The sequence below is a fragment of the Vicugna pacos genome, chromosome 11 (genome assembly GCF_048564905.1).
Source record: "Vicugna pacos chromosome 11, VicPac4, whole genome shotgun sequence".
Taxonomy (NCBI): Eukaryota; Metazoa; Chordata; class Mammalia; order Artiodactyla; family Camelidae; genus Vicugna; species Vicugna pacos.
In genome coordinates this window covers 15,576,431-15,648,519 of record NC_132997.1, presented here as the reverse complement: position 1 = coordinate 15,648,519, position 72,089 = coordinate 15,576,431, and the positions used below count along the sequence as shown (strand labels likewise).

The following is a 72,089-nucleotide window of genomic DNA, read 5'->3' as shown; positions in this document are numbered from 1 at the left end:
GTAAAGAGGAGTCCCAGCTCAGTGGTTCTAGTCCTGGAATCTCAAGGACTTCAGGGGTCTAGCTCTTGGCTTCCTCCCCTATAATTCCTGGAGGGCCCTGAATACTGGCCAACCCCACTTTAACCATCTATGGTCACATATGTCCAATAGACCATGGCAGATGCAGGTCCCCTCCTCCTTTAGAAGCTTAGGACCTGAAAAACCCTGCCAAATAACCACAGACTGGCAAAAGAACACTCTGTGACTCCAGTGATCAGGAAACACACATTAAAACAACTTTGAGACATAATTGTTCACTTACCAAAATGAAAAACTTTTGAAATTAATAATGCCTAATGTTGGTGGAGATGCAGAGAAAGAAACAGTCATGATTTTCTCTTGGAAGTATTGGTTCTAAAAAACTGCTTTCAAAGATCATTTTGGAAATATGTATTAAAATATATAAATTATGCATACCTTTCTAATCATTTTATCATAAAAATAATTGCATAAGACCCAAAATGCACATATGAGTACTTTTATAGTAGCGTAAAAAGTCCACTAGCAAGTGACTGGTTAAATATATAATTGCATGTGTATAGGAGAGATGTGTCATCAGAGGAAAAAAAAAAGATTTCAGAAAATAAATTCACAGCCAGGAAAGGGCTCACATTAAAATGTTCATTTATTTACTAATTAATTCATTAATTTAACTAACATTTATTGAACACTGAGATTTGTCAGGCATTGTTCTGGATACAGGAAGTAAAATCATAAATGAGATATACCCTATGTTTCTTTTCATGAGTCTTATCCCTCTATGGGGAGAAAGATAATAAAAAAATGAAAAAAAATTATTTCATGTATGATCCTGTTGTCTGCTTGTATGTCAAAATTACAACTGAATAGAGAAAATGACAGGAAGAGAAACATCATAAGATAAACAGTCATTTCATGTTGGTGGTTAACAGTTAGCATTTGTGTTACTAATAACTGAAAAGTTTACTGCAGGAGCTGAACCAGTAGAGGGTTGAACTGTCTCATGTGTCATGTGTCCAGGGCTGAAAATGCTGACTGCTGTCATCTGGCAGCACTGCCATCTGGGGTGAGGCTGTCAGTCTCTGCTTGGCTTTGCAAGGTCACATGGCAGCCTCTTCTGGATCTGCCATCCACATTCTAGGTCTGAAGGAAGAACGGGGAAGGCGGAAGGGAAAAGCCTTTCTCCTGGGGTCTTTACCTTTTTATCATCCAGGATCAGAGCTTCAGCCAATGTAGTTGTGCAGAGAGGGCCACGTGGCAGCTTTTAGCTGCAGGAGGGCGGGGGAGAACATGGAGGTGGTGTCAAAAGCGATCGTCATTGTCTTCTCCACATTTTATGGCATTTTCTAAATCAAGGCATTAAAAAAGAGGTTTTATGTAGAGGAGACCAAGAGCTTTCTACATTTTAAGAAATAGGGCAGGGGTGGTGACAGAATAAGGCCTGGCAGGTTGACAGAATCTGGCAGACAGAAGAAAAGTCACAGAGCCCTGGGTGACACTGATGTGCCTCTTTTGTGGAGAGCAGTACATAGGCTTCAATGGTGGTAGTGGCGGTGGAAAGTCTCAGCAGAGCAGTAGCCCAGCCTCTTAGGTTATGACCCCGAATCCTCTTCAAGTGGAGCTAAACCTCCTGAGATTTGCCCCGTTTTCTTCTGAGAATGTGTCCCCTGATTAGGGGAGAGGAATCCCTTCTCCCCTTTTGAGAATAATAGCATTTCCTTACATTTTGTGTGGCTGGCCCTCTCAGGTGAGCAGTAGCCCAGTCTGTGACAGGTGATCCCCAATAATCCTAATCACGTGGAGCCAAATCTTGAGAGAGGCCCCAGTTTTCTCATGAGACTAAGTCTCCAGACCATGGGAGATAACTCCCTTTGGCACTCTTTGAACGAAAGCTTTTCTTTACTGTCTGTATTCCTTACCTACTCAGGCGAGGAGTAGCCCAGCCTCTTTCAGGTGATCACAAGAATCCTCTTTAGGTGGAGCCAAGTCTCATGAGAGTTGCCACTTTTCACATGGATTCTTGCTGCTCCTATCTGGGAAAGTCATGTCCCTTATTGGAAATGACTCCTGTCCTTTATTTGAAGGGAAGAATGGACTCCATCTTCAGATGGTGCCCTTTTTCACTCCTGAGACCAAGTCCTATCCTCTATAAGGATGAGTTTTGCACTCAGAGGAGCATGAATCCAGCTTCCCTTGGCTCAGTAAGTACATATCTCCTCACAGAAGCCTCAGCAATTTCACGAGGTTTGCCCCTTTGCTTGCTAGACCTAGTCCCCTTTTCAGGGGGCAGTAATCACTCGGCCCTCTGGAGAATAAAAGCTTTTCTTTACTGTCTGTATATCTTCCCTTCTTGTGCGAGCTGTAGCCCATCCTCTCTCAGGTGGTCATCCTGAAACTTCTTAAGGTTGAACCATGTCTCGTGAGATTTTCCCCTTTACTTGCCAAATTCAGTCCTCTCCTCTGGTGTAAAATCATTTCCCTTATTGGAAATCAGGTCAGTTCTTTTTTTGAAGGGATGAAAGGGCTCCATCCCCAGATGGTGTTACTCATAGCTCTGGAGACAACACCTATCTTTGTAAGGATGCATTTTCTTCTTACATGATCATGAATCCAGTCTGACTCATCTCAGTGAGCACACATCCTCTCACAGAAACCCCAGCTGTCTCAGGAGAGTTGCCCCTTTTCTTGAGAGCCTGAGTACCCTATTCAAGCAAGAGGAATCCCTTTGGCTCTCCTGAATGTAAAAGCTTTTCTTTTCTGTCTATATGCCTTCACTTCTCAGGCCAGCTGTAGCCCAGTTTCTCTCAGGTGATCACCCTGAATCCTCTTTAGTTGGAGTCAAATCTTGCAAGATTTGCACCTTTTCTCACAAGACTAAGTCCCTGGTTCAGGGGAGAAAAATTCCTATGGCATTCCTGAGAAGAAAAGCTGTTCTTTACTGTCTGTGTGGCTTCCCTTCTCAGGCCAGCAGTAGCGCAGGCTCCCATAGGTGATCACCCCTCATCCTAATCAGGTGGTATGAAATCTCACATGATTTGCCCCTCTTCTCACAAGTCTAATTCCTGTTCAGGGGAGAAGAGTCCTTTTAGCACTCCTGAGAAACAAACATATGGATCAATGGAACAGAATAGAGAGCCCAGAAATGAACCCACAAACTTTTGGTCAAATAATGTTTGACAAAGGAGGCAAGAACATTTAGTGGAATTAAGACAGTCTCTTCAGCAAATGGTGTTGGGAAAACTGGGCAGCAGAATGTAAATCAATGAAGTTAGAATACTCCCTCACACCATTCACAAAAATAAACTCAAAAGAGATTAAAGACTTAAACATAAGACAAGACACAATAAACTTCCTAGAAGAAAACTTAGGCAAAACATTATCTCACATTTATCTCAGCAATGTTCTCCTAGGGCACTCTACCCAAGCAAAAGAAATAAAAGCAAAAATAAACAAATTGGACCTAATTAAACTTACAAACTTTTGCACAGCAAAGGAAACCATAAACAAAACAAAATGATAACCAGAATGGGAGAAAATATTTGCAAAACATGAAAATGAAAAGGGATTGATCTCCAGAATATATAAAAAGCTCATATGATTTAATAAGAAAAAAAACAAACAACCCAATTCAAAAATGGTCAGAAGAACCATACAAGCAATTCTCCAATGAAGGCATATGAATGATCAATAGGCACATGAAAAAATGCTCAATATCAATAATTATCAGAGAAATGCAAATCAAAACTACCATGAGGTATCACCTCACACCAGTCAGAATGGCCATCTTTAAATAGTCCACAAATGATAAGTGCTGGAGAAAGTCTGGAGAAAAGGGAACCCTCCTACACTGTTGGGAATGCAGTTTGGTGCAGCCACTGTGGGAAAAAAGTATGGGGATTCCTGAAAAGATTAAAAATAGACTTACCATATGACCCAGCAATCCCACTCCTCAGCATATATTCAGAAGGAATCCTAGTTCAAAGAGACATCTGCTACCAAATGTCCATAGAAGCACTATTTACAATAGCCAAGACATGGAAACAACCTAAATGTCCATCTACAGATAACTGGATAAAGAAACCATTGTATATTTACATAATGGAATACTATTCAGTTATAAAAAATGATGACATAATGCCATTTGTGGCAACATGGATGTCTCTGGAGAATGTCATTCTAAGTGAAGTAAGCCAGACAGAGAAAGAAAAATACCATATGATATCACTCATAAATAGAATCCAAAAAAAGAAAAAAGACAAATAAATATAAAACAGAAAAAGACTCACAGACATAGATACAAACTTGTGGTTGCCATGGGGGAGGGGTGTGGGACAGATAGACTGGGAGTTTGAGGTGTGCAGATGCTAAGAGGTATATATAAAATAGATAAACAACCTTATACTGTGTAGCACAGGGAAATATATTCAAGATCTTCTAGTAGCTCTTGGTGAAAAAGAATATGAAAATGGATATAAGTATATTAATTTATAACTGAAAAATTATGCTGTACACCAGAAATTGACACAAAATTGTAAATTGACTATAACTCAATAAAAAGAAAAAAATTAAAAAGCCTCTTTCTTTTGTTTTTTGTTTTTGCTTTCCCCTTCCAAGTTCTGCTAATTAAGCCAAGTCCATTATCTCAGGTGATGGGGGCTGTATATAAATTTCAAGGACATAATAAGAGCTATAACTTCAATTTTTCTCCTTGGAAATACTTTTCTTCTCTCAGGGTCAGCATTTTGAAAAGATGTCTTACCACGTCAGCTTTCTCAACAGTTTTGGGATGTCAAAAGAACTCATCCTGGCATTTCAGAGTTGAGTTTTTGCCAGCATTGGCTTCATTCCAATCACACAAGCAGTCAGCCAGAGATCCAGCAAGTGGCTGCCTCTCCAGGAGCTGTTCAGCTTTTGAGCTACAGTTTCCTGTCATTAACTTGGTATCCTAAATCAGCTATGATCTGAACAACCTTCTGAGGGTCAATTGATGGATCCAAAGTGTGCTGCTTCTGAGTCTCGCTCCCCAAGGTTTCACTCGGGCCTGTTGGACTCTCTCATCTGTCTCCCTCTGACAGGAACTGCTGGGGGTATTTGGAGGACGAAGTGATCTACCTTATGTCTGGCAGAATTGACATAATTGCTATAGCAAAATCCTCTGCAGAACCACTAACCGTTAAGTGGATGAACCCTCAGACATTCCACTAGGTTCTCAGTTGGCTGAGAACGCCTTGTGGCTGGAAAAAGCAAATGTCCCTTTTCTTCAGAGATGAGCAGTCTCAATCACTCATGTCACTAGCAAACAGTTTGTTCAGACCAAATTTACATAATCTTTCCAGTTTAAGCCTAATACTGAAAAAGGTCAGCCAACCCACTTCCAAATTTCCCCCTAGGTCCCTGCATAGGAAATATACAAGTACCCTCTTAGGACTCCAAGTCCTAACAAAAACAGTTCCAGTACAATTCAGGATATTATTTAAAGCAATGACATCTTGATATCAGGAGAACTCACCAGAGCACCTAGAAAGACAAAGAAGCACATGAGGTTAGAAAGACCTGTGCTGGTACCATGTTCCAGTTTGGGGTAGGCTCCAGCTGTCCCCTGGTGGTGTTTCTAGACTCTCTGAAGAATAATACTTTTCTCTCTCAGTAAGGACACAGAATTATCAAAAACACACCATCTGCAGTCAAATAAAGGAATCATTTCTCCTGCAGGCATCTCCCCTGTACCCAGGACTGGGGAGACAATGCTAGCCTTCCCAAAGCCAGATTGAGCTGGCTAACACACTCCCTCTCTCCACCTTCCTCTCACTGTCAACCCTGGCAGTTTCCTTGCTGGTCTTTTTGTCTTGAACTCTGAGTCTCTCCTTACACCTGTCTTTGTAAGTCTCTCTTTCGCTCCCTGTCAGTCTTTGTGTTTGTCACAGTGTCTCTCTGTTCTTCTCTCTCTCCTTTCTCTCACTTGCTCTGTTTTGTTCTTCTTGCCTCACCTTTGCTGTGGTCAATGCCTGATAAACATGTCTCTGCCTCTCTTAGGTTCCCACAGGCAGGGCTCTTTCTAAAACACAATCACTGGCAAGTGCCTCTGTTGAAACTTCACTAAACCCAGATGACAGTAATTAAAATCCCATGCTGCCTGGGAAAGACTCATTGACTGTGAGTGACCTCTTGGTGAATACAGGCCACAGCCACTTCTAGGTCAGGAGACTCTTCTGTACTCCATCCCCATCTTTCAATCGCAGGTCATTGTCTTCAACAGTGAGATGATGTGCTGGCTTCCTCACTACCAGAGACAAAGGACAGTGCATTTTTTTTTCTTTTTTAAAGTCATTTCTGAGTGTTTTGTGTGGAAAGTTTGGTACCTCAAGAAAAAATTTTAATAGAGAAAGACATCCAATCTCTGTCTTACAAAGCATTTTAAATTACAGAGTTCCCTAGTTTTAACAACCTGCTATTATCATTTGAAGTCTGCTAACTGGGCATATTTATACCAACAAAATAGTACATACAAATCCAGAGGACAAATAGCAAAGTATTCTCAAAAGAAAATATTCATTTTCTGGAGCCAATCTGAGGTTCACCTGTAATTAGTTATTCAAAATTGCAACAGTGCACAGCAGAATGTCATGAAATAAGCATTTCTCCTGCTTCCGTAAGCTTCCCTTCCTCATGAATAATTTACCACAGGACCCCTCAAAACAAAAAGCCACAGAGCATTTTAATAAATTTTTCAAATATTTGAGTGTCTATGATAACTGCTCAAAATGAATTTTTAAACGTTGATTTAACTTAGAGCAACCCTGGTTCACCAAAAAACGGCCTGTTGCTGGAAAAGAGTACCACCAACAGGAAGCACACACACACACACACACAAAGTTCAAGAGGCCCTCCAGATGCAAAAATATCAAAAGCTGGCAATGTCTTTCTAATTATGGTTAGATGTTAGTATGTCACCACCAATTGCCCTCCAATTGGTTAATTGTCACTTGAGTCAATAAGGAGGGAAAATGCTCAAAGGTAACCTGGAGACTTCTGGAGCTGATCCTACTCCTTAAGTCTTTTGAGAAGTTCTCTGTGAATACAGGCCCAGGCAGTCGCAGACCAGGGCCAGGTCCCGCCGTACGTCCACGGCAGGCGCGCTGCAGGACAGTTCCGCCGCCCAGGATGCCCCAGGGGCGCCCTGGAGGGAGGGCTGTGAGCACGCGGGGCGCCCTCCACTCAATGCCTGACTTTGTGGCCCCAGCCCGGGGTCCTTACCCTGCCGATGATGGAGGGGCTGTGACTGGTAGCGGCCCCGGAACTGAGAATCCGGGTAGGATCACAGCCTGGTAGCTGGAGAGTCAGGCCCCTTGCTGGTGCGCAGGCAGGTGGGGAGAAGCAACAGGCAGAGCTGCACTTAAAAGTCTCAGAGCTTCTCCCTCGCAGGGAGGGTCACATAGTTGGTGACCCACTCAGTCTTCATCTTCCCTTCTCAGGACCCAGGGCCTCCCAGGAACCCACACAGTTCAGCGGCTGATCCCCTTCCCCGCAGCCCTCACACCTGCCTCTGCTCACGCCTGCGCACTGGCTCCTGGGGGGGGGGGGGCGCTGGGGGCGGCTCCCAGCCTCAGGACTGCTGCAGGGGTAACCATGTTTATTTTTCATTTACTGAAAGTATTTCACCTGGGATCAAATGTAAAGGAAATAAGTGACAAGATTTCTTGTCCAAAACATAATTTAGTGACTATAGAGTCTGTCTTTGTAAGATTTCCTTAGTGATCATTATTTGGACCCTGGCTACTGACCTGAGTCAAACAGCAGATATCAAAATTGTTCAGTAGTGTATTTTCCTTCCATAAATTATCAGTGAATAATACATTTGACCATGTGGAGTTTTATTGGGTGTGAAGTACTTTTACTAATAATCACCCTGATGGCCCACATATCCCTAGGCTGAAAGTGTCGGTGTCAAATAGGTCCACTTTTTATGATACAGATTTTTTTGGACAGATCTCAATTTTGATCCAGCGATTTGGACATACTGCTTCCCCCAAAGTTCCCATCCTTCACCTCTGCCCACCTCATCAGGGAACAGAAGAGGATCTTCTCTGAGCTGCTTCCAGGGAACAGGCAGATGAAAGCCCCACTGTGGTTCCAGCCGCCTGCCTGGGAAATGAAAGCACCTTTGCCTCTAGAAAATCCTGGTTAGAATCTGCATCTCTAATTCCCCTGGGAATGAAGAGACACCAAGCAGAGGGCCTGTATGGTGGGTAAACAAAACCCAACTCATCTGAAAATCACTCCATCTCCTCCCCTTCTTCTTGCTGTTTAGTGTAGGCAAACAGCCCAGGTCATCACCACATGGCTTTCATTTTTTACTTAAGAAGAGAAAAATGGTCTAAATGAGGACAGAATTTCCCCAATTCTGTGATTGACTTCCTAAGGTCTCTTGTCGCTGAAAGTGGCCAGATGAATGTCAGGCAGATTAGAAGTGAGCAAAAGGATCGTGTGGACTGTGTGGATTTTGGGGAGGCTGTTTAGATAGAGTAGATGCAGCTGAGTTGGTCATTTGGCCCTTCATCTTTCCTCCTTCCTGCCTCAGAGGTGAAGGCATGTTGGCGGATCAAGTCCCATGCTCCAGCAGCCATTTCAGACCAAGAGACAGCCTTGAGGATGGACACCAGCTAAAAATGCTGAAAGGGGCAGAAAGACAGATAATGGCTGGCTACAGTGGTGTGCTATTGACAGTATGAACGCTCTACACTCGTAGTTCTTTTCCATGAGGATGGAAAAAAACTCCCAATTGCCCCTGGTATTCTCAGTTTTCTGCTCTATTACGGAAATATTGGCATCCAGTTAGAGTGGTCCCCTCCTGTGATGTCAGACAACCTTAGCTGCCCTGACCTGACTCTGTGGATACCCCCTCCACTATCCTTCTCCCTATTTATGAGCTACACAACATCTCAAAAGTCCACAGCCTCCAAGTGGAAAATGGATGTTTGGGGATCTGTACTGAGGGAGTTTTCTGGAGGCAGATTTGGTTTTGCAAAGAGACTCTGATGTGATGATTCATTGTCACTTCCTTCAAACCAACACAGAGCCTGTGCTCCTAAGCCTCAGTGTAGAGCCTCAGCCCAAGCAGGCCTTCCCCTGGGCCCTTGGATCTCTACTTCATCTGCTTCCCAGTTTACAGGGGCTTCTGTCTTTCCTCCTCCAAGGAGAGCTTGGAATTTCCTTTTTGTGAGGACCTATGTTCTCTGCTTTGGGGGCTCTGTCTGTGGGCGGAGAGGAGGGAGGTTGCTGACCGTCTTCTCAGTCACTCAGACCATGGGATCCCCTGAACTTACTTTGATGGACATGTTGGCCCACCTTCCATTCCATTTGTGGTTTGGGGCAAAAGGCAGAGTTCCTTCCCCTGCAGAATCTGAATGGCAGCCTTGAAGGGGCTGGACCAGGGATGGGGCAGAGTCACTGCTAGAGAAGCCTGAGGGGTGGGAGGGCCTGTGCTCAGCTCCCAGTCACCTTGCCTTAAACTCTGACCTTCCTGCAGTTTCCTTGAACACCTGATATGTTTTGTTACAACTCTTTCTGCTCATATGAGCTCAAGTGGGAGCTGGTGCTGCAGCTAGGAAATTCCACTGGGGGGGAACCCATCCAAGGCCTTGTCTTTCATTTGGTGACCAGCCTTATTTTTAATATTTAAAATTTGTATTTAAAGCAAAAGATGATGATAATAAGGTTCCTCATATATTGCTCAGTCAGACACAACAGGCCACAACAATATGTTATCACCAATAAGAATAATCAGGGATTGTAAATTCATAGACACATCAGGAACATTGGTTGTCACAGCACTGAAGGTGAGGGAAATCAGGAGAGACTGATACTTACAGCACTTTCTTTGATAAGAATGTTCTGGAATAGATATTAAATGGGGTTATATAAAATTGTGAATATGCTTAATACCATGTACAAGTAGAATTTAAAATATTAAAAGTTTTAAAGTTTAAGGTAACTTTATACCACAGAATAATTTAGTATATATAAGATAAGAACAAATTTATTTTTCAAAAAAGAAGGAATTACAGGGAAGGGGAAGGGTGTCTCCAGTGCTGCTGCTGGCACCCGGGGCAGCTCAGTCCACGGCCCTGAAGGCACTGCATGTGCTGGTGCTCTTTGCTGATCGGGTAGCAGCTCTAGGTGTATCCGGGGAGGACCTGGCTCTAGCACCTGAGTAACTAGGAGAACTGGGTGTGCTGTGGTCTCTGATCTAGAACTGGATAACCCTGTGGGGTCACAGCTGGGCCAAAGCACAGTGGGGTCACAGCTGGGCCAAAGCACAGTGGCACCCCAGGGCCAGTGGGGGAGCTCTGGCTGAGGTTGGCTGAGGCTCTGGATGTGAGGCAGGGCAGGCGGCTGGCTGAGGTGGTAGAGGAAGTGCTAGAGCAGCTGTTCCTGATGTTTCAGGCTCTGAGATGGAGGACAGCTGTTGCCTGAACCTCCTCTAGAATTGGAGCCTGTGCAGGTGCTTTTCTTGGCTTTGAACTTAAATGAGAGCTGGGGCGGGAGCAGGCTCTGGCTCTGGTTTTGGAGTTGGTATATCCCTTCATCTGGCCCTTGAACTTGAGCAAGGGCTGTGGCTTGAGCTTGCTCTGGCTCTGGAGCTGTCCTGGGCAGGAGAGGTGCAGCAGGCTTTAGGTCTCCAGGTGTTTCCAGAGCTTGCTCTGAGCTGGTGCTGTAGCTCCAAGAAGGGAAACTCTCATCAATAGGACTGCTTTCTCACTTGTATCCCAAAAGTCAGGAAAGTTCTCACTGCCAATCAGTGAAGTCTCAGACCAGGGTCCCACTCCCAGGAAGACTTCCCAGACTGAAATCCAGGGGAAAAGTGATCTGAGCCTCCACATCACTCCTGGGCCAGTTCCAGCCTGGGGAGGCTCTGCCCTATGTGGTCCAAAGCCTTCCCCTCTCCACTCACCACATCACTCACCCTGCATCCTCCTCACCATCACCCTCTGTCTCTGGGAGCTTCAGCTGTGCCAGGAGAAGGTGGGCCTGGTGCTCCAGATCTGAGCCAGGCATGCTGAGCTCTAGGTAAGCTAGTATCATCTTCAGGCAGGGAAATTCTGGAGGCTGGTGGAAATCCTCTGGGTACTGAAGCAGCCAGGTGCCCAGGATGGAGGACATGGCCCTGGGGGTAGTCATGAGGGCACCAGAGTCAGAGGCTTGGCCTTTACTTCCAGGCTGCACTCCCAGGGAAGACCTCTGGGGACCTGGGCCTCTTTGCCTTCAGCTCCTGCCCATCCAGAGGCAGTTCTTCTCCATGTCCCATCTTACTTGGCAGTCTGGGCAGAGGTGGGCTTGGACACAGAGGAGGGGCTTCTACAATCCTTCTGAAGGAACAGCCTTTGCTCAATGGTATGACTATCTCTCTACCTCTTCAAGGATGCCTGTCACACTGCTCTGCCATCTCCCAGCCCCTCCCCACTGGATGGCACCTCTGTGAGGACAGGCAGGCTGTCTGCTCTGGGCACTGCCATCTCGGGAACACGGGAGCTGCTCCATGAGTGTCTGACCCAGGAGGGAACAGACAGGCTGTGTCTGCCACCCAGGCTTCCCATGGGCCTCCTCACACCCCAGACTTTAGCTCCTGCACCTGCCTGCTGCCTAATCTTCCAGGGATCCTGCCTGGGTCCCCTCCTGCCCCTGACACTCACCTCCCACAGGGTGGGCTCAGCTGTCCCCTGAGGCTCACTGGGTACCCTGAACACCAACTGAGTCCTCACCATTGAGGCTCCACCAGATGGTTGGCAGGATGCTCTCCACCCCTTGTGTTCTGGGTCCCAGGATGGGGGTGGGGGCAGGGCTGGGATGGAGGAGGGATGGCTGTGGGTTCACTTAGGGGCTGACTCTGACCTCTGACCTCTCAGATGTCCCTCATAGCACTACAGCCCCATCCACAGGTCTATGGGTCTCCTTTCCTCTTTGCTAGGAGAAGCCCTAAGACTTCTGCTCTCAAGTCAGAATCAGAGAATGTGTGGGATCCAAGGTTCTGCCTGCCCTGCCCATCCACACAGTCCAAAGCTCCACATTGTTTTCGGGAAGGGAGACCCTCCTTCTTCATTCAGATAAACTCACTGTTTCAGCTGGTGCAGGGGTCCACCGTCCTCATCACTATAAGGCAGAACACATCCATATCTAGACAAGGCCAGAAAGACATCACAAGGACTGTACTGAGAACAATACCCAAATGTGATGTCTAGTGTGACGTGACTCCTGGGAGAACGGAAGCCCTGGAGGCAGGGCTCTTATGTACTTGACCCATTAAATGATGGTTGTTCCTAGAAAAATTCCTGTCCCTAGTGGACCTTGCTATTTATTTGAGGAATTAATGACCCCCAACTAGCCACATCACACACACCTGAGTGGGTCTGGGATCCCACTTCTTCCTCCCAGGGATCCCTGCTCTCACTGTCCTAGGACAGGGACAGCAATGGAATCACAAGTCATCTTTGAAATGGGAAAGCATTTCAACCCTAAGCCAAAGACCCAGTGACACAGGAGGCAGAGGCGTCCTCATGGGGAGCAGAAAATGACCAATGAGCACAACCACAGCCCCTCCAGCTGACCTGTCCAGGGGCCCGGTCCCCCAAAAGCACATTCCATTAAGGAGCCCCTCTATTCCTACTCTCCTAGGGCCTGATCCTCTCTTGACCCCAGTGTACATAGGGGCAAACAGGCTCAGGTTGGTAGAGTGACATTACCCCATTTCACTGCTAGTAGGTGCTTGAGTCACCAATGTCCCATGGTCATTGCTCACCCAATTTTCCCAATGCTCACCTTTGGAACAGAAGGTCCAGAACCTCCTGGGTTGTGGCCAAAGCTCTATAGGTGCCCAGGAATGTGTGCAGGTAGAAGAGGTCACCGCCCAGGACAGCAGGCACCAGGTTTGCCACAAGCTTTTCCAGCCTGTCTCTGTGGCTGCTCCATGCCGTACAGGGAAAATTCCTGCTCCTGGATGATGGATCTTCCTTCTCATGTGGAGAAGATGAGAGACATGAGTCAGGGCAGCTCCATGGACCTTCAGAGGGGGTAGGGTTGCAGCTCAGACTGAATTCCCAAGCCTCAGGAACTTGTACCAAGAGGTGGGAGAGGAGAGCCCTCAGCAGAATAAAGGTTCTCAGCATCAACAGGCCAAGTGCCATTGGGTGATGGTTAAATTCATCAGTTTCTCACATTATGTCAGCACAGTAGTGACAGCACCTCCCTGCATGAACTACATCATCCCTGTGACCACTATGAAAACATCCCATTGTAGAGACGAGAACACAGAAGCAGTTCCTGGGGTGGGAGGGATCAGGATTGTCAGCCCAACATGGCATTAGAGGATGAAGTAAAAACAGGAAATTCTGTAGAAAAATGTAGCAACAACGTTGACTTAACATGAACTGAAATTCTATTAGAGTGTCTTCCTGAGATTGCTACTAATGTTTGGACATTGACATCACATCTGGCCAAGGTAGGGCCTGGGCTGGAGGGCAGGTGCGAGAGACGGGGAATCAGATTTCTTTGCTGAAAGGTATCTAAGAGGGAGCCCAGGGGAGGAGCAGGGCAGCTCTGCTCCCTCACACTCACCCTGACCCCGTCCTGGGCTTTGTTGGTGTCCTCGGGCACCTGCCCCTCCTGCATGGAGATGGAGCAGGGGACTCCGTGCACCAGGTCCTGTCCCATTTCCTCTGTGGAGTCCTGCAAACACAGTGCCCAGCAGCCAGGCAGAAACCTCAGAGCCCTGTCTGGCTCTCTTGGCTGGTTTTCAGACCCACAGGGCATCTCCACTCCAGACAGACACACACCACTCTCTGCACAGACCTCTATCGAGGACAAAAAAGCTGAGAACTGAGGCCCTTGGACTCCCATTGGCACAGATAAGAGGCCACTCAGGAGTCGTCTGTCACCCCCACCAGCCCTGTTCTTGGATGTGGCCATGACAGGAGCACCAGGTTTCCAAGTGGTTTTAACAACCAGTTTCAGCCCAGAGGGGTCACCTCCCCTCAAGTCCCACTTCCCTGACATGGATACTAGGGCAAGTGGGCCTGCTCAGGGAGGGCTCCCAGAGGTGGCCAGGCCAGGACTGGCCTGCTCCAGGCCACATTGTGTTACCTTAGGTGACCTCCTGGTTAAAAAACAAAGGCATCTGGGTTGAGGACTGAACCAATGTCTACAGCATCTGAAAAACCTGTCACTCCAGTCTTTCCTAAAACAGAAACCCCAGGAAATCAGAACACAGAGAACATCTTTCTCTGTCAACTGTCTGCAGCCAAGTGAGGTGGCTCTGAGGCCATCACTAGAATGTGGGTGCCTGGTAACCAGGTTCCATTTCTGTTGGGGGTCTCTTGTCATAGAGGTGACTTCACTTCCTGGGGTCCACTTCCTTGACCACCCTCCTCAGACAACACTTCCACACACAGCCCTCTGGGCTGCTGCCTCCTTACCCCCTTCTCCACACAGACCCACCTCTTCCACAGTTACAGCAGCCCTGCCCTCTCCATGGCTCCCGGGGAGGCTCTGTGCACAGCTGTGAGGAGATCACATGTCTTCTAGACTCAGCTCTTCATTCTTACCTGTTCTCCATCCTGGATAAGTCCTGGTGTCTGTCCAGGCCTGTCTGTCTCACACACACACAGTGGGGGTGATTCTACCAGGTACTTCCAGGGACATCCTCAGGCGTATGTGGAATAAGGCCTGAAGAATGGGGGAGTGGTGTCTCATACGGGTGATGCCTCCGACACTCTTTTTCTTTCTTTTACTAACACCCCTGTGCATGTTTTTCTCTTGTTCCACCTCATAGCCCATATTTAATGTCAATGTTCATGTGTTTGTGTGTGTGTGTGTGTGTGCGTGCGCAGCCATTTAAGCCAGTGCTCACTCTCTATGTGGCCATGATAAAACTTCCTGCATGTGGGAGGGGTGGGCAAGAGCATCCTGAGGTCTGAGTTTCTAATTTCCAAAGCAAACCCCATAAGAGGTGTTGAGTCCCTTGGCTCGGAGGTCAAGGCCATCCAAGTATCAGGGGCTGGAGATGGAATCACAGACTCAAAGACAGTCAGGCTCCACTGCCCACACTCAGTAACACAGTGCTGGGGGCAGGGAGACTGTCCCCTTCACGGAGCACACAGCCCGGCAGCCTGGGCTTCTCTGGCTGGATGCAGAGTGGCTCAGAGACAGACAGGCAGATGATGGCTGCCATCGCCAGACAGACTTGTCAGTGTCATTTGCTGCTTCCTTTATGTTCCTGTCCTTAAATGACTCTCCTCAAGACTTAGGCTGGCTGTCAGCTTTTATCCAGGTCCAAACCCAATATAAACAGAGTCCAGGTCATCAGGTGCAGAGTATTTTTCATCAGCCATGTACCGCCGCTTGCTTGAAACCCCCTGGGAAGCAGTTTCTCCCAGTGAGCTTTATTATAAAATGGTATCACTTTTGTCATTTTTTTAGATTACTCATACTAATTATATCATATAATATTTGTCTTTGTCTGACTTACTTCACATAGTATGATAATCTCTAGGTTTCCCAGACATAGACCTCAATGTTCATAGCAGCTCTATTTACAACAGCCAAGATGTGGAAACAAAGTAAATGTCTACCGACAGATGCATGGATGAGGAAGATGTGGTATATGTACACCATGGAACACTACTCAGCCGTAACAGGGAATGGAAGAATGTTATTTCCAACTAAATGGAATAGAGGTAGATACTATCGTACTAAGGGAAGTAAGTCAGACAGTCAAAGGCAAATATATAACTTATATATGGAATATATAAAAAAGTGATACAAATGCCCTTATTTATGAAACAGAAACAGACTCACAGACATAGAAAAAACACTCTGTGGTTACTGAGGTGGGGGGAGTGGTGATGGGGAGGGAGAAATCAGGAGTGTGGGATTACAGATAAACAGTAGTACATACAAAACTGATCAACAACAAGGACCTACCAATAACTTGTAATAACCTATAGTGGAAAAGAATGTGAAAAAGCACATATATGTGTGTAACTGAAGCATTATGCTGTTCTACAACACTGTAAATCAAATACACTTCCATGAAGTAAATAAAGTGCATCAGAACTGATTGAATCTCATGTGTCCAAGGTTTAAGTGGCCCCAAGCTGCCTTCTGGAACTCTCTTCCCACTCTTCCCCCATCCATGCAGGAGCTCCATCTCCCCACCTGCTCAAACCAGAACCCAGGGCTATGTCTGCCCCCTCGGTCTTCCTTACCCCACATGCAGTCAGCTCCTCCCCCGTCCCTGGGTCCCAACACCAACTGCATGCATCACCCCTCTGTATGTGCCTCCCTCTCCCTGTTCAGACCACCACTGACACTGTCCCAGATTCATGCTCTTTACTTCCCTTTGTCACACCCTCTGATCCAAGGGAGGGGTATTTAAAAAGCATATCTCTTCCTCTCACTCTGCTAACACAGAGGAAGTCTCTCAGGGACACTTTGGAGAAAAGCCCTGATCCTCAGCCAGACCTGAAGCCCCGCCTCCTGGTAGCAACCCACCTGGCCCCTCAGTCAACCACACTGGCCTGTGTTTGTTCTTCCAAGGACCACCCCCTGCCCAGCCTTCAAAAGCTATAGTCTCTGAACCAATTGAGCTCTTTACCTGGATGTCCCCTCCTTCAGTTTTCCCTCAAATGCTGGAGATTGCTCAGCTCTTGGCCCTGAGTTCCTCCCCCAGGGTCTTTTTCATAGCCCCAGGAGATCGGGCCTCATGGGCCCCAGTACTTGCCTGGGAGGTGGCAGGAAGCTGGGGCTCTAGGCCCTCAGGCCCCGAGTCCCATGACTCATCCTGCAGCTGGCTTGTAGGTGAGCCCAGAGGGCTCTAGAGCCTGCTGTTGACTCCATGGGAAAAGGCCCCTGAAGCGCTCAGGAGCCCTGCCCCACTGCTGGTTTTCCAGGTGGAATTTAGAGAAGGAGAAAGAACCAAAAGTGTAGTGACTCAACTGTGTGATATTGGCATAGAAACAGATGCACAGATCAATGGAACAGAATACAGAGCCCAGAAGTAAACCCACACATGTATGTTCAAGAGATTTACAATAAAGAAGCCTAAAATGCACAGTAGTTGAAAGGACAGTCTGTACAACAAATAGTGTGGGGAAAGCTGGACGGCTACTGGCACAAGACTCTCACTGGACTGCTCTCTTACATCATCCACAGAACGGAAGTCAGAATGGGTTAAAGCCTTGAATAGAAGGCTTGAAACCATATAACAAGAAAGACTAGGTAGTGAGCTCCTTAACATCAGATTTGGTTTTTAATTGTTGGCTCTGACTACAAAAAGTACAAGAAATAAAAGTAAAAATTAACAACTGAGGCTACATCAAACTGGAATGCTTCTACACAGCAAAGGAAACCATGCACAAATAGAAAAGGTAGGGTATCAAATGGGAGAACATAACTGCAATTCACATCTGATTGGGGGTAATATCCAAAATGTGTAAAGAGCTCACAGAACTCAATTCCAAACAAACATATCAGTCTCATTAAAAAATGGGCACAAGGTCTGACTGAATAGACTTTTTTTCAAAGATGCCATACAGATGGCCCACAGGCACATGGAAAGATGCTCAACATTGTTAATCATCTGAGAAATGCACATCAAAACCCCAATGAGGTATCACCTCACACTGGCTAGAATGGCCATCATTAAAAAGATCACAAGGAACACATGTTCATGAGGATGTGGAGTAAAGGGAGCCCTGGTACAGAGTTGATGGGAATGTAAATTGTTGTAGCCCGTATGCAAAACAATATGGAGGTTCCTCGAAACAAAATATGTAACAATCATTTGATCCAGAAATTCCACACCTGGATATATATTTGAAGACTAGAAAAGCACCAATTCAGAAAGATAGTTGCAACCCAATATTTATAACAGCATTATTTACAATAGCCCCAAAATGGAAGCAACCTAAGTGTCCAGCAATAGATGAATAAATAAACCATATATATAATGCATTTTATTTGTGTGTGTGTGTGTGTGTGTGTGTGTGTATGAATGATTGAGTACTACTCAGTCATAAAAAAGCATGACATTTTTCCACTTGAAATGATATGGAATGACCTAGATGATATTGTGCTTAGAGAAATAGATCAGAGGAGATAAATACTGGATGTTATCACTTATATGTGTAATCTGATATATAAAACAAGTGAACATATATAGTAAAACCAAAACAGCCTCACAGATATAGTGAACCAACTAGTTTCTAGTGGTGAGAGGGAAGGGGGTGGGACAAGAAGGGGTAAAGTACTAAGGGACACAAACTACTAAATATAAATTAAATAAGCTCTGTGTCTATAGGAATTTCTGCTTGTATGTTTTAAACTTAAACAAGCTCCAGTTTCATCCTGGGGAAGCTGGTGGATGCTGGGGTGGGGAGAAGCTACCTTTGTAAAATGGTTGCCAAGCTTCCAAGCAACTCAAAGGCATCAGCTCCTCAGCCCACCCTGAGGTGAATGTGTGACGACTTTTACAATTCTTTCAAGAAAGGGAAGTGTTAACAGAGTTTTTGTGTTTTCTAGATTTAATTTTGGTAACTTTTGTTTTCCAGAAAATTATTCTCATAGCCTAACATGGCCAATTATAGCTATGAAATTGTTCATTGTCTTTTTTAGATTTTTTTTTTTTGGCTGCAGTATTTTTTGTCTTAGTCATAATAAAGTAACTTTTAAAAATTGCCTTTACAGGGTTCATCTATTTTCAGTTAGAAAAACAATATATTCCTTTTTCAGAAACAAACATCTATTTGTACCCATCAAGCAAATTGGTTTGTTTCCAACTGGTAATTTTAAGTTTTGTGTATTAAATTTCTCCTCCATTTCCAAAGTTTATAAATTTGACTTCAATTCCTATGTTGAATGCATGCTTTGTGTAATTTGTCTTAAGTAAAGAAAACTGTTTATATTTTTTCTTAGAAAATGGAAGCACAGCTGCCATAAAGGCAAACAGACATAAGAAACAAAGTTATACTGAGTGATACAGAGAAGAATACATTTTCAGCATCGATAAAACAAGGAGTTAAACTCAATGTCATATAAAGAATACCACAGATTAATTTAAAATATAAAGAAAAACTGACACAGGGTATAACACATCTGAGGAAATGCAATACTCAAATGAATATCAAAAGAAATACCTGAATTTACCTAGTTTTAAGAAAAAAATATTTAATGACTTCCAATCACACTGCTACATTTATATAAATATTAAAAAATTCTTGTATGCCTTACCTGGCATTAAAGTCACCTTTTTTTCACAACAGAAACCAGCAAATACCCTTCAAGATGAGAAGTTAAGCACAGCTCTTTATGTTCTTTTATAGGAGGCGGGGTCCTGATTGGATCATTGCAATAACCTGGTTCTCAGGGGGAGCCACTTCCCCCATTGGCTTAGCTTTCTCCCAGTTACTCCAATGATATAAGATGCTGGGGGCTTTGAAATTTCCTTCAAGGAGAGACTGGTGACAAATCTTGGTTACATGGTAGTTAATGATCATGTACTTGTGGGGAACACTAGGAAATCTAAGATCTGTTTCTCCCTGGCTGTTGCTGGTAAAGCTTCATTTGGCTTCACCTGATGATAGTTTGGTCAAGCTCAAGGAAGGCTCCTTCTCTGCTACCACTTAGTTTCCACCGGTGTTTCCTGACTTCTCTGAGCATGAGAGTTCCTGGGATCCCTGTGGAAAGCACAGTTCACCTGGTGCTTTCCAGAGGGCTCAGCAGCAGGACCAGGAATACGGACTTTCTACGGCACCAGGGGCTGCTTAACACCAGCAAAGGTGGGGGAAATACTGCTTCAAATCATTCAGTCTGTGATTCTTTATTCACAGCTTAATGGATAGACAGATGAGATATAAAACACAGCACAAACTTAAACTGTACATTTCCATGAGTTTTGACATACGTATATACCTATAAAAGCATCAGGCTGATTAAGAGAAAAATACAGACCATCTTACAAAGTTTCTCCGTGCCCATTTGTAATCCATACCTCCCTCCTCCTGTCCTCAGTCAATCTGCTTTCTTCCACTGTATATAACATGGCATTTTATTCATTTATTTATGTATTTAATTCAAATATAGTTAGTTACAATGTATCCATTTTTGTTAAAAAGCATAATGTTTCAGTTATATATATATTTATTTGTTTTCATATTCATTTCAATAAAACTTAACTACAAGATATTGAGTATAGTTCCCTGTGCCATACAGAAGATTTTTTCTTAAATCTATTTCTATATGTAGTAGTTAACATTTGCAAATCTCTAACTCCCCATTTACCCCTTCCCACCCAGTTTCCACCTGGTAACCATTGGATTGTTTACTACATCTGTGAGTCTGTTTTTGTTTCACAGCTGTGTTCACTGGTGTCTTCCTTTTTCTTTTTTTAGATTCCACATATGCGTGATATCCTATGGTATTTTTCTTTCTCCTTCCAGTTTACTTACAGTGACAGTTTTCAGGTCCATCCATGTTGCTGCAAATGGCATTGCATTCTTTCTATGGCTGAGTAATATTCCATTGCATAAATATACCACAATTTCTTTATCCAATCATCTGTGGATGGACATTTAGGTTGCTCCCATGTCTTGGCTATTGTAAGTAGTGCTGTTATGAATTGGGGTGCATGCATCTTTTTGAATTAGAATTTCCTCCATATGGTAAATCTATTTTTAGTTTTCTGAGGAATCTCCATACTATTTTCCATAATGGCTGCCCCAAACTCTATTCCCACCAACACTGTAGGAGGTTTCCCTTTTCTCCCCACCCCCTCCAGAATTTATTGTTTGTGGACTTTTGAATGATGGCCACTTTGGCTGGTGTGAGGTGATACCTCATTGTAGTCTTGATTTGTATTTCTCTGATAATTAGTGTTACTGAGCATTTTTATGTGCCTATTGTTCATTTGTATGTCTTCACTGAAGAATTGCTTCTTTAGGTCTTCTGCCCATTTTTGGAGTGAGTTTTTTTTTATTATTATTAAGTTGTATGAGTGGCTTACATGTTCTTGAACTAAACCTTTGTCAGTTGTATTATTTGCAGATATATTCTCCCATTCCATAGGTTGTTTTCTGTTTTATTTATGGTTTCCTTTGCTGTGTAAAGGCTTCTAAGTTTAATTAGGTCCCATTTGTGTATTTTTTCTATGTGTATCTGTCTGTGTCTGTGTGTGTGTGTGTGTATAATCGAAATATAGTCATTTTACAAAGTGTCAATTTCTGGTGTACAGCTGAGTACTTCAGTCATGCATGGACATACATATATTCATTTTCATATTCTTTTCAACCATAAGTTACTCCAAGATATTGAATATTGTTCCCTGTACTATGCAGTATGTACTTATTATTTATCCATTTTATATATATTAGTTACTATCTGTAAATCTCAATCTCCTAATTTATCCCTCCTTATCTCATTCTCTCCCTGGTAACCTTGTTGTTTTCTATGTCTGTCAGTCAGTTTCTATTTTGTAAATAAGTTCATTTGTTTTTTTTTATATTCCACATATAAATGATATCCTATGGTATTTTTCTCTTTCTTTGTGGCTTACTTCACTTAGAATGACAATTTCCAGGTCTATCCATGTTGCTGCAAATGACATTATTTCATTATTTTTTATGGCTTAGTAGTATTCCATTGTATAAATACCACAACTTCTTTATCCAGTCTTCTGTCCATGGACATTTACATTGCTTCCATATCTTGGCTATTGTATATAGTGCTGTTATGAACGTTGAGGTGCATATCTTTGCAAATTATAATTTCCTCCATATATATACACAGGAGTGGGATTACTGGATCATACGGTAAGTCTATTTTTAGTTTTTGAGGAATCTCCATACTGTTTTCTACAATGGCTGCACCAAACTACATCTACACCAGCAGGGTTTGAAGGTTCCATTTTCTCCATACCCTTTCCAGCATTATAATTTGTGGACTTTTGGATGATGGTCATTCTGCCTGCTGTGGTGATACCTCACTGTAGTTTTGATTTGTATTTTTCTGAAAATTAGCAACATTGTCATTCGTTCATGTGCTTATTGGCCATATGTATGTCTTCACTGGAGAACTGCTTGTTTAGGAATTCTGTCCATTTTGGGTTCGGGTTATTGATTTTTGATTATTAAGTTGTATGAGCTGTTTATATATTCTGAAAATTAAGCCCTTGTCAGTCTCATCTCTTGCAAATATTTTCTCCCATTCTGTAGGTTGTCTTTTAGTTTTGTTTATGGTTTCCTTTGCTGTGCAAAATCTTATAAGTTTAATTAGGTCCCATTTGTTTATTTTTGCATTTATTTCTATTGCTTGGGTTGAGTGCCCTAGCAGAACATTACTGAGATGTACATCAGATAATATTTTGCCTATGTTTTCTTCTAAGATGTTAGCTGTGTCTTGTCTTTTATTGAAGTCTTTAAGCCATTTTAAATTTATTTTTGTGTATGGTGTGAGGAAGTGTTCTAACTTCATTGATTTCCATTCTGCTACTCAGTTTTCCCAACACCACTTGCTGAAGAGACTGTCTTTTTTTCCTCTATTGTGTGTTCTTACCTCTTTTGTCAATGATTCATTGACCAAAGTTCTGTGGGTTTATTTCTGGCTCTCTATTTTGTTCTATTGATCCATTTGTGTTTTCTCCCAATACTCAGCTCTTTTGATTACTGTAGCTCCATAGTATTGTCTAAAATCAGGGAGAGTTATTTGTTGAGCTTTGTTCTTTTTCTTCAGTATTGCTTTGGTGATTCTGGGTCTTTTGTGATTCCATGTAATTTTTAGGGATGACTTGTTCTAGTTCTGTGAAAAATGTCACGGGTAATTTGATAGAGATGGCATTAAATCTGTACATAGCTTTGGGTGCTATGGGCATTTTCACGATAGTGCTTCTTACAATCCAAGAACATGAGATATTTTTCCCATTTCTTAAGTCATCTTTAATTTCCTTAATCAATGTTTTTTTAATTCTCTGCATGTAAGTCTTTCACCTCCTTGGTCAAATTTATTTGTATTTTATGTTTTTGGGTGTGATTTTAAAAGGCATTGTTTACTTTCTTTTTGTAATAATTCACTATTAGTGTAAAAAAATGTTACTAATGTCTGTATGTTACTCCTGTATCCTTCAACCTAGCCATATCCTTTTATCAGCTCTAGTAATTTTTGTGTGTTGCTTTTAGTTTTTTCTATATATTGCATCAAAAAAATTTTTCCTAAGCATTTATTGTCTACTCTTTGTCTGGCATTGATGGTAGTTATCTCATCAAATTCCCATTTTTTAAAATAAACTGAGATAGATATCCTTCTCATTTTGGTAAATAAGAAAATCAAGTTCCCCCAAATGATGCATTTCATGCCTGAAGGCACTCAGATAAGATGATAGACAATATGTGATCAATGCCTAGGTTTCAGCCCAGGAATTCATATCATTTCTATTCTGCAACACATGGTCCAGTAGGAACCTGACAATGTTCATCTAAAGAAAACATGGTGTTTTATATGAAGGACATCTTTCTGTAACTGGCTGCTTTCACTCAGCATAAATATTTTCAGATAGATAAATGAACAAATATGCAAACTATAGAGATACGCTGTATACTACAGGAAATATGCCCCATATTTTAAATAACTTTAAATGGAGTATAATCTATAAAAATTTGAAACTATGTTGTACACATGAAACCAGTATAATATGTTAAATCAAGTATGCCACAAAAAAAGAACACTCTTTTAACTTCCATCCAGGCCAAGGAATTGTCCTTTTCTAGCCAACCCTGAATACCCTCCCTCTGCCCCTTTCCAATCTCAACCAGCTCCCTATTTCCAAAAGTACTCACTATCCTGATTTTTACAGTCATTAATCTCCTTGAGTTTCTTTATTCTTACCACCCAAGTGTGCCTCTCTAGACCCTTTAGATGAGGCTTGCTCATTGTGTTGATGTCTTTAAATCACTTTTAGTCTGTACGTGCCTCCTCCATTCCTTTCTTTGGCTAAAACTATATCCATGGAAATCCTAAGCCCTTCCTTCTATAGTTTTTCCCAGGATGGACTTTGCAGACTGTGTACTCATGACACAGTTCAGCACATCCCTCTCTTCTCTCCATTTCCTGCAGATATTCAGCTATCTTCAAGGCTTGATCAGACTCAGAATAAGGATATTTGATGAGACCCGAGGTAATGATGTGCTCTTTCATCTTCATCAACGGCCACATAATGTCTGGTTGTTTGCCTTGTTTGAGATGTGAGCAGGAATGATACTCAATGCTTACCATTCATTAATCCATTTGGAACAGAAAAATGATTACACCAGTTATTTTTCATTTGTCAGCATCTTTAATTTTATAAAGAGACATTTCCCTTCATCTACTGTTGGGTCACCCGTTGAAACAGTTCATAGAGGAAAGGCAGGTCAGATGGTTTTTTATTTTCACTTATTTATCCATCATCAAGATAACAGTGATTCCTATGATTCTCCAAAGATGATGAAATAATTTTTAAAACATGATGAAATCAAGGATTAAAGTACATTTGATGGAGTTTAATACATTGAGTTATTATTTCTGTTGATGTTCAAACTGATTCATCTTTAACCAGGTGGGGCCTCTTCAGGTTCACTCTTAAGTCCTTTCAATGTGACCCTAGTTGTTGGAATGCTCCCTTGATATCTGGTTTGGTAAGATGTTTCCAGCTTATCTTGTATATTTCCTGCTCATGATTAGAATCAATCATTTCTCTAGAAATCTTGGTTTCTTTCAAAGTGGGAAGTGATATTGAATATTTACTGAACATTGGAATTCCCCTTGCTTTTGGCTTGAGCCAGATATTAGATATGTGATAAAATACTCAATAGTTGATAGAGGTACAGTCAATTCAATTGGTGAACTCTAAGATTTTTACTGAATCTCTTTTGTTACATCTATATCTCCTTTCTTCCTTACTGGGAAAGCTGGTTCTCAAGGACACAGGGAATCATTGAATTAAAATATCCAAGTAGTCATTTGTTTCATCTCAACTGATGCACACTAAAGCTCAGGTGAACAATATCCATAATACATTAAGTCATCAATGAGAGAAATTGAAAATAATTGGGATAAATGGGAAGATATTCCATCCACATGGATTAGAAGAGTTAATATTTTCAAACTGCCCATATACCCAAAGCAATCTGTAGACTTAATGCCATCTTTAATAAAATCCAATGGCATTCTTCACAAAAATAGAACAAACCATCCTAAAAATTGTATGGAACCACAAAAGACACCCAATAGCCAAAGCAATCTTGAGAAAGAAGAACAAAGCTGGAGGCATCACATTCCCTCATGTCAAACTATATTACAAAGCTCTAGTGATCAAAACAGTATGGAATTCACATAAACACAAACCCACAGGTGAATGGAACTGAATACAGAGCTCAGGAATAAACCTATGCATATATCATCAGTTACTTAAGTCAATTTACAAAATAATGGCTAAGAATATACGATAGGGAAAGGAGAATCTCTTCAGTAAATGCTGATAGAAAAGCTAGACAGCCACAAGCGAAAAAATGGAAACAGGGCCACCATCTTACACTATCCACAAAAATTACTGAAAATGTATTAAAGCCTTTAATGTAAGATCTGAAAGTATAAAACTCTTAGGGAAAAACAAAGGCAGTCAGCTTCTTGATTTCAGCATTGGTAATAATTTTTTGGGATCTGCCTCCAGAGCAAAGGAAACAAAAGCAAAAATAAACAAATGGGACTATATGAAACACAAAATCTTCAGCACAGCCAAAGAAAGCATCAAAAAAAATAAATAAATAAAGCTCGATCCAAATGGGAGAAAATGTTTGATAATCATAACTGATATGCAGATAATATCCAAAATATAAGAGAAATCATACAAGTCAGTAGGAAACAAAAAAATAAACAAGTGCTTTGATGAAAAATGGGTAGAGTGGCTAAATAATTTTTTTATTGAATTATAATCAGTTTACAATGTTGTGTCAATTTCTGGTGTACAGCAGAATTTTTCATTCATACATGAATATATATATTCATTTTCATATTCTTTTTCACCATGAGCTACTACAAGATCTTGAATATATTTCCCTGTGTTATAAAAATATTATTAAGATATACCTGTGGCCAATAGGTACATGAAAAGAAGCTCAACATCACTAATCATCAGGGAAATGCTAATGAAAACTGCAATGAGACATAACTTCACACCAAATACAATGGCTATTAGATATATAAAAAATAAATATTGGAGAGGATGTTGGGATTAGGAAAGCCTTGTGCACTATTGATGGGAATGTAAATTGATGCAGTCACTATGGAATACAGAATGAAGTTTTCTCAAAAAATTAAAAACAGTACTACCATACAAAGTAGCCATCCACTTCTGGGGTTTATAAAGAAAAGGAAAACATTAACTTTTTTTTAAATTGAATGACAGTCATTTACAATGTGTCACTTGCTGGTGTATCATACAATATCCTAGTCATGCATGTAAGGAAAACACTAACTTGAAAAGATATATACATCCCTATGGTCACTGCAGCATTATTTACAACAGCTAAGATATAGAAACTATCCAAGTGTTCAATGACAGATGAGTGCATACAGAAATGGTGATATAGGTGTACAATGGAATATTATTCAGCCAAATAAAAGGATGAAATCTTGCCATGTGACAACAGGAAGGACCTCGAGAGCATTATGCTAAAAAAAAAACTTGGAGAAAAGCAAATACTAGGGGATCTCACTTATATGAGGAATTTTAAAAAAAGATCCAAGCTTATAGATACAGAGAACAGATTGGTCATTCCAGAGTCAGGAGGTGAGTGTGGTGAATTGGGTGAAGGTGAAGAGGAGCACTAACTTCCAGTTTTAATACAAATGACGCATGGAGATGTAAGAAGCAGCATGGTGACCATACTTAATAATAATAGATTGCATATTTGAAGCTTTCGAGAATTGACCTTCAGAATTCTCATCAGAGAAAAACATTGTTTATGTAAGTATGGTGATAGGTGTCATCTAGATTTGAAATAGGAAAGAACAAACCTGACCCAATATTGATCTGTTTCTTTGATTTTAACCTTTGTGTTCTATTGCTTTTGCTACAAAGTAATCACTGAAAGAATGTTGCCTCTAGCCTGAAATGTACAGGAGAGCCTATTCTCAAGGCTCTGACCTTTAAAAAAGAACAACTTCCCTTTCATATAAAGAGGGGAAAAAACTGCAAAAGAGAGAATAACATTTGTCTTGTGGAGATTTATAGGAATATTGTGACCAGATCTACAGCAATGAACAAAGGATTCAGGCACCAGGAGGTTTGCCCCAACCAACCATAACCCCTCCCCTTTCAGTATAAAAGAAACCTGAATTCAAACTTGGGTAAGAAGATTTTTTGGGACACCAGTCTGCTATTATCTCCATCTGCTGGCTTTCTGGATAAAGTCACTATTCCTTGTCCCAACAGATCCTCTCTCGATTATTGGCCTGTTAAGTGGCAAACAGTACCAACTTGGACTCTTCAACTGACTTGTTGTGGTGATTATTTCACAATATGTACAAGTATGGAATAATTATGGTGCACATTTGAAGCTAACCTAATGTTGTGTGCCAACTCTACCTCAAAAAAAAAGCTACAGTATCCTAAGATAAATATAATATAGATGTAGCTGTGACTTCTGAAAAGTTAAAACTTTAGTTGCATCATATGTCAGTTCTCTCTTTCCCCTTCCCTCTGTTTTGTTTGTACCATTTCTACATTCTCAGAACATAAAGCCATTAGGAGACAGGCTGGGACCTGGATCCCTTTACCCGAGTGCTCATGTTGATTTTGTGGCAGAAAAGCCCAGTGACACCATGTCTGCTACGGGGCCAGGTACTGTCTGTCCTCTGTCTAGGATGTGTGTTTCTGTATTTCAACTATTCTTTATAATTTTTAACTTTTAAAATGAAGTAATTTTATAAGGAAGCAAAGTAAGGTGGAAACAGTTGATCTTTTTCTCATTTGTTCAGTCTCCTACAAAAGCTCTTTATAATGCTGGACATTGGAACCATCCAGACTTAGAAGAACTACCTGGGCCACCAGGAGTAAAACCTCAGAGTGTCACAGTAAGTGAGCTGTACTTTACAATTTCATGTTTGTGTAATGAATTGTAAATTAATAAATCAGTTGCTCTCTTCATTCATAATTTGAGAGTCTCTTGCTTTTCTAACATTTTATTTTTGACTTCCTCTCTAAAAATTAGTGGCTTTAGTTTAATTCGTTGGAAAAGTAAAGATTGTGGACAGAATAACAGAAATGCTGGTATTACTAGGTTATAAATGAAAGCCTTAAAAATATTAAATGACTTTATTTACTCCTGACCCACACTTTATCGAAATGCAGTATTGTATATTTCATGTTTACATTAAGAGCTATATTATAAATTACATTGAACTTAAAGTGGCTTTGAGTGATTAATTTGCTTTTCAGAGTAGAACTTTCCCCTGAATTCCAGTAATATCTTTCAATTCAAAACACATTTGAAAAAGATTCTTATCAAATTATTTTCTTCAGAATGACTGATAGGACCATACATTAATGCTTCTCATTAATGGTAACACCTCAGCCATCTGGAGCTGTCAAAGAATGAGTTCTTTTTAACAACAAAATAGGGGTAGAAATCATTCTAAAATATAATGTATCGTCCCTTGTCTTCTTAAGTTGATAAATTACACTCCTGTTGCTAGTATAGAACCATCACTGTGCATATGACGGCTATGTTTTCCTGCCCTAAACTACGATGCCTCTAGTTAAAAATTCTTTTGTTCATTTGTTGTACTTTTCCTGTCCATCCTGAGCTGCTTATAAGTGTTATTTATGTGTGTAATTGTGGTTGTTTATTCATCCTAGTAGTCCTGGGGACAAATAACAAGTTGTATGAAATGTAAGCTTTAAAAGACCAGAAGGAATTCCTGAGTGCTTCTTTTGTGAATGAAACATACATGAGGCTTTCCTTGTAGTGCATGGAATTTTTAAAGTATCCCTAATGACCTTTCAGAGGCCTCCTCCTTCCTTTAGCAGAGAGAGGGGGGGTTATTATTATTAAGCTAAATTTGCCAAGTAGATGACATGTTGCTATTTTTATATATTCATTTAGATCAGCTAACTTAATACCTTTATTAATAGGTGAGGCTGTCTTCAAAGGAACCAAGTGAAAAAGATGATGGAATTTTTAATGCTCCTGCACCACCACCCAAAGTGATAAAAACTGTGATAATACCTACTCAGCCCTACCAAGATGTAGTTACTGCACTGAAATGCAGAAAAGGAGACAAAGAAGTAGGCAACTATGTACAGTTTTATTGCACTTAGATAGAATTTTGTGTGTTATCCAGCCTTTTAATGTCTTGAACACACGTTAGTACCCTGGTTCTCAATTTTGAACCACGAACTTGTCCTACTACTACCAATGTTTTACAGCATTTCTTTTGGTTGCCATCTGATAAATAGAGCCCAGGAAGCCCACAGATTTAAATACGCTACTTCAGAGTTACAAAGGAAGTGGACTTCTGTTTCCTTGGTGGTTATATTCTGTGCTGTTCAGGATTTGAAGCACTTCAGTGATGCGGTGGAATTTGGTGAAACTGAGTACTTGTTAAGTGGCTTAAAGAGCTCCCAGCCTCTAAACGTACTTTGCCTTAGGTAAGATCTTATTTTTATATTTGATAATTGTATGCATCCTATTTCTCAGTAAAAAATTGTAACTGGCAGAGCAAAACATTTATGATTTTGTTATCATCGGTGTAGGTTATAGCCAGTGATGAGTTAAAATGTGATTGATTTTTTTAAGGGACTTGATTATACATGGATGGAGGGAAGTTGGATGATGTAGTCTTTTAAAAAGATAGAATAGGATTCAGCTTCCAGATGCTTAAAAGAGTGTTATGCTAAAGAATCTTTTCAGCTCTTTCATACCCCAAATTTTACATGTACAAATGATAAATTTGATTGTAGTATGATTTGATTGGAATCATCTTTTACATACTATAATGGATTTAATATCGATTTGATTGAATTATCTAGACATTTGGAATATGTCCAATTAGATATGATTTAGAACCTTTATCAATGAGAAGCATTATGAAAGGTAGCTGAGATTACTTTTGCTTTTAATTTAATGGTAGTAATAATGTAAGGAATACACTGAAAGTGATCATGTTTTATTTATATTTTTTAATGTAATGTGCCTAATCACATACTATGCATCAATAAGTTTTTAATAATTTGGTTTGCTCAATTTTTTTTTATTGTGATCTGTTTGGATGAAGCTTTGACACCACCCACCCCCAACCCACCACGTGTCCTTTTGCTTGTTTTGGTACTACGCAAACAAAAAATGAATGCACTAGGTATTTTCAGTTCCCCTAACCTAGTCTCTTTTCTTCTAGTGTTACGAGCTTGGCTACTAAATGTGCCATGCCCAGTTCTTTAATGTACCCAAGAGCACATGGAATGCTAGCTATGTTCTTTATTTTTTTTAACTTTTCAAAATTGAGTTATAGTCATTTTACAAATTTGTGTCAAATTCCAGTGTAGAGCACAATTTTTCATTTATATATGAACCTATGTATATTCATTGTCACATTGTTTTTCGCTGTGAGCTTCCATAAGATCTTGTATATATTTCCCTGTGCTATACAGTATAATCTTGTTTATCTATTCTATATTTTGAAATCCCAGTCTGTCCCTTCCCACCCCCCACCCCCTTGGCAACCACAAGTTTGTATTCTATGTCTGTGAGTCTGTTTCTCTTTTGTATTTATGATTTGGTTTTTTTTTTCTTAGATTCCACATGTGAGTGATATCATATGGTATTTTTCTTTCTCTTTCTGGCTTACTTCACTTAGAATGACATTCCCTAGGAACATCCATGTTGCTGCAAATGGCGTTATGTTGTTGGTATTTATGGCTGAATAGCATTCCATTGTATAAATATACCACATCTTCTTTATCCAGTCATCTGTCAATGGACATTTAGGCTGTTTCCGTGTCTTGGCTATTGTAAATAGTGCTGCTATGAACACTGGGGTGCAGGTGTCTTTTTGAAGTAGGATTCCTTCTGGATATATGCCCAGGAGCAGGATTCCTGGGTCATACGGTAAGTCTATTCCTAGTCTTTTGAAGAATCTCCATACTGTTTTCCACAGTGGCTGCACCAAACTGCATTCCCACCAGCAGTGTAGGAGGGTTCCCTTTTCTCCACAGTCTCTCCAGCATTTGTTATTTGTGGACTTTTGAATGATGTCCATTCTGACTGGTGTGAGGTGATAGATACCTCATTGTAGTTTTGATTTGCATTTCTCTGATAATTAGTGATATTGAACATTTTTTCATGTGCCAATTGACCATTCGTATGTTTTCCTTGGAGAATTGCTTGTTTAGGTCTTCTGCCCATTTTTGGTTTGGGCTGTTTTTTTTTTCTTATTAACTCAGATGAGCTGATTGTATATTCTGGAGATCAAGCCTTTGTCAGTTTCATTTGCCAAAATTTTCTCCCATTCCGTAGGTTGTCTTTTTGTTTTACTTATGGTTTCCTTTGCTGTGCAGAAGCTTGTAAGTTTCATGAGTTCCCATTTGTTTATTCTTGCTTCTATTTCTGCCATGTTCTTTAAAACCTTGGATGAGTCACAGCAGCATCAGGTATTGAAGTTCCTGGGATTGAGAAGCATTATTTAAAAATCCTACTTTATTTGGCTATTAAAATATACTTTCTTTCATCTATAAGTATTTCCTAATTGTGGGTTGAGTTAGTCTTACTTGCTAAATATTTAGAGCTTAATGCCAGATTTTTTTCTTAATAAATTATATAAGGTTATTTTCTCATGACCTTTCTTCCCTTAACTTTTCAGTTTATACTATTAAAATGCTGTTTAGTTATCATAGCTCATATCCCATACCAGAGATTTAATTCTGTAAGTATTGATTTTCTGTAATGAAAAAGTACTGAAAAAATGTTTTACTAATTTTTTATATTAATAGCATAGAAAAAAGTAAAAAGATATTAACAATTTTTAACATTCTGTCTGGATGCTGAATATAGGACATAGCCCATGATGAAAAAGAATCAATTCCTAATTTTCATTAGGACTTTGACACATTCTCTTAAAAGTAAAGCATACATATAAAAGTTGGGTTTAACATTTTTGAAGTTAGAAAAAAATCATTACTAATCATGGTATTTTCAGATGGCTTTATTATGTTTTTCTTCAAGGAAATCTCCCAAGGCCTATGACATTTTAGTTTCCCAAAATAGTTTGCTCTGTAAACATTTAGTTACCTAGTCAGAATTTTGAGTATTCAAAGCTTAAATCTTTAGATAGTTAATTCTGTTTCTGTGCATTGAAATAAGTGTTAAGTACAGAATGTCCCACATGTTCGAATATCCCAACCCAGACCTTTTTGTTATATTAATGCTTACCTACATCACCTTTAATACATGTAGGTTTTATTATAAGCAGAGTGTCCTAACTCTACCTATCTGAATGATTTTGAGAGTATATTATATTAATGGTTTTCTAAAAATTACTTGCTTCAGCCAGGCCTGATATATTTATTGTAAAGAAATGAGTCTCAATATGCTGATTTGAGCATCCTAGCTTTATATATTGACACAAACTCAGCTGTGTTTATTTTACATAAAAAATAGCTGTTTCTGATACAGATTTTACATTTATACTTTTGTACTTAGTTATTGACTTAAAACTGAAATTTGATGTTACTGTATCATAGAGAGCACAGAGTGAAGGATATTTTAAAATAGGATTATGTATAGCTGAAAAAATATTTTGTAAACTCATTTAGCACAGAATGACCCCCCAAATATGTAATTCCACTTAAATGCCCCAGAGCTAGAACATTTATATAGGGAAGTTCTGAAGGAAGGAAAATTTTAAACAATGGTGCCCTATTTATGTATTTATCTAATTCACATTTTCCTAGAATATTTAAAGAGGGAGGTTTTCACTGCATAAAACATTTTCAAGATTTCCAAAATATGAACAAATGTCAAAATGATCATATCTCCTGAAGTTACCACTAATTGCTGACTTTTTTTTTTTTGCCTGTCGAAGAATACGTCCCTTTGTGCAGCTGCCCTCATGAACTTACTGAGTAGATGTCATTTGAACATGGATCTTGATAGAGCTAGCATGGATCTAATGATTTGACTTTTAGAACTGGAGCAAGATGCTTCTTCAGCTAAGCTGCTGAATGAAAAAGACATGAATAAAATTAAAGAAAAAATGTGAAGGCTCTGTGAAACTGTACACAACAAGCACCTTGACCTAGAAAATATAATGATGGATTCCTTCCTTCCATTATAAAATAAAAATTACTTTCAGGAAGTTTTTAGTCATAGTTGCCATGTGACTTTGGACAAATCATTTAACCTCTTGGTTTATAATTCAGCAAACTCTTCTGAGGTTTTGCTGAACATAATTCTGTTTCTTGCCTGATATTCCCAAACTGGTCCATCAGTATTTAGATTTTTTTTCTCAGTAACAATTTTTATTGTATTTTGCCTAATCCTTTTCCCTTTTTTGTTTGTTTGTTTGTTTTTAATGTAAGTACATTGAAGCTAGTAGGAATCTGAATTCTTACTCTTTATAGGTTTCTGGAATAAAGATTCAAAGGATTTTTGAAAGCCATTTTCAATGAGTATTCACTTATTCTAGAGTGTCTTAGGATGTCTGATTAACCACTGCAAGAGATCAAGATTCAGAAGGAAGGTTTCTAGGCACCTGCCCTTCTCTGGAGCAGTGTCTCTTATCCTGGGGTCATGGCTGTGGCTACCCTTATGCTCAGTGCAACTGCCCAAGGTAAGAATACTATGTTGCTTTTGGATGATTTTAGTTCTACTTTCTTCTGACTTTTTTAAAGCTTGTCCTAAAGATTGGTAGGCCAGAAGAAGATAATTGGTCTTGTCATTTGAAAAAAAATTTATATATTCCCAACTTTCATATATTTCCAACATCTGAACTATGTAAGCATTGGTTTTTCTACTGCTCACAAAACTGAAGATTGCAGCATTTGCCTCAAAAGTTGCAGAATTCCTTGTGTTAGCCACATATGACAGGGTTATTGCCTTGTTTAGTTAAGGTAAAGTAGGGAATAGATTCAGGTAGAGTGGGGCTTGAAGGGGAAGGTGAGTTACCATTAAAAGGCAGGATACAAAATTGACATGTACCTCAGTACTTTCAGTTACTAAAACTAGAAAAGAGCTCAGATTGTAGAGAAGCAATGCTTCTACCTCACCAAACTCTCTGTATGCTATTTTAAAAATATATTTTACTTTTAAAAGTAAAAGTTTTTTACTTTGAACATTTATATATATGTTAATTTTTAATGGTCTAACAGACATTTTTGAGCCTATAATTTTAGTTTGCTCCATAATTGAATAAATATACCTTTATTAATAGTTTATCTCCCATGTTGTTGACCATTTAGATTCTTTCCAGGCATTTGCTTTTAAATAACATGATGATAAACCTGTTCCTTGAATTTTCTCCATCATCTGTTGAATTTATTAGGATGGTAAATACCATTATAACTTCCTTATATTGTGTTAAAGGGTTAATCACATGATTAAAACCAAACACAGGAAAAAAGTAGACTAGTTTATAAATATGGCTCTGACTACTCTGTACTCCCTTTAGTGGTGGCCCTAAATCATTATTTGTGTATAATGCTGTCATGGTGGCCACATGATGGGTATCCAAGCTGCTAATGGTGCAGTGTAAAGTTTAAAACTGATGAATCTGAAACTCTAAATGTAACAAAGGATTTTTATTCAGAATAGATAAGAAAATATAGAGAACAATATGAAAAAGACAAGAAACTTTGCTGGAAAATAAGGAATATTTGACAGGAGACTCACAGTAGAAGAAATACAAACTGATAAATACATAAAAACAGGCTCATTTTAAAAATAGAAAAATACAAAGTGAAGCAATAAGATACCATTTTTTGCCATCAGGCAAAAATTTGGACACACCCACACCCTGTTCATGCGCTGTTGCTTGTTACAGTCTTTGTGGGAAATTCATTTGATATATTGATCTATGTTTGAAATATGTGTACACTTTGGTTTAACAGTCTCACCCTTGAGCCTCTGTATGGTAGAAATAACAGTGCCAGTATGTGTTTTATTGAACTAGCAGATGATCGACTACTTTAAATAATGAATTTTCTCTGAAATAAGCCAATGGTTAAAAAAAAAAACAACTTTCTTCCATTTAAGACTTTTCTGGTACCAATTTAAATTTGTTTAGTTTTACATAAAAAGGCATTTAATGTGTACAACTGTGGGTAGTAAAGTTATATACTTATTCATTGAATTTATAATTTTAACTTTGCTTAAAAATTATATTATCAAGTTTTCCCAAATGAAGCAAAAACAACACCTAGTGTGACTATCAGACATGCTTGATACGTGATTGAATAGATAGTACATTATAAGTTGTGGAATAGAAAAAAAATAATTTGGTAGCATTTATGACAAATTTAAAACAGTAAGGTCCAAGTAGATAGAAATCCTTAGTATAACTATGTGTTTAGCATAATAGTCTCTACTTTGTTTTCCCTTAGAGCATTACAGCATTGCGAAGAATCCATTAAGCAGAGTAACCGTGCTGAGAACAGAAAATACTTACCTGACAGTCAGCCTCTGCCTCACCAGAACATCACGAATCACATGGGCAAAGCAGTGGAAGACTGCATGAGGGCCATTACTGGGGTGCTGCTCAATTTAACTAATGATAAACGTAAGTCATATTTTCCACATAGATTCTCACTGAAAGATTGCATTACATGTAAAAACAAGTTAATCCCCTTGTTTCTTCTTTTCTTAATATAGTCATTTTTATATTGCCATGATAAAATTTATTTATTCATGTATAGGTTTAAGTGCTTTTAAGAGTTGATATTTTTAGAACGAGCCGGGTAGCTTGGCTCAGAAATATTATAGCCAACAGTGTATCTCAATAAAGAAATACCTATACATTTTAATTTTATTGTTAGTATTGTTAGTGTCATAAAAAGTAATGACAATCTCTACATTCTTCCCATTCCCCATGCAGCACCAAATCGGGAGAACAGGATGGCGTGATGGGCAGAGTGATGAACTATATGCTTAAGGTTCCACAGTACCTATTTCAGGAGCAGAGATTTGATATTTGATTGCGGGTGAGTTCAAATGACTATTTCAGAAATGAGGAATCTGTCAGCCAGTGAGCCAGGCATGCCACCGCCCACTTGTGCCAGCGGAACCTGGCCTGGGCAGGAGTGGAGCAGAGAGTGGGGATCGTGAGACCAGGTCTGAGCGAGGACTACGTGCAGCCACCACCGAGTCAGCACCTGAAGGACATGGAGGAAAGGCTGGCAGAAGCTGTTGCCAATGTGGATGACGGCACCCTGGTTGGTGGCCCAGCTGGGTGGGCGGTTTAGGGAGCAGGTAGCAGCTGCAAAGGAGACACCAGCCAGTACCAACTAGAAGGAGTCTGCCCTGCTCCCTCTCTCTGTTCCTCCTCAAGGGAGAGCTGGGCCAGATGGTGAGGAGAAGTCACTGCCCAATGCAAACCACATTCCTAAAATCCATGAAACTCAAAAGTTGTGATCCACTACCCTAGGCTGTTGATTGGCAGTTAAAATGTTACTGTTGTAAAACTCATTTGGAGTCTCAAACACAAAGCCTTGCACCTTTCTGCCAGGGTAACTTTTAAGACCCCCTCAACATCCTTTCACATCAGCATGTTTCCTACCTGAGTTTCTGGGTGAATCCCTGTGTTTGCTTTTCTTTTTCTCTTTCCCACCTCTGCCTGGGCTGTCCCATTGACTGAGCAAGTGGGAGAACCTTGATGGGTGATGCACATGAGCATTTGGCAGAATCAGGTCTATTTTCTGGTAAAGACCATGGAACATTCAGGTCTGAGCTCCCCACTCTCAGAAATCCCCCCTGGCTTGTCAACCCAACCAACAGAGAAACAAAGTCTCAATAAAATTAGGAAGTGATCTATGAGTCAGAGTTGATCAAAGTGACTTGGAGAGGATATTAAATGTGGAAGGCACACCGGCATGTTACTTTGACAAACAAATTATAAAACTGACAATATCTGGATAAAAAACTGACGCTACTGGATTTAACCAGCATCTTTGCCTTTTGCCTCTTCCTTGGCCAATCAGAGCAGTAATTGACCATTTGAACAGAGATGGGTTCAAAGTTAATGAAGGAAATACTGAGGCTGCATTTAATGCAATGCTTGGACATTTTCGCTCCAACAGACACAATAGGTTTTTTCCTTTTTTTTAAAAAAATCTGGCCTAAAGTATAATTACTATTCATTAAGGATTAATTTTAGATCATGTGATCCTTCAAAATTTGGACTTAAGTGACATTTATATATAAGTCAATTAAATAAAGTTCTTTTACAAATTCACTTTGATAACACCCTCTGAAGGTAGGGACATATCATTTATAACAAATGCACAGACAGACATCCATCCAGATGGACACAGAGATCTTATAGTTTTCCTGCTTGAGTTTAAAAGCTTCTTTCCTTCTTTTTTTTCTCCCTTTCCCTTTCATTATATGCTAGTTAAGCCAAGGTTATAGTCTCAAGTGAAGGGGGCTGTGTGTACATTTCAAGGACATGTTAAGAGCTATAACTTCAGTCTTTCTACTAGGAATACTTTTGCTCTCTCAAGGTCAGCATTTTGAAAAGATGTCTTATCAAGTCAGTTTTATCTACAGTTTTGGAATGTCAAAAAAAGCTCCATTGTAGCATTTCAGAGTTGAGCTCTTGCCAGCACTGGCTTCATTGCAATCACACAGGAAGCCAGCCAGAGATCCAGCCTGTCCAGGAACTGTTCCAAATTTGAGGTACAGTTTCCAATTATTAACTCTGTATCCTAAATCAGTTATGATGCGAACAATGTTCTCAGGCCCCAATGATGGATCCAAAGTTTGCTGCTTCTGAGTCTAGTTCCCCAAGAACTCATTGTTGGTCTCTCCTACTTGTCTTGGTTTCTCTCTGTGGCTGAAACTGCATGGGGATTCGGAGCACTAGGCAATCCAACTTATGGTGCCCACTGTCCAGCAGAATTAACATAATTGCTATAGTGGGATCCCCTGCAGAACCAATAACCATCAAGAGGACTGATCCTCAGACACTTCCACATGGTTCTCCATTGCCTGAGAATGCCGGTAGCTGGAGAAAGCAAATGTCCCTCTTCTTCAGAGATGAGCAGGCTCAGTCTCTCATGTCACTAGCAAAAAGTTCATTCAGATCACATGTACATATTTCCAATTTAAGCTTAGTGTTCAAAAAGACAGCCAACCTAGTTCCTCCCAATTTTCCCCCTGGGTCCCTGCCTAGGAAATATACAAGTACCCTCTTAGGACTTCAAATCCTAACAAAAACTACTCCAATAAAATTTAGGACATCATTTAAAGCAGTGACATCTCAATATCAGGAGAACCCATCAAACCACCTAGAAAGACTAAGAAGCAGGTGGGATTAGAAAGACCTGTGCTGGTACCAAGCACCAGTTTGGGATAGGCTCCAGCTGTCCTCTGGCGGTGTTTCTAGTCTATATGAAGAATAATGCTTTTTTTCTGAATAAGAACACAGGATTCCAGAAAATACACCATCTGCAGTCAAAGAAAGGAATCATTTCTCCTGCAGGCATCTCCCCTGTACCCAGGACTGGGGAGACAATGCTGGCCTTCCCAAGGCCAGGACGAGCTAGCTAATGCACCCTGTCTCTCCAGCTTCCTCTCACTGTGAGCCCTGGCAGTTTCCTTGCTGGTCTTTTTGTCTTGAACTCTGAGTCTCTCCTTACACCTGTCTTTGTCTCTGCTTTACTTAATCTCAATCTCTGTCTTTGTCACAGCTTCTCTCTCTCTCTGTTTCTGTCCCTCTCCTCCTTATCTCACTTGCTCTCTTTTGCTCTTCTTGCCTCATCTTTGTAGGTAAACATAACTTCTATAGCAATTAATGTTTCATTATTCTATTTCATTAAAAATGATCCAGACATTCAGTGAATTTCCATCATTTAACTTGATTTAGCAGAACTCTGAATTTTCATGTTACCCAAAATCTGGAGGAACTGTTTTTAGGTAGATATACCATAAAACATAATCATTTTTAAAATTTAACCCAAAAGAAATTAGGCAAGAAAAGTAAATAAAAGACATTAGATTAGAGAGGAAGAAGTAAAATTATCTTTATTCAATGATTCCATATTTGAAAGTCCAGAAAGAAGACTTTAGATTTATAGTCAAACAGCCTTCAATAAAGTACCATGATAATTCAATGAGCAAGTATAGTCTTTTCAACATTGGTGCTGGGACAATGAAAATCCCCTTGCAAAAAAAAAATAATTTTGTACCCTACCTCACAGCATATACAAAAATTATCTCAAAATGTATTAAATACCTAAATTTAAGAGATAAAATTATAAAACTCCTAGGAGAAAATATTGGGTTCAATTTATGTGAACTTGCATTAGGCAGACTTCTTATACATGACACCATGAGCAAGCAAGATAGGAAAAACAAATACATTGAACATCAAATTGAAACATTTTGTACTTCAAAGTCAGAATCAAGAAAGTGAAGAGATAATCCACAAAGTAGGAGAATATATTTGCAAATTATAAATCTGATAAGAAATTTATATCTGGAATGTTAAGTAACTTATAACTGAATAATAGAAAATAACCCAAATAGAAATGAGCAAAGGCCTTGAATAGACATTTTTCTGAATATGATACACAAATAACCAATAAGCACATGAAAATGTGCACAGCGATTTTAGTCATTAGGGAAATACAAATCAAAACCAAAGTGAGATGCCACTTCACACCTACTGTCGTTACTATAATTTTAAAATGGAAAACAGCAGATTTTGGCAAGAATGTGGAGAAATTGGCACCCTTCTCCACTGTGGTGGGAATGCATATTTGTGCGGCTTCTTTGGAAATAAGTTTGGCAATGCTGAAATATAATTAACACAGTTAACATCACTTCGAATTTTAGATATACACCAAAGAGAAATGAGAACAATGATCCACACAAAAACTCATACACAGGTGCTCATAGCAAGTATGGTTACAACTCAGATGTCTGTCGCTGGATTAATGGATAAACAAACTGGTTAAGTGAGAGCTGAGAACACACTGGTGTAGGTGAGGAAAGGGACAACTGCCCAGCACTTCACCTGGTGGGATCTCCTAGTGTCTAGCACCTGGGCAAGTTTCCCTTTGCTCTAAATCATTCAAAGAGACTTTTCCAAGCTCAGGGGAAGGTTCTTCTTAGTGCAGGACACTTCCTTCACTGAGGAAAATGTAGGGTTTTGACTTCAACCTTGATTCAGCGTTGCTATTTACATCCCAACACAGGAGACCTTGTTCTGGGTATGATGAAGGGCTCTCGACGGTAGGGTGTGGTTTACAGATCCTGATAACTTGGAGCAGAACAGCTGAGGCTGATAAAATGGGCTCCAGTGGTCTCCATCAAAAAGATGTGTGTAATTGAATTACATGGATTTTTCTGGAATGTTCTCACCACCGACTTCTTGGGGAGATCTCTCTTAGATACTGAGAGAAAGTGGCCATGAACTTGTCTCTTACATCAGACTCCATGAGCCTTTATCTGTAATGACAGTAATAGGAATAGCACCCTAGAAGCTTCACAGGGTTATTGTTGGGATTGATTGGGATAATATATATGGAAAGACTGTGGACTTTAAAGCATTAATCATATGCACTTACTTGTAAATAATGGTCTTCCAGGGTTTTGCTTTTGGTAAGTAGCCTTTCCATGTGGTCAGTACTAAGCTGGCAGGGAGGGGGAAGGCCATTCCTTCTCACACTATGCTGGGGAAGATGAGTTGCTGTTGGCCCAGGAGGGGCATGTAGTGGGGAGATGGGGTGAGAGGAGAGGCTCTCTTCCTCCTCTTTGGGGTGCTGTGCTGTCAGAATGAGGATGAGGAGATGTGGTGGGAAGACAGGATTAGTGAAGAGATGGCACTGGGGATAGTGAAGAGGCTGGTTGTGTATATTATGGTCTTTCTCTCCAAAACACCACAGTGCTTAGATGATGAGTACGTAGAAGTTGAGACTCATCAACGATGCTTAAAAAGTGGGTGTGACTTTTATGTGTTGTTGGCTTGCAATGTAGGCTTGCTGAGCACAGGGCCTAGCCGGTAGCCTGTCTGTTCAGTATAGTGAGGACTGGCGTTGGTTGGCTTAGTTGGAGAAGGTGGCACTGATGGTACGGGTGATACTCCTGCTGTTGAACCTCACTGGGCCAGCCACTGAGCTGCCAGGTACTCAAAGTACCTGAGCTTACTGGACCCTCACTAGGTGGCCATTATCCTCTTTTATAGTTAAGGAAGCAGAAATCTTAAGCAGTTTATCCAAGGTCATGTAACTAGTGACTGTCAGGTATTTGAGTCAAGATTTTCAAAGCCACATTGCTTCCTAAGGCTAGTTTTAAAAATTTTATTCCTCAAATTTGGACTAGCCCAGAAAGACTACAAGATAGTCCTCAGAAAGCTTACATTTCCACTAAGGCATGTGAGACCATGGAAAGAAATGGTGCCAGGTATTGCAGACATAATTGTGTGCCTGGCTTGGAGCAGTCCTGCTCATGGTCTTTTCCAGGCCTTCCTGTGGGCTATCAGAACAAAGGCCTCAGGACTCCTGGAAAGTAAAACAGGGCCCATTTTGAGTGCAAATGGGAAAGATTAGCTTTCATGAAAATGAACACGTCATCCATTTGGCCACCCAAGAGGACTTACATCAGGTTCCCTACTCCTGCCTTTACTGTCCCTTTGTTGTGTGATGCACAGGTGATTTCCCCTCCCATTCCCAAACCCTGAGCAACTCCTGTTGCATTAAATAATCACAGTGCCGTGTACCGCGTGCTGTTATGCTTACCTGCAGACTCGAACCCCTCCCCCTCCCAGAAAAGAAGTTATGTTGCCATTTCTGCAGAGCCTGTCACTCACCAGAAGGAAGAAGACACACATGTCACTCTTTTGTAGCCAGCAGTCTAAGTTGTGAGATAAACATACCTTGAAATGTGGCTTTTGTACCTTTTTTTTTTAATGGTCTTGTGGTTAAAGTATGATCCATGGGCTGGGCTGGTGGCATCAGCATCGCTGGGGAACTTGCTGTAATCTCAGGCCTGATCCCAGGCGTATGGAGCCAGAACCTGCATTTTGATAAGATCCCTGGTGATTCCTGTGCGTGTTTAACATGAGAAGCACTGGGTTTTATGGTACTTAGCCCCCTCCAAGTTAATGGTTAAGCTTAATGAATGGAGGTTTTTTCCTTCTCTGCAAAGCCTGTTTCAAGGATACAATCTTATATTTTTAGAGCCAGTCCCTAAAGAGCAGAAGTCTCAAGCACAGCTGTGTAGCATCAAAGAGGTCTTTTACCATTTCTAGCAGCATCTTATTACTTACTCAACTTCATAATCACTCCACTTTCCTCCACTTGTAATGCAAAGCTAGTAGCGTGTTCCTTTATCTGGGGAGAAGCATTGATCTTGGACTCTTAATAGTATAAAAATCAGAGCCCAATACAAATATATCTGATGGAGCTATCATTGAAGATAGAAGCCCATTAACTAATCATATCCTCCTCCTCCCCCAGCATGCACCCCTTTTCTGCTGCCTCACTGAGTGTTCTTCCTTGGAGGGGAGTGTGAGGTGAACACGGAGAAAGGTGCTCCACACCGTGCAGTTCGAACCTCTTCATTTATTGTCCTTGCATCTTGCCTTCTCAGCGGTGGGGCTTAGGCAACCTGGGCCTGATTCCTGTCACTTACTGGCTTTGTGACCACAGCCTCAGTTTCCTCACCCTCAAAATGAAGGCACTGGATTCCAACACTCCAGAGATGCTCCCAGCCCATTTCCATCCTCTCCAGTCAGCTCTTCATGACCCAGGGCCACTTCTGCCCCTGCTTCTAACACCAACCCCCCTTTCTTCTCTTCCTCCTCCACCCTATGCCTTACCTTCTGCTCAGCTCCTTCTGCCCTCATGGACCTCCTGAAACTCCAGAAGAGCATAGAGGTGACCCTCATGGGGTTTTTGTGAACTGTCATTAACTGTTCAAGGAGGAGTCGGATTCCACGTCGAAGGACTTGGAGGTGAACTTGTGACTGTATTTGGATGTATATTGCTGCTCATTTGATAATGGTGCAGCTCTTTGGGGGCCCTTCAAACAGAAGATACCGCTTTTAGAAATATTACCTTTCTTTATCCTCCCATTTTTAGGGAGGAGGTTTCCCTAAATCCTCTCCAAATTCAGAGAAATTAGGAAATCTTGGATCATTTTAGTATTATCCAATTGTGGCTTGTTGTCCAGTGAGCCCTTGTCTGAGGGGACCTCATTATAGGCAGTGCTCTAAAGGTGACAGGGCCACTCACATGTAAATGATCTAGCTACACATAAGTGATCTCGGAACCAACTGTTGGGTTTCACTTGAAAGCCTACGAAGCATCTAATTGAGCAAATAAGGATGTCAGAGAAGGATCCAAAATCCTGGATTTTTGTTATACTGAGGTAAGTTTTATTGGAATGCTAAAGGATTCTTTATATAATAAATTGCTGTTTGGAAAAGTAGGAAACAACAAAAAGTTAAATTTTCAGTTTTCTTTACCTGTGGTTTAAGTTAGAACCATCCCATAGGTTGGAATGTCCAAGTAGTTTGTATTATCTATTGCTAGGGTTCAGATTTGAACTAAAATATTTTTAAAGCACACTGTACAGTGGTAATAGCTTTTCTTTGCAGGATGTTTACTCATCTTGAAAAGCCTTTTACTATTACCTAGGCAGAAAGCAGTAACATCTTGGAATGTTTGTACACTGGTGCTTGAGACCCTGGAAGTAAACTGTTTTCTAATCACTGTTATGTGTGTGGCCCAAGGTTCAGTACCTCTCCACCTTGAGTCTTGGATTTGAAATGATCTCATTCAAAATACTTCCTTCTCTTCTTCAGGTGTAGTTGATATTTTATCAGTGTTAAGTGTTATAAACATAACTGCTTTGTAGGCTGTGACATGATTGCTTATTAGATTGGAAATATCATAAGCCATGTGCCTTTTATTATGTTTAATAATGTGAGACCCAGAATTGCCTCCTATATATTTATTTAATATTTCATGGCAAGACAGTAGGGGTCTGCCATCCCTGTTAAGCAGTAAAGTAATATAAGGAATTGGAAAATAGGAATTAGGACTATTGAAATTGAGAAGAAGGAGGGAATAATGTAGAGGCTTTTCAGTTATTAGAAGTCTGGTTTCTTGACTGTGCTAAGCACTGCAGAAAGATAAACAAGAGTAACAGAGTTTTAGTCATTTAGGAGCTTACATCCAAGGCAGGGGTCACCTGATGCTACAGTTCTAGTTGTAGAATTGGAGCTATTCAGAAAATGTTCCTGAGGAGTGTAGTAAGCAGGGCAGGCTTCTGGTTAAGTCTTGCTTCTTCCCTGCTTTGAATGCCATTCTAAAAGAGAATGTTCTTTGTTATGGATCTTTGAAATACAAATTGATCTGCTTCTTTAGAAAAATTAAGATAACTCCCTGGAAGACATGTAGGTCTAGTTCACAAAACAAATTGTGCAGTGGGCAGGAAGCAGCTCTGTGTCCTGAGTTTTGATTGAAATAGATATATATATATAATTTTTTTTTTAATGGATGGCAGGTACACAGGTTCTCACATTAGTTTGTCCACAGTTTGGTCATCTGAAGGCTGTTGGAGGAGAAGATGGGAGCAGGGTGAAAATTACATGAGATGGGGACAGCACACTGTGATTCCCCCTTCTGGGAAGGGTGAAACACATGCGAATGTGGTGGGTGGAGATTCCAGTTTCTGAGAATTCAGGCTAATGTTTTATTTCATTTAATCTGCTTGCAAAGCTTTATTTACTGAGCTATCACTACCAAACATTTCAAATAACCTTTCCATAGTTTTAAATTATGTGCTGTCCTCAGGAAAGAACATACAACCAGCAACCCTTCTCCTTACTTGTTGGCAGAGGGTCTCTGTGCTTCTTAGTGGATTTGTGGAGCGAAAGTGATGGGCTTCTGATGAACTCCCTGACTAGTCCTGCTCTCTGCTTGAGACTGCTAGTCCTTTTGGCCTCTGTTGTTCCTCCTTTCATCAATCATGCTTCAGCCCTCCAGAGGTCTTCTAGAATCTATGCATTCTGTTTTTAGCAATACCTAACACCATGAAAACCAGAGGGAATAAAAGGAAGAAGGGAGTGCACATTAAGTAAAAGAGGATTTTACTGGGCTACTTATAAAGAGGAATGTTAAATGAAAAATTGTCACATGCCAGGCAAAACGTTTAGTTAAATTAAATCTATTCCAGTCCCCAAAGCACTTTGATTTTCTTTAAAAAAAAAAAATAGCTGCACAGAAGGCCTTAGTACAGTTCTCAGCGTGGTGTTTAAACTGGATTGGCATTTCAACATCTCTCCTCATCCTCGTCACTTCATTACCAGCAAATCTAAGCCAATGTAACAAATCTAGACTTTGAGACTGCTGGGATTAACCTCTACTGAGGAGGTGGAAAACTTAACTTTGGCTTTTGAATGTTCTGGGTTTGTGCTGCTTTTGGTTAATCTTTAGATTTTACTACCTCTGGGTTTGAGTTTCTGTATTTTAGCCCTTGCTAGGTTCCCACTGAGGAGTACCTTGCTTTCCTGTGCTTTGCATATACCGCATTTCTCACAAACGGAAGATTGGTGGCAAATCCTGTGTGGAGCAAGTCTGTCGGCACCATTTTTCCAACAGCATTATTTTAAAATTAAGGTATGTAGATTTTTTTTTATTTTTTAGACATAATGCTTTACTTTTGCTCTGGAAGGGGTGGGCATTTGGATAATGTTCATTTTGGAAGGAAAGCTCTTTTAGAGACAGTAACTGCCAGGTGTCATTTTGTAAGATGGGACCCAGGAGTCAGCAAGGAGAGGATTTCTCTGTTTGTGGCATTTAGGCCTTGGTGTAAATACCTCTCATAGTGTTTTGTTTGCATCTTTTAGCTTAAGGTGTTGTTAGATGGTACTAGTCTAATCCAATCCCTTGTTTTGTGAAAACAGGTTTTTTGTTTATCCGAGGAGGCTTCTTCTCTGTCACTGTGCTCGAGTAGTCATTCTGGGACAGAAATGATGGTTTTCAAATCTGTTACATTTTCAGACTTGCTGGAGGGGTTGTTAAAGAACACCGCTGACACTAGGAGGAGTTGGGTAAGGGCCATAAGCAGTAGGGGGAGAGAGGCTGCCACGGGACAGGACTGCAGACTTTTGCTAAAATTTACTTCTCGCTTGCAGATTATGGCAAAAGAGTAAGACCTGTCACTTTCCAAATTGCTCATATTTGCGTCCTCATCTTGTTTCCAAGCACCCCTCGAACATCTTCTGCTTCTGGTCTGGTCCAGTCATGCTCTGGTGACCAGCCCCAGGCATCTGGCAGCAACTCCAGCCAGCCCAGAACAGCCGGGCCCCTCACCTGGGAACAGTGGCTCCCCTGCAAACCTCTGTTGCTGACACACGGAAGCACATTTCTTCTTTTGTAACTTCCAGTTAGAGTCACCTTGGTGGGTTTGCAATGTGTTCTGAGACAGAATAAACTCAAAGGATTCTGTTAATCTACTCTGATTTATTTAGGATGCAGCAGCGTTCGTTATGTGACTTACGTTACTGGTTAATTAACCAGCCTGGAACATGTTTCCTTTTTACAATTTGAATGCTGAGAGAGTAACAAACACCAAATATTTTACAAGATCCTTGAGTTTGACTCTGAAATACCATATTTTATTTTGCAGCAACTTCCAGTTTTAATGATACTGAAATACTTTCTATTATTAGCAAGTTTTGAATTTTAAATAAATTAAAATGGAAATGAAGAGTTGTTTCTAAAAATAATACTAACTGTGCTTAGGTAATTTTTTTTTTATTCCACGTCATTGTTGGTGAGAAAGGCCTTGACTGGGGAGAAAATGTAAATTTCATGCCAGTCTCTTGTGTAGAGTTAATGAGACTTGTCTGGAACTGTTTATGAGAATGGATGGGAGTGTCTGAGGCTCCTTTCAGTGTCAGGTACTCTTGCAGTCATTTCTTGATGTTCTCCCCTGACTGACTGATGGGCTGTTTGCATCAGCAGGATTTCCAAACCACTGTCTCATTGACTATGAGGGGCCTGCCCTTTGTCTTACCGAGGAAGGCTCCTTTGCGCGTTCTGAGTTCTCCAGAGAGGGTTTGGCTGAGGGCTGCTCTTGTTAGGCTGGTGCCTTCTACCAGTGGGGGTTGAGGAGATTTGATGTCTAATGGGAATAATCATACTGCCTCCCAGCTCTTTTTTAGTGGGGTCTTCTTGGGGTGACTTTCTGGCTTGGAGTAAATTTCCCCCCAAATCTTGTACATTCAGTCTAATATAAGGATGAAAATGTATTCGAAAGCTAAAAAGTTTGTTTTTTTCTTCCCCTGAACTTTGGGATTCTGTGACCATTGTTTGCTTCTGCTAGTGAGGATTGTGGAGGGTTTAACACGTTCATTTTTCACTGGGATTTTAGCTAACTCAGTGCAAAATGAAAAGGAAGGCAGAGAGCTTTGTTTTACTCCTGACGTCACTTGGCTTACCCAGATTCAGCTGAGTCAAGGCGTGGCAATGTAGGTAGAGGCCCTTTCTCCAGGTGCACCTGACCTTCCTGAGAAGTATAGTTCAGGGAGTCATAAGCAGAGCCTGTCTTAGGAGCACACTGATGGTTTGGAGAGGAAGGGTGGGAGTTTTAGCTCTCCCTTAATCCTCCACTCTTGGTTTCCCTAGGATTAAATTAACATTTATGTAAATGTAGGCTTCTGTTTACCTGAACCCCTGGCCTTTTGCCAATTGAATTTAGTTTGTGAGATTCTGGACCTTCTGCGCCTTGGGAGATGTGGGCATATGCAACATAATACAGTATTCTGTACTCTGCATTATGTAGTTTGAAAAGCACTGTCCTAACCTGAAAAAGTTTGTCCATTTGTTCTCTTTGGTATGGAAGAGCCTATGGTTTGCTTGGAGGTCAGCCTACGTACCAGAGGCAGAGACTGGGAGTTCAAAATCTGTAGATACTGACAGGTGTGTGCAACATAGATAAACAAGGTTACACTGTACAACACAGGGAAATATATGTAAGATCTTGTGGTAGCTCACAGCAAAAGAAAAATGTGGTAATGAATATATGTATGTTCATGTATAACTGAAAAATTGTGCTCTACACTGGAATTTGATGCAACATTGTAAAGCTGTTATTATTCAATAAAAAATTTTTTAAAAAAAAGAGAGAGACCCATTTCCACTGCCAAAGCCCTGGCTGTGATTTTCAAAGACAGGGAAGGGATGCCGTGAATGCCAGCTACAGCACTTTAATTGGATGGGTTTCATAATTAAAGTCTCCTTAAGCAAAGACTTCTGTTTAATTTGCCTTTCCAGACTTTTTGGTAGAAATTGCAGAGGCACGGGGAAGACCAGCGCATCGTCATTGGCAGTCAGTGAGCACAGACAAGGAAGTGCCGGCATCTTTGTTTAAAGGTGGCTGTTTTCCTCAAGCCCTTAAAGGAGATTTGGTTTTTGTCTAGTGAGTTGTGCTATAGGTGCAGAAGGACTGCCTTTGGGACCATCCTACTAATTATTAAGGTTATTACAAGTTCCTCCCTCCACTCTTGAGTCTCTTTTAATAAAAATGATGTTATTTTATGAAGGTACCCAGCCTTGAAGAGGAGATGAAACTTGAATAAATATTTTTTAATTTGTATTTGCAGGGGAAGATTAAAACCATTCATATAAGTAACTGTTTGGCTCATCTGGAGTTTTCCATCTTTTTTTGTGTTCCTGCATCCTGTGGATAATGGACCATTCACTCCTGTTGATGCCTGGGGACCTTGTCACTCTGGCCTGCTCTCACTCTCTTTTTCTTCTTCATTCTCAGCCTTCCCCAGGCAGAGGAGGTCAGGCAGGTACACGTGCATTTGGGAAGGAGGTGGTGGAAAAAATATGGAATAATGAGCCCTTCTGACTTTGGATTCAGCACTTTAGCATTGGTGCAGTAGGTGAGGTTATTCTTGGAGCCCCAGTTTGAAATTTGCTGTGCAGAAACCCAGCTGTGCCGCTGGCTGCCAACACTCCTGGTACAAATACTGTCATTTGCTCTTGAGGCAATCTGCTATTTCAGTCCTAGATGCAGTTTTGTCATCTGCTGGGCAAAATAGTAGAGAAAAATATCTTAAGTGGTGGCATAATCTTCAGTTTAAAAACTCTTTAGCAATGTTTCCAGTAGAGGATTTGTTCAGCGTGTCTTCTTTTCTCCTTTCCTTGGCTTGTAAACATAATCTAAATTCATTTTTTCTCACTTGCCTGAGCCACGGTTTCCTTGTGCTGACTCTGCACCCACACAAAGGAAAGATGGAGACTTGAGAAATATTTCTTTAAAATCACACTCTGTGAAGGCTTGGCATACCATGTTTGGTCTCCTGATAAGAAACTAACTCACCCAGAAGTTATTTGGTTAAAAAACACACTACTACACCACGCTTTCCCAGCCCGTAGTCTTCCCTGTCTGGATGGTGAGTCATTCCACCTTGCGAGGAGCAGGGAAGAAGGCCCCTCTATTGCCTGCAGAGTGGGGGCTCCCTGAGGGTTTGGGAGATTCCAGAGACCCTGGGGGTGGAGCTGTGCTCCGTTGTCTCAGGATTCATCACTAGGACTTTCCTAGAGAGGGACGCCTGTCCTCAGGGAAGTACTACATTTCTTTCTGTTTTCGTGGCTTTCTCATTTTCCCCTCAGCCTGATAGTTAGTAAGAAACCCATTTTCCAGTATGACTCCATGCACATGTGCACACACAAGGTGTGACAGTTTTACAAAATAGACAAGTTTCCTATTTCATTAATTAAAAAAAAAAGCTGGCCTCATTGATTGATTTCACAACTTTATGGATTATAATTGAGTTTTTAGCCTGAGAGCTTTCCCACTTTTATTCTTTAAAGACCTTCACATCACAACAGCCTTGAATTTAGGGGAGAAGCGGATGCAGCATATGTGGAAGACTGGCCTTTGGCCGTGGGATGGGGAGGAGGGTTCACAGATCACTTGGGCACACCCTGAAAGGAGCCCCTTTTTGGATTGGCCTCATCTCAAACATGGAACTTGTTAAAGGTGTGCACTAAACACCTCCAAAAGATGTTTTATGTGGTGTGAACCTTGATGTGACGGACCAGCCAGGATAGTTTCGCACTTACCTAGGCACCTCTGTCGTACAGATTTTGCCTTCAGCCCTTGGAAACTGCTGCCTGCTGGGGTCTGTTTTGCCAGATGGGATTTCACGCTCCTTTTGTTCTGCATTAACCTGAGTCAGGCTCACTTGACCTCCTCTCAGCTCTGCTGTGTGCAGAGCCTTTGATCCCATGAAAGTACATTCCACTGTTAATTTCCTCAAGCAAGTGTGAAGTCCATCTCCATCCTGCATCAGAAGGCTTGTCAGAAATGAAAAGGAATTTGAGGTGACATCAGTGTTTGACAAGGTATGATTACCCTTTCTCTGCCAAAGCAGGAGCCATGGAAGTGGGTGCAGTCAGGCTGCAGCAGGGCTCCCCCCACCTGAGTCCCTGGCTGGCTTTTTGGTATCTGGGGCAGTGACCTTGTAAAGCCTGCATTGTGAAGTTGGCTGCGTGTGTGTCCAAAGGAAATACTACATATTAAATAGGAAAGCAGGGGTGGAAAGTTCCAGGAAATTGAAAGGTGAGGTTGACACGTCCTTATTCACTAACGATGCTTCTGTTTTTCTTTCTGAAAAACAATGATGATTTAAAGTTTGATCTTAGAACAAACTGGCTCTTATCCATAACTTTATAAACATCCTTTCTTAACTACTTATTAAATAAAATCATACTAATAAGTTGCCTTTTATTATTTGATGTTAATGACCCCAAAGCACCCTAACACAGTGTTTCTCAAACTTGCCTGTCAGACGAGGTACTTGTTAAGAATATTCTGGGACTTTGCCCTCATATTGAACCAGAATCTGTATGGAATAACACAGGTGAGTGATTTTCTTAGAATCTGAGAACTGAAAGAAATGTGGGGCATGGAGCTAATCCCGGTGTTCCCAAGCCTGGTGACTCTCACTGTTATGACCTAATACAGGGAGTCTGGGCCCCACTCCTTACCTGTTTGATCCCAACCTCTGCACCAGGGGCTTTAGGGCTTTAGTTTTCAACAGGCTGGTCATTAGTCTGGAGTGGTAACCCACTCATCTTTTCAGATTCCTTCAGGAAAGGGAACTTGACTCAACGTGCTTGGTTATTGGGCTAGAAAATAGCAGCACAAGAAATCCTCTTCTGACAGATATTGATCGACTCAAATAATATTCACATTTCAGGTCCTTAGCATGGGGAGATTCAAGATGAGGGAGCAGGGCCCCTGCCCTTGAGGCACATGTACGGTTACTAAGCCTTTCTCAAAGGATGAGTTTGGGGGTGGCATGTGCCCTGCTACCCCAGCTCTCAGGTGGGCGTGTGCCTGGGTGGGGTCAGAAAGCATAGGGCACCTACTCTCCTCACCTGTTGGCTGCTGTCACCCTCCATTTGTTTTTCTCTTAACAACTTGATGAAATATCCCCAACATCTAGAAAAGCACAGAGGCAAATATAATGAGTAACCACGTGCCTCCACGTGGTTTTAACAAATATCCCCCATCTTGCTTGAAACCCTCCTGCCTCCCCAGAGTCACTGATCCAGAGGTGGGGTGTTGGGGGCTCCTTTTCTTAGAGAAGCCTGCCCCCTGATTGGTTTACTGTGTGGGTCCATAAATCCTATATAGTCACATCCCCTTTACATTTATATAAATGGTGTCAATGGGTATCGTTCAGCAACTTTTTTTTTAAGTCAGCATTGTGTTTTTGAAATTGTCCATTGTTACCATGTGACCTGACATGGCCGCATACTTATGAGTAAAATCAGGAAATGGAAGTCAGACAGCTTGAAAACCTTCTTACTGGAAAACATGCAAGAAGATGTGGGTGAGACAGTTTCTGTTGAAATTTTAGTATAGAACATTGTCATTTATGGGAAAATAGTTGATGTGAATTAGGCACTATTTTGAATAGCCCTTTGTCAACTTAATGAGAATTAGTTGCATGTTGTATGAAAAGTTCATTGTTTTTATTTACTATGGGTGTAGTTATTGCAGTTTGGTTCCAGACAAGTGAAAGTTAAGATTTGTGGCATAAAATAGGAAGCAGAGGGAGGCTAATTAAAGTTCTGTTGATGATAAAAGGATGACTGATCAAGGAGCAGCTGGCTTCCCAATTTAAACACAATTTGTCCTATTACACGAGGACAGCCCTCCGCAAGTTCTCATGATTGTCTTTCAAAGGTGAAGGAGTGTGTTTCAGCAACAAGCGTGAAGGCTGTTACACTCTATTTTTGTTCACTTTTTTGCCTTGAAGCATTATGTCTCCTGGGTTTACCCAAGGTAAAGGAGGGGGGTCACAAAACCCGGCTAAGGTTTTCAATGGTGCTCCGTCCACTCCACCCACTTACTACACCCTGGAAAAGCCCAGCTCCCTTTCTGCTTTCTCCAGGGAAGTGCCCAAGCATTTGATTGTATTTTGTATCTTTTTCTTATTTTTCCCAACACCCTCGCCTGATGGACTTTAAAATGTTGGTGCCCGGGACATAACCCAGCAAGGCCCCTGTCTTGCCTAACTAGAGCACCCTTTGTGTGTGTGTGTATGTCTGTGTGTGTGTGTGTCTGTGTGTAGGTGACGGCTGAGTCCTGCTCTGGTCCTTGAGCTTCTGGCTGAACTTATTTTGCTTGATTGTGCCCTGGATGACTTTCACCTTCAAGTGACAGCATCTCTTGTTGCTACTGCTAATAATGGTTGGATAAACATTAAGACCCAGTGCCCTGGATGTGTTTTGTCTAAAAAACATACCACAACTGGGTTCTCTTCAAATTGGCGCTGGGTGGGAACATGAGGTCACATGGCATTTGACTTGCCTGGAGTCAGAGGCTAGATGTGGGCTTGACATTTTGTATTTACAAGTGCTTTGTGTGTTTATCTCATTTTAATTCTTATAAAGCCCCTTTGAAGTGATGATGATTATCCGCATTTTGCAGAGGAGGTGATTAAAGCATGGAGAGTTTGTGATGCAGCCAAGGTCACATGTTCACTAGGTGCCAGCAGTGGGTTAGAATCCAGGTTTGTCTGACAACAGGCTCATGTTCCTCAGCCACTATGTTCTACTGCTTTTGTGTCAAACTACCATCAAATGATTGTTTTTTTCCACTTCCTGCTTAAGAAAAAGAGCTATTGTCTCCTGGAAAAACAAAAATCTAAGGATATAGTTTGTAACTTCATCTTATTTGATTATGTAAGTATTTATATGTGTGTCTGTGTGTGTGTGTGTCATACACACACTTGGGAGGAAATCAATGTTTTGAATGAATGCATGAAAAAGGAGTAAGTATAGGTCTCCCCCCGCCAAGGAAGCAGCTTCATTCTGATTTTAAAAGTTGTACACACTCTTTCTTTTAACAACAGCAAACAAGACAACATGCAGCTAGAAAATAAAAACCCCCAGTGCCTTCACCATCAAGAGACATCATTATGTTCATTGAGACTGTTTTGTAAAAGAAATAACTGACCATATAGATCTCACATTACTGGTAATAAAGGTCACTATTTATTTTAGCTACAAATAGAATGAACCAGAGGTTTTGGGGGCGTCATAATTGAGATTCATTGTCAAATGTTGTATATAAATAAACTGTCCAGTCCTCGATGCTATTTTTGCCCAGTCTGGTTCTGCAGTAGTTCTGCTGCACAATGTGCTGATGTGGAGAGCCTGAGTGCAGGTTCCTGTCCTCCAGTCTCTGTTTCCAGCACAGTTGACACAGTGTGTGCTGTCACGGCCAGGGCTGGAGTGTTTTCCTGACCAGTGTCTCAGGAATCATAGTCATTTTTTTCATTCTGCTGTTTTCTGAGCAAATCAACCTACCACACTCTCCTCCTATCTTCTCCTCCCCTTCTCTCCCTCCTGTCCATTGCTTGCCTGTCTTCCTCTCACAGAAGCATTTAGGAGGTGGTAGAGATCTGAGAATGAAATTTGAGTGGGCCCTTCTCCCCTGGTAACTCTGCCGTGTGTATTTTTGAAGATACTGATGTGGGCTGTTGCTGTGAGATGTCGGGAGAGGGGCCTGTGCAGGCCCTGCTTCATCCTGAGTAACCCGGCCTGGCTTGGAGAGCCTGCATCTCCTTCGTCCTTCAGAGAAGAAGAGGGCATGGTCACGGGTCACAGAGCACCTGGGCTTCCCAAGGTACCAGGGACAGCTGTGGTCTTCGCTAGGAAGCTTGGGCAGCCTGCAGCTCTCAGGTAGCGTGCCCTTCTACCCTGGGCACCATCATAGAATCTCACACGTGTACTCTATGCTTTTTGAAGCAGTTGTATCCATTACAATTCCTCTATGAGGCAGTTAGGACAAGCGTTATTTTCCCCACTTTACAGATGAGAAAGCTGAGATACACAGCATATAAAATTTGCCCTAAGTCACACAAACAGACATAGAGCCAGACCTAGGTCTTCGACCTCTTGACCACCGTCTTGCCGTCAGACCGGCATTTCCCACAGTGTGTGCTACTAAACGTTGGTTTCACAGTCTGGTCTGTCAACAAGTGTCAGAGACGTGAGGGTTCATGTTATCACACCCTCAAAGCAAAACACAACATTTGAATTAATGAAGGGTGCTGTGTTTTGCTTTGCTTTACTTTGTATATTAACATGAAGTTAAGTGTAGTAAAGGCTCAAAAAATTACAAAGTTGGAAATCCTGTCAGTGGGGCCAGAGGTCCCAAGTGTACTTCCTCAGTGAGCTTTCAGCCCAGGAGGAGCCATTATTCTGGAGGATATGTTGGAGATGCTTTCCTAGGCCCAGATGTGCTGTCTTGTCCTGGGTTTACTTTGGAGGTGCTCCAGGAGACTTCAGTGTTTAGGGGAAAATTGTATCTTCGGAGACCTGCAGGATGAGTGCACATAGACAGTGGCTGGAGATGCTTCAGGAATGGAGACTACCCTGGGAGTCAGGTGGGAGGCGGGACCTTGGGAATCCTGTCATCATGTTATTGTCAGCAGTTCAGCAGGAACTCTGTGGAGTAGGATTTTAACCAGAAGACAGGAAGGTTCTCCATCAGCAGGATCAGCATTCGAGGACCGGTTGTCAGAGCTGTTAGGTCAAGATTCATGAGCTGTAGTGTGAGTGACAGCTGCACTGTATGGCAAGGATGGACGTAAGACATTTGGACCAAGAAGAGCATGCTGCTGCATCTTGGCTGGTGTTGAACCAGGCACTTTCCCCGAGTGAGGCTGTGCATATTGACCACCTCTGCCCCTGCTCTTCTTTACTATTTAATATTCAACTTTGCTGCTTTTGTTACACTTACCATGGGGAGGGGGTGTTTGGTGAAGGTGCGAGTGGCAGCTTCTACCTCCATTTCATTTGTCAGCTCTCCTACTTCCTTTAGGAGAAGCAGAACTTGGTAACAAAACTCTTACTTTGAAGTAAGTTGTTCCAACCAGGCAGAAATGATTTATTATTTTGCATGGAAATCTCAGACAAAGGAAGCAAGTCCAACTTCTCAGTTCTGAAGAACTGGCCATTACAGTTGATGCTTTGTCTTTTGTCTTGTCTTTTCTTAAATTGCCTTGCCTTGCTGGGTCATATGGTAAGTCTATTTTAAGTCTTTTGAGGAATCTCCATACTGGTTTCCACAGTGGTTGCACCAAACTGCATTCCCATCAACAGTGTAGGAGGTTTTGAAAGTTTGTAACTTTTGACTCCCTTAAGCCATTTCACTCACACCCCTAACCCTCTGCTTCTGGCAGCCGCCACTCTGTATTTATAAGCTTGTTTTTTCTTCTTTTCAAAATTTTAGATTATACATTAAAGTAAGATCATATGATTTTTTTCTCTATCTGAATAATTTTTCTTAGGATAATTTCCTTAAGGTCCATTCATGTTGTTGCAAATGGCAAGATTTCATTCTTTTTCATGGCTTAATTATATACACACACACACACACACATATGCACACACACATGCGTGCACACATACATACACTTTATATATTACACATATATTTATACACATACATACACAATTAGATACACATTATGTATATATATATATGCACACATACACATATTTACATGTATATTTACACATACCTACATATCTCCCATTCTTTATTCCTTCCTCTGTGGATGGGCATTTAGGAGGTTTCTACATCTGGGCTGTTTTGAATCCTGCTGCTGTGAGCATGGGCTGCAGATACCTCTTCCAGATCCTGATTGTAATTCTTTGGAAAATGTACCCACAAGTAGGATTCCTGGACCATATGGTGATTTTATTTTTAATTTTTTAAGGAACCCCCATTCTGTTTTTTATAGTAGCTTTATCAATGTACATCCCCACCAACAGCGCATAGTGTTCCCTTTTTTCCACATCGTTGCCAATACCAGTTCCTGTCTTTTTGATAAAAGCCACTCTGACGGGTGTGAGTTTCATCTCACTGTGGTTATGATTTGCATTTCCCTGATGGTTAGTGATGTTGAGGATATTTTCATGTACATGTTGTTTACTTGTACATATTCTTTGGCAAAATGTCTGTTCAGATCCTCTGCCCATTTTAAATTCAATTTTGGGGGGGTTTTGATGTTGTTGTTATTGGGTTGTAGGAGTTCTTCATATATTTTGGATGTTAATGCCTTATCAGACACATGATTTGCAATTATTTTCTCTCATCCCGTAGGTTGCTTTTCCATACTGTTTTGATTAGTAGAGCTTTATAGTATCTTTGAAATCAAGTCTCATGATCCTCCAGCTTTGTTCTTCTTTGTCAAGACTGCTTTGGTTATTTGAGGTCTTTCATAGCTCCACACAAAGTTTAGAATTGTTAGTTCTATTTCTGTGAAAAATGCCATTGGGATTTTGATCAAGTTTGAATTGAATATGTAGATTGCTTTCAGTACTATGGACATTTTAATAATAGTAGTTTTCTAATCCATGGACACAAAATATATTTTCATTTACTTGTGTCTTCTTTAGTTTCTTTCATCAATGTCTTATTGTTTTAAATATAAAGGGTCTTTTACATCCTTGGATAATTTTAGTCTAGGTATTTTATCCTTTTTGATAAAATTGTAAATGGGATTGTTTTCTTAATTTCCCTCAATTTGAGTTTTTCATTAGCCTATAGTAATGCAGCAGATTTCCATATATTGATTTTGTATCTTGCAACTTCAGTGAATCCATTTATTGATTTTATTTAACAAGAAGACATAAAATTCTAAATTTACCTAAAAATATACTGAGCAACAGCTCTCAAAGTTAAAATTAAATCTAAAATCATAAATGGAGATTTAAAGAACTCTCTCAGTAACTGACAGAACAAAAATATCAGTAATGCTATAGAATATTTAAACCATACATTTAAACATTTACACATAGAACACTGCATCCAAAAGTCATAGAGTAGTTTTATCCTCTAGTGCACATGGAACATCTACCAAAGTTGATCACATGCTAACCTTAAAAAAGTCTTATCGTAGTCTTAATAATAGACTTGACAAGAATATTACCAGAAAAAGGAAAACTATGGAATAATGCACCTGATAAATATAGAAACATAAAGCCTCAAACAAAATATTGGCATATCAAATAAGGCATATTTTAAATATTAATACAGTTAGCTTTGTCCAAGGAGTAAAAGGTGGATTTAAGATTCAAAGTCAATCAATATAATTTACCATATTAAGAAAGAAGAGAAGAAAACTACATAATTATAGCAAATGTGGGGGAAGAATCTCATAAAGTTTAGCACCTTTTCATTAATAAAAAAGCCCTAACCCTAACTTCCTACGCTGCTGGTGGGAATGCAGCCACTGTGGAAAACAGTATGGAGATTCCTCAAAAGACTAGGAATAGACTTACCATATGACCCAGGAATCCCACTCCTGGGCATATATCCAGAAGGAACCCTACTTCAAAAAGACATCTGTACCCCAAAGTTCACAGCAGCACTATTTACAATAGCCGAGACATGGAAACAGACTAAATACCTATCAGCAGATGACTGGATAAAGAAGATGTGGTATATTTCTACAATGGAATATTATTCAGCCATAAAAACAACAACATAATGCCATTTGCAGCAACATGGATGTTCCTAGAGAATGTCATTCTAAGTAAAGTAAGCCAGAAAAAGAAAGAAAAATACCATATGAGATCGCTTATATGTGGAATCTAAAAAAAAAAAAAAGAAGAAGAAAAAAGAAAGAAAAAGACAAATGAACATAAATACAAAACAGAAACAGATTCATAGACATAGAATACAAACTTGTTGTGGTTACCGGGGGCATGGGGGTAGGAAGGGACAGACTGGTAGTGCAAAATTTGTAGATACTGACAGGCATGTGTAGAATAGATAAACAAGATTATACTGTATAGCACAGGGAAATATATACAAGATCTTGTGGTAGCTCACAGTGAAAAAGAATGTGACAGTGAATATATGTATGTTCATGTTTAACTGAAAAATTGTGCTCTGCACTGGAAATCAACACAACAGTGTAAACTGACTATAACTCAATAAAAAAAATTTTTTTAAAGAAACACGTAGTAAAATATGGACAAAAGTGAATTTCCTTAATCTGAACTATAGTAACAGCAATAACAAAAAAAAACTCAAGGAATCATCATATCTGATGATGAGATACTGATGTCTTCCTCCTGAGATTAGGACTGAGACAAGTACCACGTCTATTTAATTTATAATGGTCTTCCTCACTGTAATAAATCAAGGTCTTACTCACTGTAATAAGACTAGAGATAAATAAACCTCTTAACCCCACAGATGATATTATTGTTTATAAAGAAAACCCAAGAGTGAATTTACCAAAGTTGCCAGATACATAACATACAGAAACCAATTGTATTTCTATACGTAGCAACAAAACAATTTCAAATAATACTAGTTATAGTCTCATCAAAATACAACAAATCTGTAAAAGACACATGAAACCTCTACAGAGAACACTACAGCACATTGTTGAAATAAAAGACTATCTCAATTAGTGTGGCAGAGCATAGTATAATCACATATTAAAAAAACTCAATATTGTAAAGATGTCAGTTCTTTTTAAATTGATCTACAGATTCAATGCAGTTGCAATAAAAATTACAGCAGGTATTTTTTATGGAAATTAGTAAGCTGATTCTAAAACTTGTCTAGAAGTCTAAGTACCAAGAATGGCCAAGATAATCTTGACAAATTACCATGAAGTTAGAGAATATACACGAGCTAAGATAGAATTAAAAGACTGGGCAGTTTGTGCAAGAACAGAGAAATAGCCCAATGGAAAATCATATCATTTTAGTTTGCTGCAGCTTCAGAAAGCCAAGTTTTATTTGTGATAGAAAAGTAACTCTGGGAGAAATTCAATGGCTAAGTCCATCCTCTTGGCTTTATACTCTGCTCAGCAATCTTGGGTAAGCTGGTAAGACTGTGGCTTGTCTTCTGTAAGCTCATGGCTTGTATATGAAAACAAAGCTAAAAGACTGAGCATCTGAATGCATTCAGTCACTTTTGGTAGAAGCAGTGGATGGAGAGAAATACATGTGTCATTTTCTATTACCTTTTTATGTTGAAATAATTGAAACCTTTCAGTAAAGTTGAAAGTATTGTTACAAAGAAGTATATAGAGTTCATCTCAGTTCCCCAATTGTGAACATATTATCACTTTTTATTTTAATATTCTCTCCAGTTTTCCCCTAAATTATATAGCAAACATGCTGTTTCCTTACTTATAAATATTTTAGTGTGTATTTATTTCCTAAAACCAAGGAGACTTTGTAATGGATTCAACTGTGTTTCCCCCAAGTCCTTATGTTGAATCCCTAACCCTCAGCGTGACTGCATTTGATAACACAGCCATTAAGAAGGCGATTAAGATTAAAGGAGGTCATAAAAGTGGGACCCGAATCCAAAAGGACTGACACCTTATAAGAGGAGGAAGAGAGAGAGGGAGCTTCCATGCTCACTGAGGAAAGGCCTTCTTGGGGGCACAATAAGAAGGTGAATGTCTGCAAAATAGGAAGAGAAGTGTAACGAGAAATCACCCTTGCTGGCAAATTAATCTTGCACTTCTGGCCTCTAGAACAGTGAGAAATTAAATTTCTGTTGCTTATATCTGTCCCCAGTCCCCAGGGCTGCCTCGTTCCCCAGCCTCAGATGAAGGTCTCTCCTCCTGCTACCACGACACCGCCTCCGCCTGCACAGCCCCGGCCATGGCTCTGCCGCTGCGGCCCCTCTGCGCCCCAAGCCAGTCTCCACGCTTGCGTGCCTGTGCTCGCGGATCCTGCCTTCTTTCTTCACCTGAGGCCGCCGCTGCCTCTCCTTTCTGCAGCCATGGAGTCCTCCACTTTTGCCTTGGTGCCTGTTTTCGCCCAGCTGAGCAGCTTCCAGAATCTCCTCCTAGCTGTTGGCGCAGCCTCCTTCATTGCCATCCATGCCCAGCACCCGCACCACATCCATGTTACTCCTGGCGACCCTGGGGCTGGACCTGCACAGGACCCTGGTCCCAGCTAGCGGGCTGGGCTGGCTCATAGACTATGGGAACCCCCCGGCCCCTGCCCCACTGGGCCCCTATGAGGTCCTTGGGGGAGCACTGGAGGGCGGGCTTCCGGGTGGGGGAGATTCCCTGGTAGATGATGGTTTCTCTGACTGGATGATCGAGCTGGCCTACTTCACAGCCCTTTTCCCTTTGGAGCCCCCTTGCCCTCAAGTGCCCTCCCCACATCTTCCCAGATCTGGAAGCTAAGCTTCCCTCCTATAAAGGAACTTGAGCAGATGGAAGACTTCTTCCTTGATGCTTCCTCCTCCCACCATCATCCCCAAGTCCGAAACCGCTGCTGCCACCGCCACCAGCACCAGCACCTTTCCTCCCCCGCCCCTCCCCCTTCTCATCTTTGACCTCCCCCAGCCCCCTGCCCTGGCTACCCTTGACTTGCTAGCCATCTACTGTTGCAGGGAGGGTGGGCCAGGGGACTCTGGGTTGGCAACCCGGCCCCCATCCCAGCAACCCCTTTGTCCACGTCCACCCTCTCGCCCAGCCCCCTACCCCAATCCTGCCACCACCCACAGGGACCACGAGCAAAAGGAGAGGGACCAGAACACATCAGCGGCTCTGAGGTGCCTGCCGAGGAAGCGCCCAGAGGGCGAGGCCCTGGAGGGCTGGTGCCAGGGGCTGCAGGCGCGGAACCGGGAGCTGAGGGAGACGGCTGAGTAGGCGGAGTGGGAAATCCAGTATATCAAGGGGCTGCTCATCTAAGTGCACAAGGCTTGAAGCAAGGGGACCCGGAACAGCTAGCCAGGCAGGGGCTTTGTGCGGTAGGGGGCGCTGGTCTTCAGTTCTGGCTCCCTTGTCTTTCTGGGGCTGAGGTGGGAGGATCCATCCCGCTGTCATCCCCCTGCATCCAGCTTCCTGTCAAACCCCTCCCTCCCTCCTCCCACCCCCCCTTTCTCTCTCCCCTTTGATCCTTGTCTCCTCTCCTGTCCATTCTGAATTGGCTCCCCTCTCTCCCCAGAATCAAGGCATGTTTGGCCTCAGTCAACATGTACATCCTTATGAACAGCTGAGGAACAGAGCCCTACAGGGAACCTGGGGAGCAGGGGAGAGCTTGGAAACTTAGTCTCCCAAACAGGAAATGAGGCCAGGAAGCTCTGCAGAATGACGATGCATACGAGGACAGGGGAACCATCTGGGGACTAAGCCAAGAAAAGTTTTAAGAATGGTGCCCAAAGAATGTAAGCCAAACAAGCCAGGTGACCTTGGGGAACTACATTTGGGGGATGGAACCAAAAGGTGGCCAAGTTCGCAGAGCAGGTGGATATACAGGCAGATGGGGAGGTGGGCGGGGTGGAGAACAGCCTAATTGGTGACTGGGTGTTCATTTTAGCTCTGGGAGGAAGTCAGGGTTTTGTGAAGGTGTTGGAGGAGGGGCCGCATCAAGGTGAGGGAGGGGCAGGGACTGACCCTTTCTGGGGAATTGTGAGTGGAAATAAAATGAAGTATTTCCTCTGAAAAAAAAATTCTATTCTTTAAGGCACTCAATTTGTAATTTTTTGACAGTAAATTATGACAGTACCAGGAGACAAACACACTCCCCTATTACAGCACAACCATTAACATCAAGACATTATTAGTATTCATACAATACCACCACCTAATCCAGGCCCATTCAGATTTTCTGATTTCCCAGCCTTGTTCTTTATAGCAAAAACAAAACAAATAAACAAAGCAAATAAAACAAACAAAAATGAGCTTCTCTTTTCACCCTTCTGCTTCCATTCCAGGATCCAATTCAGGATCATATATTGATCTATTTGTCGTATGTTTTTAGTTACCTTTAATTTGGAATGATTTCCCTAATATTTAATTATCTTTTGTGATCTTAACATTTTTAGAGTTCTGGTCATTCATCTCATATAATTTCCTTTGATTTAGGTTTGTTTTATATTTTTGTATAATCAGATTAAGCATATGCATTTTTGGCCAGAATACTGGAGAAGTCAACCTGTGGTCTTTTCAGTGCAACATAACAAAAGACCCATGATATTCATGTGTCTCTGACTGATGATGTTAACTTTTGTCACTTGGCTAAGATAATGTCAGTGAGGTTATTTCACTTTAAAGTTAGTTAATAAGTATTTTTATTTATTAACTGATATGTGTAAGTACTTTATCAATTAAAAAGTAATTAATCATTGTTTTCTGGGGCAAAACTTTGACACTGTGTATAAACCCTGTTTCTTCAAGCATTTATCCATTAATTTTAGCATCTCCTGATGATCTTTCCTGAATCAATTAATATAAATACTGATTTTCTAATCTATGATAGAAAATCTAAGCAAACAAATGGAGGATATAAAAAAATCAAATAGAAATTATAGAACTGAAAAATACACTAACCAAAATTAAAAAGTCACCAGAGAGGCCAACAATCAATATTGAGAATTACTATCACAGGGAAAATAATAATGGAACTTGAAGACAGAACAGAACAGTGAAAATAACCCAAACCGAAAAACAAAGAGAAAATAGACTGAAAGAAGTTAATAGTATCACACGGACTCACCTATAGAAAAATAACAACAACAACAAAAAATTAACATTTGTATCAGCAGAGTCCCAAAAGGAGAAGAGAAAAATGTGGGACTGAAATAGTTTTCAAATAAATAATAGCTAAAAACATCCCACATTGGCAAAAAACATAAATTTACAGGTACAAGGAGCTGTGTGAACCCCAAATAGAAATGCATTATCAAGTCACACCAGAAATAAGCTTCTGAGAACTACAGATAAAGGAAAACTCTCAAAAGTAATAAAAGAGAAAAGGTGAACTAATTACAAGGAGGAAAAGTAGCTATCTCAATTGAAACCACAGAACCCAGAAGGGAGTGGCACACTTTTATTAAAGCAATGAAAGAAAAAAAATATTACTCCAGATTTCTGCATCCAGCAAAGCTATCCTTCCAGAATAAAGGTGAAATCAAGACATTCTCAGATGAATGAACACTAAGAAATTTTGTTGCCAGTAGACCTGCTCTTAAAAATTCCCAAAAGAAGTTCTTCAGGCAGAAGGGAAGTGACACCAGAAGGAAACTTGAAATATCAGGAGTGAAGAAGGAATCATAAAAGGAGTAAATATGGAATGCAACACAACAAATATTACATTTCTTCTGATACTGGGACTTAAGAAGCATCACACCTTCTGCTTTCACTCTCTTAGATCTTGAGGCCTCCAAGTTTTGCAGAAGTTTGCACTAGCTTACTAGAAGAGGAGAGGCCTCCTTGGGGCACACACGGTGATGGCGTCAACTTCTAGATATGTGAGTAGGTTGTTCTGGGTGTTTCATTTCCAGTTAAGCCACAGAAGTGACCCTAGGCAAGATCAGGAAGAAAATCACCAAGATTTCAAAACCACAGAATAGAGAAGTAATTAATCTTTGTTGTTTTAAGCCTGTTTCAAATAATTCTTAAGAAAATAAAGATAAGCCAGAGATTTCATGAGAATATTTCCAAAACACATATCTGATATAGAACTTATATCCAAAACATATCAAGAACACTGATAATTCAGTAAGAAACCACTCAGCCCAGTAAAGAGATGGGGGATATTTTTCTGTCAACACTTCAACATAGAAAATAAATGAATGTCAAAATATATATGAAAAGGTGGGTAAAGTCATTAGTCATGGAAATTAAATGCTACTTAGTAATAAAATGAAATCAACTACTGACATATACAATAACACACAGGAATCTCAAAAAGTGCAGAGTTAAACAAGCTAGACACAAAGAGTATGTATTACATAATTCCAATTATATAAAATTTGAAAACAGACAAGATTAATATATGATAATGAAAACCAGAACAGCGGTTTTTCTCTCTGGGTGCAAGGCAGAAACTGGGAAAAGAGAGAAGCAAACAGTTTTTGTTGTAGAAATGCTGTGTGTCTTAATTAAGGTGGTGGTTACATAGGTGTATACATTTGTCAAACCCGTCAAACTTTAAACTTACCAACTGTGTTTTTTTATTAAAGGTAAATCACAGCCCCCAAAAAAGAGAAATGGAAAAAATAAATGATAAAATAAGCTGAAAATATTAATATAAATTATGAGCAAATACATAATTTTTCTCAAAATATAAAGTACTTACAAAAGCTGAAATCAAAGTTTGTTATTTATAAAGATAATCTTCTAAAACAAAGCATTATTCAGTCAGTCCCTGAACAATATGTATTTTAACTGCATGAGTCCACTTATTCAGGGATTTCTTTCAGTATTAAATACTACATTACCAAATGACCTGAGGTTGCTTGAGTCTACCAAAGGGGGACCACATATGTGGAGGAACCAGGTATATGGAGGGCCAACTCTGAGTTACACACAGACTTTTGGCTGCAAGGAGGATTAGTGCCCCTAACTCCTGCATTATTCAAGGGTCAATTATAATCAACTTTTGAGTTGTGAGCATATGTTTGTGAAAAAAAATTACCCATTGTAAAACTCTTCCTGCTACTCTAATGGGAGGAACAGTGCACAGTGCATAGATACTTACAAGATAACTACAGGCATTTCTCCCTGACTCTAATGTTCAAATAACTTTATCTCTTGTTTGATAACAGTGAGGAAACTTCCAGAAAATACTGAGTGTTTTCCAGGGGTTGGTGTTTCTATTGATAGTGAATTGTAGTGTATTTATTTATATATGTGTGTGTGTGTGTATATATATATACACACACACACACTTTTATATACTGTATTTTCATGATGTTTAGATGGAAACACCAACGTAGGATCGCTGGGGTCAATTTCAGTACTGTCATGAACATATATTCCACTTGCTCAATATCTCTCTGAAGAAAGATTTTTCTTACAATAGAAGTTTTGTTTAGCCAGTCACCATTTCCTTATTTCTCTTGATGATTTCAGTGATATCAAAGAATGCTTTGGTAAGAAGGACCGACTTTGTTCAATTATAAATTATGGCACAACATATAATTCTGTGTCCATCACAAGACATAATGATTCAGATTTATGATTATCTTATAATATTGAAATAATTGTATTATGTTAAGGAAACCTATTTGGCTGAATCAAAATTTATGTGATGTTAAGGACTGTAAAAAGCCAGCCAAGAAGTCTCAGCAGATTACTGAAATCATACATGGAGAGGAGGATAATACCGTATCTGTGAATTCTGGTCATTAAAAATGTGTTTGCCTAGTGCTTCCAGGGCCACTGAAGGAGAAAAAACCCTGGAGGAACAATGAGTGGGTTATTATTAGAAAAATGCCCCCTTGGAATAATTGCCAAAGTGTTCACAGTAGCTGGGGAGAACACTCTGCAGGCCACCAGATGGAGAAGGCAGAGATGAAAGACACTTTGGGTGCTGTCAGCCCTTCACACCCACCATTTATACTTTGCTTTCCCTTCCTGCACTTCGCACAGCCACTCAGGGTGCTAGTGACAAGAATTATTTCAAGCATGGAATAACCAATTCAATAAGTCCTCACAATTTGACAAGCAACCCACATGCAGACCACACCCTTCCCCTTCATTCTACCAGTACCAGGCCATTATTAACTCCCTATTTACAATGGTTCCCAAATTTTGCGTACATCAGTATCACCTAGGCGGCTTGTTAAAACACAGATTGTGGGACTGCACCTGAAGAGTTTCTGATTCTATAGGTGGGACTCAAGAATTTGCCTTTATAACAAGTTACTAGGTGCTGTATTGCTACTGGTATAGGGACCACACTTCGAGAACCAATGTAATATTTCATTCCTTTGACATCATTCCAGTTCTCTTCTGGGAAGAGTATGTCAATCTTTCAAGAAGATTAGCAGTGAGGGAAAAGAAGCTGAGGAAATAATAGGCTGTTTTACATCCAGAAATGAAGTGGAATATAATTAAATAAATCTAGCAGGAAGTAGGCTCAATAGAAGGGCTTGTTAGATTTGAGACATTTGTAGGAAGTGGAGATAGAAAGTCTGAAGAGGCAGAAGAGAGAGGAAAGAGGAAGTTTATTTACATTTCCCTACTTTGTGTGTAGCTGTCTCTGAGGGCCACGAGCAGAAATACCTAGTGGAAACGGTGATGGAACATTTTCAGAGAATTTCCCAGGGCTTCTACATAGGGAACTTGTCATCCTTGAACACCACGTGTAAGGAGCTGCACACAGAAATTCTCTGTCTACTTCAGCTTAAGATAAAAAGTAATAAATTTATTTTCTAGCTTGCCAGTCACTCGTGATAAACTAACAGGTAATTAATTTGTTAGCGAGTACTTCTTTCCATTATTTACTTCAACTTGAAAATGTTTTCTGTGAAACATGCCAATGGGAAATCATACAATATTGCTTTGTAATCTTGTTGATGTTCTAATTAACCAACGCAGGACAGTAGTTACCAGGCATTTCCCCCAAATCTCAGTGAGCCTGCCCTTTGAACTTGGAGTGAGGCTAGGCAAAGCAGTTACAAAATAAAAGGAATTAATGTCATTTAATAACACAGTGACTGAGTATTAGGCATTGAATGGCGAAGAAGGAAAATGAGTCAAGACCAGAAGTATTCAGAAACTAGAAGGCCAAGATTGGGTGCAGGTAATATGCAGAAATAAAAAGTAAATAAATAATTGTGGGAGTCAGTTCCAGGTAAGCAGGCAAAAACATGTTCCACCCTGTCTGTACCACTGAGTGCAGCCCTGAGACAGAATGCACAGAGCAGCTGTTAGAGGACTCTGCAAACTGAGTAACAGCAGGAGAATTGGAAAGAAGACCAGAATTTAAAGTACCAGCAAATCTCTGGTAAAGTTACCCTGTTTTCTATCCTCTGGTCCTGTCACCTCTTGGTCACAAAAGTAAGCAGCACAGAATAACTAAGGCCCTGTGCTTCTGAATACAGAACCTGAAAGAAGTACTCCAGGGACATGAAGTGTACTGGGGAGGTTACGATGAGGGGAGACCTCATGAAAGAAATCTCAGTAAATTTTTAAATAATCTTAGAAAAATCCCAAACGTTGTGTGCATGGCTGGACCTGATACGAATCAGTATAATAATAAAGACTTGTAAAACCTGATTATCAGAAAGACTTCTGGTCAGACACAGCTGGCCGTTGGACGTGCACTTGTGGGAGAGATCTGAATAGTTCTGCAAAAGCGTTGAAATTGAATTGACATTCAACCCAGAGCCAAAGAAGACGGGCTGAAACCTGTGGCCTGAATTTAACCAGGTAAATTTCTTGCCAAAACAAACATACCAACTTTATTCAAAGGATTAAAAAAAAAAAAACCTCCGTGTATGAAAGCATGATATAGCAGTCCAAAATTCCTCAGCATATGAAGAACAGGAGACTCTCAATTCTTACGGGAAAAGACGATTAAGAAACATCAACGTTGACATGACGAAGTTAATAGAATTACCTGAAAAAGATTTTAAAATAGAAAGTTATTTAAAATATTCTAACGAGATATTGCAAGCACTCCTAAAATTAATAGATAGGTTGGAGGATTCAGAAATGAGGTATAAAGAAGCATCAGAAGAGGGTCCGCCGCATCTCCGCCAGCTGTCGGCACTGAACCGCGCGCCGCCGGGAGCTCTCAGACTCGAGCCGGCGCCGAGGAGCCCGGGGCCGCCGCCCATAGCGGCCGAGCGCAGGGGCGGCTGAGCGGGACGCCGCCGCCTCCTCCTCCTCAGAGGGCGGCAGCCCGGGCCCGGCAGCCACGCCTAAGACCCCTGGGACGGGCGCCTGCGGCGAACAGGAGGGGAAGGAGGTCGCGCAGCCTCAGCCCGACCTGCCGACCCCGCGGCGCTGAGGTGGCTCGCGCGCCCCCGCCGGGCGCCGCGGATCCGCTGAAGAAGATCAAAAGGCGGCTGTCAGTGACACTCCGAGGGGGCCGAGGTGTAGACAAGACCAGTGGTGCCCCTGAACAGACAGGCCTGGGTGAGAGCGGCGGCGGCGGTGACCGGGGAGAGGCCCCCACACGTGCTGCCCCTGGGGAGCCCCGCTCTGGACGCGGCCCGCCCAGCTCCGCACCAGAGGCTGTACACGGGGACTGGAAGGTGGGGTCGCCGGGGAGAGGGGGTAGGCTTCCGCCGCGCCCTCGCGTGAGGTGCAGGCACCAGGGAGGGTGCGCATGCGCAACCCCACCCCCACTCCCGTGCAAGATCTCCACGGAAGATGTCAACAAGTGCCCATCACTAGCAGCCCCCATCCGGCTGCCCGATGGCTCCCTTGAGAAGTTGACTCCAATATCCCCGTCTTTGACAAGCCCCTCGGCTGCCGCCTCCGCCCTGTCAGCCTGCCTGAGATCGACTTTGGGAAACTGGAGACTTACATCAAGTTGGACAAGCTGGGAGAGGGTACATATGCCACCGTCTGCAAAGGCAAAAGCAAGCTCACAGACAACCTTGTGGCGCCCAGGGAGATCAGACTGAACACGAAGAGGGGGCGCCCTGCACCGCCATGTGGGAAGCGTCCCTGCTCAAGGACCTCAAACACGCCAGCATCATCCCACTACACGACATTATCCTCAGAGAAGTCGCTCACCCTTGTCTTTGAGTACCTGGACAAGGACCTGACGCAGTACCTGGATGGCTGTGGCAACGTCATCAACATGCACAGTGCGAAACTCTTCCTGTTCCAGCTGCTCCGCGGCCTGGTCTGCTGCCACCGGCAGTAGGTGCTACACCGAGACGTCAAGCCCCAGAACCTGCTCATCAAGGAGAGAGGAGAGCTCAAGCTGGCCGTCTTCGGCCTGGCCCAGGCCGAGTCTGTTCCAATGAGGACCTACTCCAATTAGGTTGTAACGCTGTGTACCGGCCCCCAACATCCTGCTCGGGTCCACGGACTACTCCTCTCAGATTGGCATGTCGGGTGTGGGCTGCATCTTCTATGAGATGGCCACGGGCCGGCCCCTCTTCCCGGGCTCCACGGTGGAGGAACAGCTGCACTTCATCTTCCGCGTCTTGGGAACCCAACTGAGGGGACGTGGCCAGACATCCTGTTCAGTGAAGAGTTCAAGACTTACTGCTATCCCCAGTCCCCTTGTCCTTGCTGTAGACTTGACAGCGGCGGGGCTGACCTCCTCACCAAGCTGCTGCAGCTTGAAGTTCGCAATTGGTTCTCCGCAGAGGATGCCATGAAACTTCTGTTCTTCCTCAGTCTGTGGAAGCGCATCCACAAACCTCCTGAAACTACTTCCATGTTTGCACGAGAGGAGATCCAGCTACAAAAGGAGGCCAGGCTTCGGTCTTCATCAATGCCTGACTAAGGCAGGCCAGCTTTCCAGGTGGTGGACACCGGGTTCTAAGCCACAGACTGAGGCCCCAGCAGGCAGCAGCTGGAGGGATGCCACACCCCTCACAGGGCAGCCCCCAGCTGCATCCTTCCTGCTTGCTGCCTGCCTACCTACCTGACGCATGCTCACCTTCCCACTTGTCCCCTGCTGCCTGTGCGAACACCTGACCATTGGCCTGTCAGCCCACCCATTGGCCTGTCTGCTGGGTGCTAACAAAGCTCTCATCGCTCCTTAAAAAAAAAATCAAAAGGAAATATTTGAACTGAAAAATAAAATAACTGAAGTATAAAACTCACTAAATGAGCTCAAAAGCACAAAGTGCATAACAGATGAAATTGTCAGTGGAACTGAAAAATAGATCAATAGAAACTATTTAACCTGGAAAAAGATATTTAAGACAAGTTAACAGAGCCAGAGGAACCGGTGAGAAAATAGCAAAGGCATAACATTCTTGCCACCAGAGTCCCAGAAGGACAGCAGAACAAGTTCAGTACTGAAAAAATATATTTCAACATATAACATCTCTAAAATTCATTCGTGTGGCAAACCACATAAACCTATAGATTCAGAAATCTGAACAAACCCGAAACAGGATAAACTCAAAGAAATTCCATGCTTAGACAAATCATAGTCAAATTGTTGAAACTAAAGTCAAAGAAAAATATTGAAATCAATCAGAAAAAAATGGCACATTACCTGTAGGAGAACACTTCGAATGACTAACCAGAAACTACAGAAGGAAGTGGCATGATATTTTTCAATTGCTGAAAAAACAGAGCTTGAAAATCTATGTTTAGTAAAAAAGACCTCAGGCAAGAAGGTGAAATTAAAGTGTTCTCAGATGAAGGAAAACTGAGAGAATTTGTTGCCAGCAGACTTGCTGTAAAGGAATTGCTATAGGAAGTTCTTCAGATAGAAGGGAAATGATATCAGAAGATAATAGTATCTTAGGGATAGTAAGCAAGAGAAATGGTTAATTGTCATGGTACATATAACAGACTAATCTCTTAAATTCTTTAGAATACATTTGATGGTTGAAAGCAGAAAAAGTAATAATAACACTATCTGTAGGTTTTTTAATGTGTACAGATGCAATATATAATACAACCACAATATAAAGGGGTTAAAGAGATTCATATGGTTGTAAGACAAAATTCCACTTAAGGAGAAAAGTATTTATTTCAATGTGATTGTTAAATATGTAAACAGTAATTTTCAAAGAAACATCAAAAACTATTTATACAAAGGCATACTAAAAAACACACTTAGTCAATAAAGTTGAATAATAAAATTCTTCAGATAACTCAAATGAAGGCAGGATTTGGGGAAACAAAGGAAAAACAGAGGAAAAACACATAATAGAATGGTAGATCTAAATCCAAACATATCAATAATTATATTAATATTAAATGACCTAAACTCATCATTTAAAAGACAGACTCTCACAATAAATATGGTAAGATTCTACTTATAAGAGTTATCTAGAGCAGCCAAACTCTTAGAAAAAGGAAGTAGAATGGTGGTTGTCAGCAGATGAAAGTTACCTTCCTAATGGATATAGAATTTGAATTTTGTAGGATGAAAAAGTTCTAGAGATCTGTTACATAACAATGTGCATTTGGTTAACACTTTTGTACTGTACACTTAAAATGATTAAGAGGATAAACTTTATGTATTTATAACACAATAAAACATACTGAAGTTGTCAGAATAAAACAAACATCCAACAAATAAATAAAACATAGTCAAACTATATGTGGTTTATAAGAAACCAATGTCAAATATAATATCAGTGGTTATAAGTAAAAAAATGATAAATGATATAGCGTACAAACACTAATCAAAATAATACTGAAGTGAATATATTAATACAAAGAAGTATACTTCAAAGGAATGAAAATTACCAAGAATAAGAACATTACATAATAAACTTATCAATTTACCAAGAAAATATAGATTCCTAAATGTACATATACCTAACAAAAGAGTTTCAAAATGCACAGAACAAAGA

At 41.0% G+C, this 72,089-nt stretch overlaps 2 long non-coding RNA genes and 2 pseudogenes across 3 annotated transcripts; all 4 read left to right on the top strand.

Annotated features, from left to right (window-relative positions):
- The first annotated feature begins 27,853 nt into the window (after positions 1–27,853).
- Positions 27,854–36,245, top strand: LOC140699165 (uncharacterized). Its single transcript, XR_012077164.1, has 6 exons — positions 27,854–27,934; positions 28,072–28,167; positions 29,228–29,743; positions 33,775–33,918; positions 35,687–35,862; positions 36,178–36,245. It is a non-coding gene; the product is annotated as an uncharacterized lncRNA (long non-coding RNA).
- Positions 36,246–42,258: 6,013 nt separating this feature from the next.
- On the top strand, positions 42,259–46,763 carry LOC140699164 (uncharacterized). 2 transcript variants are annotated; one of them, XR_012077163.1, is made up of 4 exons: positions 42,259–43,257; positions 45,783–45,928; positions 46,313–46,362; positions 46,447–46,763. It is a non-coding gene; the product is annotated as an uncharacterized lncRNA (long non-coding RNA). The 2 variants fall into 2 exon arrangements; XR_012077162.1 differs by having other exon boundaries at positions 46,313–46,763.
- A 13,897-nt stretch (positions 46,764–60,660) lies between these two features.
- On the top strand, positions 60,661–61,578 carry LOC102539330 (cyclic AMP-dependent transcription factor ATF-5 pseudogene; annotated as a pseudogene).
- A 6,778-nt stretch (positions 61,579–68,356) lies between these two features.
- On the top strand, positions 68,357–70,090 carry LOC102530719 (cyclin-dependent kinase 16 pseudogene; annotated as a pseudogene).
- The last annotated feature ends 1,999 nt before the right edge of the window (positions 70,091–72,089 follow it).